Consider the following 72,089-nt stretch of genomic DNA (forward strand, 5'->3'; position numbering starts at 1 on the left):
TAAAACTGTTAGCAGGCCCCCTGGCCAGAAGATGATGTAAATCACCTAAAACTTTTATCACACAAAAATAAGCCCTGATCCTGATAAGGGTCAAGACTGCTGACCCCACGTGATTTCGGTGTGAATCTATACCTTCCTTTCTCTGTTTCTTATGCGCATAACTTAGGGTATAAAAGCAGCACTGGAAAATAAAGTTTTGGGCCTTGCTCACTGAAGCTTGGTCTCCCCGTGTCGTTCTTTCTCTTTTTCCATCCTTTTCTCTATTCTCCGTTTTCTGGTTGAGATCCTTGGAGCGCTGGGCCCTCTGAGTTTACTTATCTGCCTGGGCTTCTAAGACCCACTCGAGGGGGTGCCCTGGTGGGGTGCCTCAAGTGATTTGAGAGGGCGCCTGCGGCCTACGTAAACAGAGCAAGCCCTGTGCTGGGGTTTTATTGGTCTCCAGCGTAAACCAAGGAATCATCAGCCCCTGTCTCTCTCTCTCTTTCTCTCTCTCTCTCTGACGCCGACGCCGTTCATCCCGAGGATACCCTGGGTCATATCGGGGCAGGACCCCGATAAGAATGGGCTGATTTTCTGGGTGCCTGATGTCCTCTGCCGGCATTTAGAAGTTGTTTTGTGGAATTTACTCAGCTTTCAAATGTTCTTTTGATGAATTTGTGGGGGAGAAAGTGGTCTCTCCGTCCTATTCCTCCACCATCCTAGAACATATTTTTTAAAAAGAAATCATAATTTTAGTAATGTGAATTAACGATGTCAATTAAATCCAGAACATCAAACAAGTGAACTGTGGAATATTCTGTGAAATCATGGGAAAATATATGAAAACAGTATAATTACTTGAATGGAGGGAGGGAGTGACAACTTAAAATGATAGACTGAAGAAAATATTAATGGTTAGCTATGAATAGAAATGAGGTAAATGCAGGTGACTAACATGAAAAGCAAAAGAAGAACAAGAGCACTATGTCCACAGCTGCATCATCTGAACATCATCTTCTCATTTGTCTTAGTGCTGTTAATTTTCCATAATTTTCCAAGTTAGCACACTATAATTTAACTCTGTTAAGAGGGTCTTAACAGAGCCATAAGTCAGCTCTGTATTGACCTCCTCAGAATATCAGAATCTAAACTAAAACACTTGTAAATGTATACATAACTTCACTACAATATATTATTCACAGGGTTCTGGAACTATAATTTATAATTCTTAATGTATGATTGTATAATTGTTGATGTCCTTCAACTAATATTCCACTGGTTATAGTAATAGTTACAAAATATGGTAAATGAATTAACAGGTCAGTAAAAAATATTATGGCTTCATCTCCTAATTGATTTTATCCATCTTTGCTATGAGAGCTTGCATTGATAATAAAATGCCCTCTGAATTTCAAATACTAATGAGAAAGAAGGTCTTGTGATGTAAGAGTTTGTCAAAAATGTTCAAGTGAAATATATTATATACTGATAATAATGGGAGATTATTCTGATTCTTTTGTAAACAGGTGAATATCTGATTAAATCGTCTGAGTGGTGAATCTGGGGCATAGTGCACTGAAGTAATTCAATAGCAGATTAGTCTGCTGCCAATTTTATTTCCAGAGATTGAATTTATTTAGATTTTGTGGAAGTGGCCAGTGGTTGCAATAAGACAAAATACCAATGAAACAGTAAACACCATAAGAGAGGTCTCACAATATGAGCTGGTGTTGTAATGCTTTAAATCATAAGCCAAATTATTATGATTATAAGAAAGTAAAGGTTATACCTGTAGAAAACTTGTGTTCATTAAAAATTACTTCCATCAGATAAATAAGCCTTATAGGTAAAGTACATTTCAAGTCAGAGCACAGAGAAAATGAACAGCACCAGAAAACAAGATGAAATATGTGGTGTTACCCCTGTCTAATGGTTAAGCCAAACACTTCTGATTCCCTTAACATCACAGGAAAACAAATATATAAGTAGCAGCTTCAATTATTACTGGGGAATCTAAGAGGTTCTCTGCAATTATTTGCTGGAAATGTAATGTCAAAGTATAAAATAGACATTCAGACACAATGTATGTACCATGAATAGTGAACCAGTAGGTGATTATGCTTGCAGAAGAGATAAGTTTGAAAATTGAAAACTTCACTAACGTCAGTTTACCAGTCTAGATCAAAGACAAACTACCAAGTTGAAGAGCTAGCGCTCAAGAGGAACACCGGACTTTGTGTTATAAGAAGACTAGGGAAAAGACGAACGAATAAGCAAAAAATTTGGGAGTCTTGTGTTTGAGTTTCTTGAGATAGTAGAGATAGGTTAGGTGATTGAATTCGAAAAATATTTATCTATTGTATAATTTTTACAAGATCATTTTGGAGACATTTTGAAGAGTGCATTGGAGGTGGGGAAAGGGCAGCTTGGAACTGAATAACATACTCACATGTATGTGTATGAGTTTGCATATATAATTTGGTGCTGTTGTTGTTCAGTCTACAAGTCAAGTACGACTTTTTGCAACCATGTGGACTGCAACACACCGGGCTAGTTTGGCCTCCACCATCTCCCGGAGTTTCTTCAAATTCATGTCCATTGAATCATTGATATTATCTAACCATTTTATTCTGTTCTGTACCCTTCTTCTTCTGTCTTCAATCTGTACTATCATCAGGGTCTTTTCTAAAAAGTCAACTCTTACCATCAAGTAGCCAAAGTATAGGAGCTTCAGCTTCAGCGTCAGTCCTTCCAATGAATATTCAAGACTGATTTCCTTTAAGATTGACTGGTTTGATCACCTTGCAGTACAAATGACTCTGAGACTCTTCTCCAGCACCACAATTTGAAAGCATCAATTATTCAGCATTCTACCTTCTTTACTGTCCAATTCTCACATCCCAACATGACTACTGGAAAAGCCTTAGCTTTGATTCTATGCACTATTGTCAGCAAAGTGATGTCTCTGTTTTTTAATATGCTGTCTAGGTTTGCCATATCTTTCCTTCTAAGGAGCAAGTGGTTTTATTTGTTTTTAATTTCAAGGCGACAGTCACCATCCAGAGTGATTTTGGAGCTCAAGAAAAGAAAATCTGTCACTGCTTTCACATTTCCCCATCCCTTTACTATAAAGGGATGGGAATATGATGCTAGGAAAGATTGAAGGCAGGAGGAGAAGGGGACGACAGAGGATGAGATGGTTGGATGGCATCACCGACTCAAAGGACATGAGTTTGAGCAAGCTCCAGGAGATGGTGATGGACACGGAAGTCTGGCATGTTGCAGTCCATGGGGTTGCAAAGAGTCAGACATGACTGAGCGACTGAACTGAACTGATGGGACTGGATGCCATGATCTTCATTTTTTGAATGTTGAGTTTCAAGCCAGCTTTTTCACTCTTCTGTTTCAACTTCATCAAGCAGCTCTTTGGTTCCACTTCACTTTCTGTCATTAGAGTAGTATCATTTGCATATCTAAAGTTATCAATGTTTCCCCCAGCAATCTTGATTCCAGCTTGTGATTCATACAGTCCAGCATTTTTCATGATGTACTCTGCATACGTGTTAAATAAAAAGGGTGACAATATATAGCCTTGTTGTACTCCTTTCCCAATTTGGAACCAGTCTGTTGTTCTATGTAAGGTTCTTCTTGGCCTGCAAACAGGTTTCTAAGGAGACAGGTAAGGTGGTATGGTACTCCCATCTCTTGAAGAATTTTCCACAGTTTGTTGTGATCCACACAGTCAAAGGTTTTAGCTTTGTCAGTGAAGCAGAAGTAGATGAAGCAAGGAAATTCCTTTCTTTCTACATGATCCAATGAATGTTGGAAATTTCATCTCTGGTTCTTCTGCCTCTTTGAAACTCAGCTTGTACATATGAAGTTCTCGTTTCATGTACTAGTGAGATATTTTTTGTTATATTTAATATTTTTTTTAATTGGAGGCAGATATGCAGATGACACCACCCATATGACAGAAAGTGAAGAAGAACTAAAAAGCCTCTTGATGAAAGTGAAAGAGGAGAGTGAAAATGTTGGCTTAAAGGTCAACATTCCGAAAACAAAGATCATGGCATCTAGTCCCATCACTTCATGGGAAATAGATGGGGAAACGGTGGAAACAGTGCCAGACTTTATTTTGGGGGGCTTAAAATAACTGCAGATGCTAATTGCAGCCAGGAAATTAAAAGACGCTTACTCCTTGCAAGGAAAGTTATGACCAAGCTAGGTAGTATATTCAAAAGCAGAGACATTACTTTGCCAACAAAGGTCTGTCTAGTCAAGGCTATGGTTTTTCCCGTGGTCATGTACGGATGTGAGAGTTGGACTGTGAAGAAAGCTGATCGCCGAAGAATTGATGCTTTTGAATTGTGGTGTTGGAGAAGACTCTTGAGAGTCCGTTGGACTGCAAAGAGATCCAACCAGTCCATTCTAAAGGAGATCAATCCTGGGTGTTCATTGGAAGGACTGATGCTAAAGCTGAAACTCCAATACTTTGGCCACCTCATGCGACGAGTTGACTCGCTGGAAAAGACTCTGATGCTGGGAAAGGTTGGGGGCGGGAGGAGAAGGGGACGACAGAGAGTGAAATGGTTGGATGGCATCACCGACTCGATGGACATGAGTTTGAGTGAACTCCAGGAGTTGGTGATGGACAGGGAGACCTGACTTGCTGTGATTCATGGGGTCGCAGAGAGTCGGACACTACTGAGCGACTGAACTGAACTGAACTGAACTCAATTACTTTACAATATTACATTGGTTGGTTTTGCCATACATTGACATGAATCTGCCCAGTGTGTACATGCGTTCCCCATCTTGAACCCCCCTTTCACTTTCCTCCCCATCCCATCCCTCTGGTTCATCCCAGTGCACCAGGCCCGAGCATCCTGTAACATGAGTTGAGCCTGGACTGGTGATTCGTTTCACATATGATAATATACATGTTTCAATGCCATTCTCCCAAATCATCCCACCCTCACCTTCTCCCAAGAGTCCCAAAGACTGTTCTATACATCTGTGTCTCTTTTGCTGTCTCATATACAGGGTTAAGTTTACCATCTTTCTAAATTCCATATATATGTGTTAGTATACTGTACTGGTGTTTTTCTTTCTGGCTGACTTCACTCTGTATAATAGGCTCCAGTTTCATCCACCTCATTAGAACAGATCTAAAGGTATTCCTTTTAATAGGTGAATGATACTCCATTGTGTATATGTACCAATGCTTTCTTATCCATTTGTCTGCAGGTGGACATCTAGGTTGCTTCCATGTCCTTCCTATTATAAACAGTGTTGCAATGAACATTGGAGTACATGTGTTTCTTTCAATTCTGGTTTCCTCGGTGTGTATGCCCAGGAGTGCGATTGCTGGGTCATATGGCAGTTCTATTTCCTGTTTTTTTAAGGAATCTCCACACTGTTCTCTATAGTGGCTGTACTAGCTTTCATTCCCACCTACAGTGTAAGAGGGTTCCCTTTTCTCCACACCCTCTCCAGCATTTATTGCATGCAGACTTTTGGATAGCAGCCATTCTGACTGTTGTGTAATGGTATCTCATTGTGGTTTTGATTTGCATTTCTCTGATTATGAGGGATGTTGAGCATTTTTTCATGTGTTTGTTAGCCATCTGTATGTCTTCTTTGGTGAAATGTCCGTTTAGATCTTCTGTCCATTTTTTGATTGGGTCGTTTATTTTAATGGAATTGAGCTGTAGGAGCTGCTTGTATATTTTGGAGATTAATTCTTTGTCAGATGTTTCATTTGCTATTATTTTCTCCCATTCTGAAGGCTGTCTTTTCACCGTGCTTATACTTTCCTTTGCTGTGCAGAAGCTTTTAATTTTAATTAGGTCCCATTTGTTTATTTTTGCTTTTTTTGCCAATATTCTGGGAGGTGGGTCATGGAGGATGCTTCTGTGATTTATGTCGGAGAGTGTTTTGCCTACGTTCTCCTCTAGGAGTTTTATAGTTTCTGGTCTTGCATTTAGATATTTAATCCATTTTGAGTTTATTTTTGTGTATGGTGTTAGGAAGTGATCTAGTTTCATTCTTTTACAAGTGCTGTCCAGTTTTCCCAGCACCACTTCTTAAATAGACTGTCTTTTCTCCATTTTATATTCTTGCCTCCTTTTTCAAAGACAAGGTGTCCAGAGGTGAGTGGATTTATCTCTTGGCTTTCTATTTTGTTCCATTGATCTATAGTTCTGTCTATATGCCAGTACCATACTGTCTTGATGACTGTGGCTTTGTAGTAGAGCCTGAAGTCCGGCAGGTTGATTCCCCCAGTTCCATTCTTCTTCCTCACGATTGCTTTGTCTATTCGAGGTTTTTTGTATTTCCATGCAAATTGTGAGATTATTTGTTCTAGCTCTGTGAAAAGTATCGTTGGTAGCTTGATAGGGTTTGCATTGAATGTATAAATTACATTGGGTAGTATACTCATTTTCACAATATTTATTCTTCTAATCCACGAACACAGTATATTTCTCCATCTATCAATGTCCTTTTTAATTACATTCAGTAGTGTTTTATAGTTTTCTATGTACAGGTCTTTTGTTTCCTTAGTAGATGTATTCCTAAGTATTTAATTATTTTTGTTGCAGCAGTGAATTGTATAGTTTCCTTAATTTCTCTTTCTATTTTCTCATTATTAGTGTATAGGAATGCAAGGGGTTTCTGTGTGTTAATTTTATATCCTGCAACTTTGCTGTATTCATCGATTAACTCTAGTAGTTTTCTGGTAGGGTCTTTAGGGTTTTCTTTGTAGAGGATAATGTCACCAGTGAACAGTGAAAGTTTTACTTCTTCTTTTCCAATATGGATTCCTTTTATGTCTTTTTCTCCTCTGATTGCTGTGGCCAAAACTATGTTGAACAGTCGTGGTGAGAGTGGGCACCCTTGTCTTTTTCCTGACTTTAGGGGAAATGCTTTCAGTTTTTCACCATTGAGGATAATGTTTGCTGTGGGTTTGTCATATATAACTTTTATTATGTTGAGGTATGTCCCTTCTATTCAAACTTTCTGGAGGGTTTTTATCATAAATGGATGTTGAATTTTGTCAAAGGCTTTCTCTACATCTATTGAGATTATCATATAATTTTTATTTTTCAGTTTGTTAATGTAGTGTATTACATTGATTGATTTGCTGATATTGAAGAATCCTTGCATTCCTGGGGTAAAGCCCACTTGGTCATGATGTATGATCTTCTTAATATGTTGTTGGATTCTGATTGCTAGAATTTTGTTAAGGATTTTTGCATGTATGTTCATCAGTGATATTGACCTGTAGTTTTCTTTTTTTGTGGGATCTTTACCAGATTTTGGGATTAGGGTGATGGTGGCCTCATAGAATGAGTTTGGAAGTTTGCCTTCCTCAGCAGTTTTCTGGAAGAATTTGAGTAGAATAGGTTTTAGCTTTTCTCTAAATTTTTGGAAGAATTCAGCTGTCAAGCCGTTTGGACCTGGGCTTTGTTTGCTGTAAGATTTCTGATTACAATTTCAATTTCCATGATTGTGATGGGTCTGTTAAGATTTTCTATTTCTTCCTGGTTCAGTTTTGGAAAGATGTACTTTTCTAAGAATTTGTCCATTTCTTCCAAGTTATCCATTTTATTGCCTTATAATTGCTGATAGTATTCTATAATAATCGTTTGTATTTCTGTGTTGCTGGTTGTGATCTCTCCATTTTCATTTCTAATTTTGTTGATTTGTTTCTTCTCCCTTTGTTTCTTGATGAGTCTGGCTAGTGGTTATTTACCTTCTCAAAGAACCAGCTTTTGGATTTGTTTATTTTTGCTATGTTTTCTTTTGTTTCTTTTGCATTTATTTCTGACCTAATTTTTAAGATTTCTTCCCTTCTATTTACCCTGGTGTTCTTCATTTCTTCCTTTTATAGTTTCTTTAAATGTAGAGTCAGGATATTTAATTGACTTTTTTCTTGTTTCTTGAGGTGTGCCTGTATTGCTATTAACCTTCCCCTTAGCACTGCTTTAACAGTGTCCCAGAGGTTTTGGTTTGTTGTGTTTTCATTTTCATTCATTTCTATGCATATTTTGATTTCTCTTTTGTTTTCTTCTCTGATTTGTTCGTTATTCAGCAGCGTGTTTTTCAGCCTCCATATGTTGGCATTTTTAATAGTTTTTCTCCTGTAATTGAGATCTAATCTTATTGCATTGTGGTCAGAAAAGATGCTTGGAACGATTTCAATTTTTTTTTTTTAATTTACCAAGGCTAGATTTATGGCCCAGGATGTGATCTATCCTGGAAAAGGATCCGTGTGGGCTTGAGAAAAAGGTGAAATTCATTGTTTTGTGGTGAAATGTCCTATAGAGATCTATTAGTTCAAGCTGGTCTATTGTATCATTTAAAGTTTGTGTTTCCTTGTTAATTTTCTGTTTAGTTGATCTATCCCTGGGTGTGAGTGGGGTATTAAAGTCCCACTATTATTGTGTTGTTGTTAATTTCCCCTTTCATACTTGTTAGTAATTGTCTTTCATATTGTGTTGCTCCTATGTTGGGTGCATATACATTTATAATTGTTATATATTCTTCATGGATTGAGCCTTTGATCATTATGTAGTTTCCTTCTTTGTCTCTTTTCACAGCCTTTGTTTTAAAATCTATTTTATCTGATATGAGTATTGCTACTCCTGCTTTCTTTTGGTCTCTATTTGCGTGGAATATCTTTTTCTAGCCCTTCACTTTCAGCCTGCATGTGTCCCTCGTTTTCAGGTGGGTCTCTTGTAGACAACATATATGGGGTTCTTGTTTTTTTATGCATTAAGCCAGCCTTTGTCTTTTGGTTGGGGCATTCAACCCATTTACATTTAAGGTATTTATTGATAAGTATGATCCCGTTGCCATTTTCTTTATTGCTTTGGGTTCGAGTTTCTACACCCTTTTTGTGTTTCCTGTCTAGAGAAGACCCTTTAGTATTTGTTGGAGAGCTGTTTTGGTGATTCTGAATTCTCTCAGCTTTTGCTTGTCTGTAAAGCTTTTGATTTCTCCTTCATATTTGAATGAGATCCTTGCTGGGTACAGTAATCTGGACTGTAGGTTATTTTCTTTCATCACTTTAAGTATGTCCTGCCATTCCCTCCTGGCCTGAAGAGTTTCTGTTGAAAGATCTGCTGTTATCCTTATGGTAATCCCCTTGTGTGTTATTTGTTGCTTTTCCCTTGCTGCTTTTAATATTTGTTCTTTGTGTTTGATTTTTGTTAATTTGATTAATATGTGTCTTGGAGTATTTCGCCTTGGGTTTATCCTGTTGGGGACTCTCTGGGTTTCTTGGACTTGGGTGATTATTTCCTTCCCCATTTTAGGGAAATTTTCAACTATTATCTCCTCAAGAATTCTCTCTTGTTCATTCTTTTCGTCTTCTTCTTCTGAGACATCTATGATTTGAATGTTGGGGCATTTAACATTGTCCAAGAGGTCTCTAATATTGTCCTCATTTCTTTTAATTCATTTTTCTTTTCCCCTCTCTGTTTCTTTTATTTCTGCAATTCTATCTTCTAGCTCACTTATCCTGTCTTCTGCCTCAGTTATTCTACTGTTTGTACCCTCCAGAGTGTTTCTGATCTCATCTATTGCATTATTCATTGTATATTGACTCTTTTTTTATTTCCTCTAAATCTTTATTAAAACTTGCTCGCATCTTCTCAATCCTTTTCTCCAGGTTATTTATCTGTAACTCCATTTTGCTTTCCAGATTTTGAATCATTTTCACTATTAAAATTCAAAATTCTTTATCAGGTAGATTCCCTATATCTTCCTCATTTGTTTGTGTTGGTGGGCATTTATCCTGTTCCTTTACTTGCTGGTATTTCTCTGTCTCTTCATCTTACTTATACTGCTGTGCTTGGTGGTCTTTCCATCTTCTGACAGTTGTGGAGTTTTCTTAATTATGTAGTTTCCTCTTTGTGTGTGGGGTTGGACGGGTGGCTTGTCAAGGTTCCCTGGTTAGGGAAGATTGTGTCGGCATTCTGGTTGGTGGAGCTGCATTTCTTGTCTCTGTTCAGTCGTGCTGTGGGGAGGGAGGGACGCTGCTAGCAAATATCCCTGGCATCTGTAGGGAGTGCTCGCAGTGTCTCGGCTACATTGGGATTGCCCCCACTCATAGCGTGTGTGCTTTCCCTGTTTATGCTGCTCAGGCTCTAGGTTGCTCTGTCAGGAACTGTCTGTGGCTGGCGCTGGGTTGTATGCACTTCCCAGGTTTCAGCGTCTCAGGTTCAGGTCCTCGGGTACTCCACAAAGGCGCAGACTTGGCTGGGCCTGCGTTTTGTGCCTTCCTCAGTCTGAGCAGCTCAGGTGACCAGGCGTTTGGCGAGTGCGGTTGCTGTGACTTATCACCTCCCTGGTCCCTGCCGCTTTGTTTTCTGGGTGTACAACCTGCGCACTTTCTCAGGCGGATATCGACCGGCCCAAACCCAAGAAGTCTCAGTTAGCAACGAAGCCTGCCTGCCGCTTGGTATCGGAGGCCTCTCTGGGGCCGCGGTTGCTCCCTTCAGGCTCTGGCTGCCCTCCCTGCCTGTGTCGGCGGGGGATGGGGGATGGGCTTACTACATCCGGCTCGCTCTGCTCAGTCCTTTATTAGTGAAAGTTACTTTGAAGGATTTTGTGTATAACTCTGCTCTCTGAGGAAATGAGTGCATTTGTACAGTAGTCTAACATTCTTTTACATTGCCGTTTTTTGAATTGGAATAAAAACTGATCTTTTCCGATCATGTGGACACTGCTGAGCTTTCCAAATTTGCTGACATATTGAGTGTAGCACTTAAACAGCATCATCTTTTAGGATTTGCAGTAGTTCAGCTGGAATTCTATCACCACCACTATCTTAGTTCCTAATAATACTTCCTAAGGCCCACTTGACCTCACATTTCAGTATGTCAGATTCTAGGTAAGTGACAACATTATGGCAATTATCTTGATCATTAAGACTTTTTTGTGGAGTTCTTCTGTGTATTTTTGCCACCTATCCTTAATATCTTCTGTGTCTGTCAGGTCCTTAGCATTTCTGTCCTTTATCGTGCTCATCCTTGCTTGAAATATTCCCTTGATATTTCCAATTTTCTTGAAGAGATCTCTAGCCTTTCCCATTCTATTATTTTCCTCTTTTTTTTCCCCTCTATTTCTTTGCATATTTAACATAAGAAGGCCTTATATCTCCTTGCTATTCTCTGGAACTCTGTATTCAGTTGGATATATCTTTCCCTTTCTCCCTGCCTTTTGCTTCTCTTCCTTTCTCAGCCTTCCTCAGTTATTTTTAAAACCTCCTCAGACAACCACGTTGCCTTCTTGCATTTCTATTTCTTCAAGATGGTTTTGGTCACTGTCTCCTGTACAAGGTTATGAAGCTCCATCCATAGTTCTTCAGGCATTCTGTCTACCAGATCTAATCCCTTGAATCTATTCATCACCTCCACTATGTAAGTGATTTGATACCTAAGTGGCCTAGAGATTTTCCCTACTTTTCTTGAAGCCTGAATTTTGCAATAAGGAGTTCATGATTTGAGCCACAGTCTGTTCCAGTTCTTGTTTTACCAACGATATAGAGCTTCTCCATCTTTGGATGCAAAGAACATAATCAACCTGATTTCAGTATCGACCATCTGGTGATGTCTATGTGTAGAGTCAGTCGTCTCTTGTGTTGTTGGAAAAGGGTTTTGGCTATGACCAGCATGCATTCTTAATGGAATTCCGTTAGCCTTTACCCTGCTTCATTTTGTACTCAAACGCCAAACTTGCCTGTTATTCTGAGTATCTGTTGATTTGCTACTTTTCCATTCCAGTCTTCTATAATAAAAAGGACATCTTCTCTGGTGTTAGTTTTAAAAGGTGTTGTAGGTATTCATAAAACTTGTCAACTTCAGTTTCTTCATCATCAGTGGTTGGGACATAGGTTTGGATTACTGTGATATTGAATGGGACATAGGTTTGGATTACTGTGATATTGAATGGTTTGACTTGGAATTCATGAATCAGGATCATTCTATTGTTTTTGAGATTGTACCAAAGTAGTGCATTCTGGACTTTTTAGTTGAATAGGAGGGTTACTCCATTTCTTCTAAGGGGATTTTGCTCACAGTAGAAGATACAGTGGTCATCCGAATTAAATTCAACCATTCCTATCCGTTTTACTTCACTGGTTCCTAAAATGTTGATGTTCAAATGTTGATGTTAACTCTTGCCATCTCCTGCTTGACCACATCCAGTTTACCTTGATTATTGGACCTAATATTCCAAGTTTATACACAATATCACTCTTTAAAGCATTGGCCTTTAATTTCACCACCAGACACATCTAAAACTGAGTGTCATTTCCACTTTGTCCCACCTGATTTGTTCTTTCTGGAGCTGTTAGTAATTGCCCTCCACTCTTCCTGATAGCATAGTGGACACCTGATGACCTGGGCAGCTCATCTTCAGGTGTCATATCTTTTTACCTCTTCATAATGTCCATGGGGTTCTCTAGGTAAGAATACTAGAGTGGATTATCATTTCCTCCTCCAGTGGACACCATTGTTGTCAGAACTATGATGTTGTCTGAAAACAAGAGTTGTCAGGACTCTTCACTCGGACCCATTCTCCTTTGGAGGCTCTACATGGCATGGCTCATATTGTTACTGAGTTACGCAAGTCCCTTCACCATGACAAGGCTGTGCTCCATGAAGGGATCAAGGACCATCCTGAGGTCTATATCTTCGGATGTAGCCATGAATGTCATTGCCCTTTTGGAATAGGAAGCAAAGTTACCTCTACCTGGTCCTATTCTTAGAGCCTAGTAAGACAATTGTACAATTTAACATTTATTACATATTTAACTGATCCATTCTTGGTTCATGAAATATTAGGTAATTTCTTAACATGAGTAAATTTTATTTTATCTAATAAATAGTGAAAACAGTGACAGACTTTATTTTTTTGGGCTCCAAAATCACTGTGGATGCTAATTGCAGCCATGAAATTAAAAGACGCTTACTCCTTGGAAGGAAAGTTATGACCAACCTAGATAGCATATTAAAAAGCAGAGACATTACTTTGCCAAAAAAGGTCCGTCTAGTCAAAGCTATGGTTTTTCCTGTGGTCATATATGGATGTGAGAGTTGGACTGTGAAGAAAGCTGATCGCCGAAGAATTGATGCTCTTGAATTGTGGTGTTGGAGAAGACTCTGGAGAGTCCCTTGGACTGCAAGGAGACCCAACCAGTCCATTCTAAAGGAGATCAGTCCTGGGTGTTCATTGGAAGGACTGATGCTGAAGCTCCAATACTTTGGCCATCTCAGGCGAAGAGTTGACTCATTGGAAAAGACTCTGATGCCTGGAGGGATTGGGGGTAGGAGGAGAAGGAGACGACAGAGAATGAGATGGCTGGATTGCATCACTGACATGATGGACATGAGTTTGAGTGTACTCCGGGAGTTGGTGATGGATAGGGAGGCTTGGCGTGCTGTGATTCATGGGGTCGCAAAGAGTCGGAAACACCGGAGTGACTGAACTGAAATGAACTGAATAGACCTTTTGTCTATCTGCACTCTGTGTTGGTAGTGATGGAGTTGCATCCATGGGGTTGCAGAGAGTTGGACATGACTGACTGACAGAACTGAACTGAACTGATGTACGCACTGGTATTTTTGGTAGCCTTCTATCAGTCACGGAGAGGCTGAGAGAAATACGGTAAAAATGTCCTACTGTGAATGACAGATTTTTAATTTATTTTTATTATTCAGGTTCAGTTCAGAACCTCAGTCGTGTCTGACTCTTTGTGAGCCCGTGGATCCCAGCACGTCCTGTCCATCACCAACTCGCGGAGTTCACTCAAACTCATGTCCATCGAGTTGGTGATGCCATCCAGCCATCTCATTCTCTGTCGTCCCTTTCTCCTCCTACCCCCAATCACTCCCAGCATCAGAGTCTTTTCCAGTGAGTCATCTCGTCGCATGTGGTGGCCAAAGTATCGGAGCTTCAGCTTTAGCATGAGTCCTTCCAATGAACACCCAGGACTGATCTCCTTTAGAATGGACTGGTTGGATCTCCTTGCAGTACAAGGGACTCTCAACAGTCTTCTCCAACACCACAGCTCAAGAGCATCAATTCTTTGGCGATCAGCTTTCTTCACAGTCCAACTCACAGATCCATACATGTCAACTGGAAAAACCATAGCCTTGACTAGACGGACCATGGTTGGCAAAGTATTGTCTCTACTTTTTAATATGCTATCTAGGTTGGTCATAACTTTCCTTCCAAGGAGTAAGCGTCGTTTAATTTCATTGCTGCAATCACCATCTGCAGTGAGAGCCAAGAGAAATAAAGTCAGCCACTGTTTCCACTGTTTCCTCATCTATTTGCCATGATCTTAGTTTTCTGAAAGTTGCGCTTTAAGCCAATATTTTCACTCTCCTCTTTCATTTTCATTAGAGGCTCTTTAGTTCCTCTTCACTTTCTGCGAGAAGGGTGGTGTCATCTGCATATCTGGGATTATTGATATTTTGCCTGGCAATCTTGATTCCAACTTGTGCTTCTTCCTGCCCACTGTTTATCATGATGTACTCTGCATATAAGTTAAATAAGCAGGCTGACAATACAGTCTTGACGTACTCCATTTCCCATGTGGAACCAGTCTGTTGTTCCATGTACAGTTCTAATTGTTGTTTCCTGACCTGCATATAGGTTTCTCTAGAGGCAGGCCAGGTGGTTTGGTATTCCAATCTCTTTCAGAATTTTCCACATTTTATTGTGATCCACACAATCAAAAGCTTTGGCATAGTCAGTAAAGCAGAAATAGATATTTTTCTGGAACTCTCTTGTTTTTTTGATGAGCGAGCGGATGTTGGCAATTTGCCTTCTCATTCCTCTGCTTTTTCTAAAACCAGCTTGAACATCTGGAATTTCATGGTTCACGTATTTCTGAAGCCTGGCGTGGAGAATTTTAAGCATGACTATACTAGCATGTGAGCATGTGAGCTGAGTGCAATTGTATGGTAGTATGAGCATTCTTTGTCATTGCCTTTCTTTGGGATTGGAATGAAAACTGACCTTTTCCAGTCCTGTGGCCCCTGCTCAGTTTTCCAAATTTGCTGGCATATTGAGTGCAGCACTTTCACAGCATCATCTTTTAGAATTTGAAATAGCTCAACTGGAGCTCCTTCACCTCCACTAGCTTTGTTCGTAGTGATGCTTTCTAAGGCCCACTTGACTTCACATTCCAAGATGTCTGGCTCTAGGTGAGTGATCACACCATCGTGATTATCTGGGCCATGAAGATTTTTTTGTACAGTTTTTCTGTGTATTGTTGCCACGTCTTCTTGATATCTTCTGCTTCTCTTAGCTCCATACCATTTCTGTCCTTCATCGAGTCCATCTTTGCGTGAAATGTTCCCTTGGTATCTCTAATTTTCTAGAAGAGATCTCTTGTCTTTCCTCTTCTGTTGTTTTGCTCTATTTCTTTGCATTGATCACTGAGGAAAGCTTTCTTATCTCTCCTTTCTCTTCTTCGGAACTTTGCATTCAGATACTTATGTCTTTCCTTTTCTCCTTTGCTTTTTTTCACAGCTATTTGTAAGGCCTCCCCACACAGCCATTTTGCTTTTTTGCATTTCTTTTCCATGGCGAAAGAATGAAGGGATGGAGCCAAAGGAAAAACAATACTCATCGGTGGATGTGACTGGTGACTGAAGCAAGGTACCAATGATGTAAGGAGCAATATTGCATAGGAACCTGGAATGTTAGGTCCATGAATCAAGGCAAATTTGAAGTGGTCAAGCACGAGATGGCAAAAGTGAACGTCAATATTCTAGGAATCAGTGAACTAAAATGGACTGGAATGGGTGAATTTAACGCAGATGACCATTGTATCTAGTACTGAGGGCAGGAATCCCTTAGAAGAAATGGAGTAGCCATCATGGTCAACAAAAGAGTCTGAAATGCAGTACTTGGGTGCAATCTCAAAAACAACAGAATGTATATGTAGCACATACATATATGTGCATATATAGTTAATTTTGACTAGCAAACATAAGTCTGATGATATTTTCTCAGCTGGGAAAAGTATGGTGTGATATTCATTTCTTTTTATGGTTAGTGTTGTGTGGTGATTTTCCCCATCTTTTAAGATTTCACAGAGTACAACTTTTTCTCTATCCTTGGATCAGAGCAATGAAAATTAGTTATTTTGTTTTATCAAAACTCTCTAGATAAGTGAATGGAAATTTAGATAAGAAGAACACATTTTGCTGTGGTAGTTTTGTTGTTCCTTCAAAAGTGAAGCCTACTGTGTAGTTCAAATAGATCAGTGAAATGATGAGAAGCATCAGAAAGGATGTTGAAAAGCAAAATGCAAACATTACCCTTAATACGATAAAACCATGATAAGGCCACATTTATTTAACTCTTTCAGTCACTGTCCCCTGAGAAAAGACACAATCAGGCTCAGGAAAATCTAGAGGAAATGTAAAATGATCAAGGGTACAAATGTGTATTATGGGGAGAGTAGGGTGCCACAAGAAGAGAGTTTTAAAGGAAAGAATGTGTTCATGCTATAAATATAAGAGTAAAAATGTTCTACTAGTCTGAAGGGGGCTAACAATAGCAGGGAGTGCAAACTATTGTGAACTTGGAAAGGAAGATACTTCATATTTATTTCATAGTTACATCTTTGCACTTAATAACTAATTTGAGACTTTGATATGCACCTGAAGCTACATTTAAGATAAATTGTCTTAAAATTCCTTTGGCACATCTACCTGAAGATAATGTCTTTATCTTTCTGTCATTCATAAACAGTTAATGTCATATGAGAAGAGGGTTTGGGGCTACTGGTTTCTAAGTGTTTAACTCAAGAGGAGAACAGTGTGTGGTACAGGTGCTATGCTAACTAAAGTATTCAGTCTTGTCCAATCAGGGCATTAGAATGTAGGGAAACTGCAAGGTTTCATTACAGTGGTTTAAAAGGTAGTTTATTTCTAAGATGTGAAAATCTCAAAATATAATACAGTCATAAATAAGACTTTCTGACTGAAATAGTTTAGAACGTGTAAGACACAACATTTTTGTCCTTTATCTGCCTATGACAAACTCTCACATATTTTTAGAGCCCTTTAATGCTCAGAAAGGAGCATCCATGGTGGCTCAGTGGTTAAAAACCCACCTACCAATGCAGGAGATGCAGGGACATGGGTTCGACCTCTGAGTTGTGAAGATCCCCTGGAGAAGGAAATGGCAACCCACTCCATTGTTCTTACCTGGAGAATCCCAGGGACGGGAGTCTTGTGGGCTGCTGTCTATGGGGTCACACAGAGTCGGACACAACTGACGTGACTTAGCATCAGCAGCAGCATCCAGTATTCTTTCCCGGAGAATTTCATGGATAGAGGAACCTGGCGGGTACAGTCCATGGGACCGCAAAGAGTCAGACATGACTGAGCATGCAGGAATAGTCCTCAGAATGATAAAGTATGAAATTTCCAGGCATAGTGAAAGAGTACTGCATCACCGACTCTGTGGACATGAGTTTGAGTGAACTCCGGGAGTTGGTGATGGACAGGGAGGCCTGGTGTGCTGTGATTCATGGGGTCTCGGAGAGTCGGACACGACTGAGCGACTGAACTGAACTGAAACCATGGACTTTGGGCAATGAGGATGTGTCAACATATGTTCATGAGTTTTAATAAATATACCACTCTGGTCAGGGATATTGATAATAGGGGAAGCTATGCTTGTGTGGAAAAAGAAAGTGTTAGTAGCCCAGTCGCGTCCAGCTCTTTATGAACCCATGGACTGTAGTCTGCCAGGCTCCTCTGTTCATGGGATTCTCCAGGCAAGAATACTGGAGTGGGTCACAATTCCCTTCTCCAGGGAATCTTCCCAACTCAGGGATCGAACCCGGGTCTCCCACACTGTTGGCAAATTCTGTACCATGTGAACCACCAGCTTGTGTGGAAGCTAGGGAATATATGGATAATCTCCGTATCGTCCTCTTAAGATTGATGTGAACTTCTTCTAAAAATATACTTGACCAGCAAACAAAAGCCCAGGTCCAGATGGCTTCACAGCTGAATTCTACCAAAAATTTAGAGAAGAACTAACAGCTATCCTACTCAAACTTTTCCAGAAAATTTCAGAGTAAGGTAAACTTCCAAACTCATTCTATGAGGCCACCATCACACTAATACCAAAACCTGACAAAAACGCCACAAAAAAAGAGAACTACAGGCCAATAACACTGATGAACATAGATGCAAAAATCCTTAACAAAATTATAGCAATCAGAATCCAACAACACATTAAGAAGATCATACATCATGACCAAGTGGGCTTTATCCCAGGAATGCAAGTATTCTTCAATATCCGCAAATCAATCAATGTAATGCACCACATTAACAAATTGAAAAATAAAAACCATATGATTATCTCAATAGATGCAGAGAAAGCCTTTGACAAAATTCAGCATCCATTTATGATAAAAACCCTCCAGAAGGTGGGAATAGAAGGAACATTCCTCAACATAATAAAAGCTATATATCACAAACCCACAGAAAACATTATCCTCAATGGTGAAAAATTGAAAGTGTTTCCCCTAAAGTCAGGAACAAGAAAAGGGTGCCCACTCTCACCATTAATATTCAACAAAGTTTTGGAAGTTTTGGCCACAGAAATCAAATCAGAAAAAGACATAAAAGGAATCAAAATTGGAAAAGAAGAATTAAAACTCTCACTATTTGCACATGACATGATCCTCCACACGGAAAACCCTAAAGACTCTACCAGAAAATTACTAGAGCTAATCAATGAATACAGTAAAGTTGCAGGATATAAAATCAACACACAGAAATCCCTTGCATTCCTATACACTAATAATGAGAAAATAGAAAGAGAAATTAAGGAAACAATTCCATTCACCATTGCAACAAAAAGAATAAAATACTTAGAATATATCTACCTAAAGAAACAAAAGACCTATATATATAGAAAACTAAAAAACACTGGTAAAAGAAGTCAGAGAGGACAGAAATAGATGGAGAAACATACCGTGTTCATGGTTTGAAAGAATAAATATTGTGAAAATGAACATATTACCCAAAGTAATTTATAGGTTCAATGCAATCCCTATCAAGCTACCAATGGTCTTTTTCACAGAACTAGAAAAAATAATTTCACAATTTGTATGGAAATACAAAAAGCCTAAAATCGCCAAAGCAATCTTGAGAAAGAAGAATGGAACCGGGGGAATCAACCTGCCAGACTTCAGGCTTTACTACAAAGCCACAGTCATAAAGACAGTATGGTACTGGCATAAAGAAAGAAACATAGATCAATGGAACAATATAGAAAGCCCAGAGATAAATCCATGCACCTATGGACAACTTATCTTTGACAAAGGAGGCAAGAATATTCTATGGAGAAAAGACAATCTCTTTAACAAGTGGTGCTGGAAAAACTGGTCAACCACTTGTAAAAGAATGAAACTAGAACACTCCCAAACACCATACACAAAAATAAACTCAAAATGGATTAAACATCTAAACGTAAGACCAGAAACTCTAAAACTCCTAGGGGGGAAATATAGGCAAAACACGCTCTGACATAAATCACAGCAGGATCCTCCATGACCCACCTCCCAGAGTAGTGGAAATAAAAGCAAAAATAAACAAATGGGACCTAATTAAAATTAAAAGCTTCTGCCCAGCAAAGGAAACTATAAGCAAGGTGAAAAGACAGCCTACAGAATGGGAGAAAATAATAGCAAATGAAGCAACTGACAAAGAATCAATCTCAAAAATATACAGGCAACTCCTGCAGCTCAATTCCAGAAAAATAAACGACCCAATTAAAAAATGGGCCAAAAAACTAAACAGACATTTCTCCAAAGAAGACATACAAATGTCTAACAAACATATGAAAAGATGCTCAACATCACTCCTAATCAGAGAAATGCAAATCAAAACGCACTCCAATATTCTTACCTGGGAAATCCCATGGACAGAGGAACCTGGCAGGCTATAGTCCATAGGGTCAAAAAGAGTTGGACACAACTGAGCTCACATGTACACAGCACTTATATGTGGAATTAAAAAAAATACAAATAAACTTATTCACAAAACAGAGACTCACAGACTAGAAGAAACCTTGCAGTTACTAAAGGGAAAATGGGGGTGGAGGGAGAGATAAATTACGTGGCTGAGATTAACATATACACACTACCACATGGAGACTGGGTTTCCTCAGTGGTTCAGTGGTGGTAAAGTATCTGTCAGCACTGCAGGAGTCACAGGAGATGGAGGTTCGATCTCTCTGGGTCAAGAAGATTCCCTGGGGGAGGAAATGGTAGCCCACTCCAATATTCTTGCCTGGAGAATCCCATGGACAGAGGAGCCTGGAGGGTTATAGTCCATAAGGTCACAAAGACTCAGACATGATTGAAATGATTTAGCATGCACACATGCACATTGAGAGCACTGTTGTGTCTGTAAATGTAACTGTATTTGATTAAAAAAAGGAAGGACTATTAATTTGTTTAAACTTATCTGTTAGACTCCTGAAAGACATGTGTGGTACTTCTCTTGATAGACTCACCATTTTCTGTTTTGACCATACCACTGTCTCATCTAAGTTATTTTTGTAGCCTTCCTGTAAATGTAGGTCTTAAATTTCTATTAACAGGTTTAGTACTTTTGTGCCGTCAAGTGAGTTATAGATATAAATCCACATGATACCCAATGAAGGATACTTTTTTAGCTGAACAAGGGAAACATATGCAGTAAGAGACATGATCACAGAGATCAGTGAAGTGTTCCTGTTCCTGAATTACATAAAGGAAGGAGCCTAGGTGTACATTCTGAGTGGAAAGTTGGTCACGTACTTGTTGCTTCCATGTGGTCCAAGTGAAAGTAGTTCACTTTCATTAAGCATTTAAAATGCATTTGTATGTGCATACACACACACACACACACACATAGAGCGATATATCATCCTCAGTCTCTCCTATGACAGCTATTACATATGACCTATTCAACGTCCTTATGTTGGTGAGCTGGAAATCGCTTTTATCATTTAGTATAGAAAAACTGCTAATAAGCCTAGCCATTGGGAGGCAGAGAGAAATAGACAGGGAAAGAAGGCTTGCTCTTAATCACTGATTGGCTCAAAACAGCATCATTGAGAATCACAGCATAACTTCTACTATGGCTACTTCTACTATGACATGGACCTAAAAAAGCAGAAGATATTAAGAAGACGTGGCAAAAACATGCAGAAAAACTATACAAAAAAGAACTTCAGTTCAGTTCAGTTCAGTCACTCAGTCGTGTCCGACTCTTTGCGACCCCATGAATCACAGCACGCCAGGCCTCCCTGTCCATCACCAACTCCCGGAGTTCACTCAAACTCATGTCCACAGAGTCGATGATGCCATCCAGCCATCTCACTCTCTGTTGTCCCCTTCTCCTCCCGCCCCCAACATTTCCCAGCATCAGCAGAAGATATTAAGAAAACGTGGCGAAAACATGCAGAAAAACTATACAAAAAAGAGCTTAATGACCCAGATAATAACAATGGTGTGATAACTCACCTAGAGTCAGACATTCTGGAAATGGAAGTCAAGTAAGCCTTAGGAAGCATCACTACAAACAAAGCTAGTGGGGGTGATGGAATTCCAATTGAGCTATTTCAAATTCTAAAAGATGATGCCGTGGAAGTGCTGAACTCAGTATGCCAGCAAATTCGGAAAACTCAGCAGTGGCCACAGGACTGGGAATGGTCAGTTTTCATTCCAATCCCAAAGAAAGGTAGTACCAAAGAATGTTCAAACTACCTCACCATTGCACTCATCTCACACACTAGCAGTGTAATGCTTAAAATTCTCCAAGCTTGGCTTCAACAGTACATGAACCGAGAACTTCCCGATGTTCAAGCTGGATTTACAAAACCAAAGATCAAATTGCCAACATCCATTGCATCACGAGTAAAGCAAGAGAATTCCAGAAAAAAAAAAAAATCTACTTTTGTTTCATTGACTACGCTAAAGCCTTTGACTGTGTGGATCACAATAAATTGTGGAAAATTCTTCTAGAAATGGGAGTACAAGACCATGTGACCTGCCTCCTGAGAAATCTGTATGCCAGTCAAGAAGCAACACTTAGAACCAGCCATGGAAGAACAGATTGGTTCTAAATTGGGAAAGGACTACATCAAGGTTGTATACTGTCACCCTGCTTATTTAACTTGTATGCAGAGTACATTATGGGAAATGCCAGGCTGGATGAAGCACAAGCTGGAACCAAGATTTCCAAGAGAAATATCAATAACCTCAGATACGCAGATGACACCACCCTTATGGCAGAAAGCGAAGAGGAGCTAAAGAGCCTCTTGATGAAAGTGAAAGAAGAGAATGAAAAAAGCTGGCTTAAAACTCAACATTCCAAAAATGAAGATTATGGCACCGAGCCCCATCACTTCACAGGAAATACATGGGGATACAATGGCAATAGTGAAAGACCTTAATTTTGGGGGATCCAAAATCACTGCAGATGGTGATTGCAGCCATGAAATAAAATTATTTTTAATAATTAAAAATAAGTTATTTTAAATAAATTATTAAATTAAATTATCTAATTTAATTTAAATTATTAAATTATTCCTTGTCCCTTACAATAAAACCTATAACAAACCTAGACAGCATATTAAAAAACAGAGACATTACTTAGCTGACAAATGGTCCTATAGTCAAAGCTATGTTTTTTCCAGTAGTTATGTACAATTATGAGAGTTGGACCATAAAGAAGGCTGAACACCAAAGAACTGATGCTTTTGAACTGTGATGTTGAAGAAGACTCTTGAGAGTCCCTTGGATTGCAAAGAGATCAAACCAGTCAACTCCAAAATAAATTAACCTTGAATATTCATTGGAAAGACTGATGCTGAAACTGAAACTCCAATACCTTGGTCACCTGATACAAAGAGCTGACTCAGAAAAGACCCCGATGCGGGGAGCAATTGAAGGCAGGAGAAGAAGGGGATAATAAAGGACGAGATTGTTGGATGGCATCATAGACTCAATGGACATGACTTTGAGCAAACTCCAGGAAATTGTGAAGGACAGGGAAGCCTGGTGGGCTGCAGTCCTTGTGATCGAAAGAGTTGGGCACGACTGAGAGACTGAACAGCAGCAATAAAATGGCTGGATCAGATGGGACAATAAAGTACCCAGTATTAAAAAGTTGCAGGATAGCCTAGAACTCTGATAGTAAATAACCCAAGAGCACCTATAGTGAAATTTAAATCCGCATTTTCTACTCAATGAAAACAAAATGGTGGTGATCAAATGTCTCAGTAAAATTTTCTTTCTTTCCCTGAAAATAGTCCTAAGGCAGTATCTATTAAACCATAATTCTCTGCAATTTCTCTGCAAATTATCAGCTGCTTACTTACTCAATTATTTATTTATAGTTATTTTGTAAATAGTTTTATAATAATTAAGAAGTGCTAGCTATGTTATCAGAGAAAGCAACGGCAAGCCACTCCATTACTCTTGCCTAGAAAATCCCGTGGATTGAGGAGCCTGGTAGACTGCAGTCTGTGGGGTCGCTAAATGTCGGACACGACTGAGTGACCTCACTTTCACTTTTCACTTTCACACATTGGAGAAGGAAATGGCAACCCACTCCAGTGTTCTTGCCTGGAGAATCCCAAGGACGGGGGAGCCTGGTGGGCTTCCGTCTGTGGGGTCACACAGAGTCGGACACGACTGAAGTGACTTAGCAGCAGAAGCAGCAGCAGCTATGTTATTGTTCAATAGCTTAGCCACTTGGGGCCTTTGTTTACCAAATGTTATATATTTTAAAAAGAAAGTCTTAATTATGCAAGCACTGAAGTAAGAAATTCCTTTGTTTAAAATAAATTGCAAATCATTTGGTGCATCATTTGCATGTTTATAATTCCAAATTAAATATGATGTACAGAGTGAATTAACTACCTACTGAGCTTACTAAGTGGGTGTTTTTCTTTCATGGCTTGAAATACAAGATCCATTTTGAATCAATATTGTTATAAGCAAGTTTATTTTCCTAGTGCTATTTCATTGGCATCATCCTCATTACTGTCATCACCTTCACTGTCATCCAGTAATGTTATTGAGTTCTAGGGTGTATGTGACTTGTACCAGAAAAGATACTAATCCTGAAATATTGACCAACAATCAAGCAACTTGATAATTAATCATGATGCTAAAATAAAGCAACTCAAATGTTGCTTTTTAAGACCAGGAACATGTAGTCATTTAACCTGTGGATTTGTGCAGGAAAGAGAATCTCACTTTAATTCTCATTGATTCCCAAGTAATTATTGGCTTGACTGGTTTGTATTTCCACCACTTTTTCCATATAAAGGAAAGCATTGGAATGCAATTATATAAGTGACTAGAAACTTACTAGGAAACAAAGCAAAACAAACTAGTTCTCATTATCTGCTGCTGCTAAGTCACATAAGTAGTGTCCGAATCTGTGAGACCCCATAGATGGCAGCCCACCAGGCTCTGCCGTCCCTGGGATTCTCCAGGCAAGAACACTGGAGTGGGTTACCATTTCCTTCTCCAATGCATGAAAGTGAAAAGTGAAAGTGAAGTCGCTCAGTCGTGTCCGACCTTTAGCGTCCCCATGGACTGAAGTCTACCAGACTCCTCCATCCATGGGGTTTTCCAGGCAAGAGTACTGGAGTAGGTTGCCAGTGCCTTCTACGTCTCATTATCTAGGACAGTTATATTGTAAGGTTTGAACTCATGTGGAAGTGTAAAATATTTTCTCACATGTTCCCCTGCCCCCCCACCACATAATTAAAAGTTTGCCTAGATAAGACTATCACCAAGTTCAGTTCAGTTCAGTTGCTCAGTCTTGTCCGACTCTTATATAATTCATTGATTAAATAATTAAATATAAATTGAGGAAACAGTTTTTCAAACTTATGGTTATTCTAGGATATTTAATTGTGCTACTCTTTATTTGAGATTATCCAGTTCAGTTCAGTATCTCAGTCATGTCCAACTCTTTGTGACCCTATGGACTGCAGCATGCCAGTCTTCCCTGTCCGACACCAACTTCAGAAGCTTGCCATGATCTTTGTGTTTTGAATGTTGAGTTTTAAGCCAGGTTTTTCACCCTCCTCTTTCACCTTCATCAAGAGGCTCTTTAGTTCCTCTTTGCTTTTTGCAATAAGGGTGGTTTCATCTGCACATCTGAGGTTATTGATATTTCTCTTGGCAATCTTGGTTCCAGCTTGTGCTTCATCCAGCCTGGCATTTCCCATAATGCACTCTGCATACAAGTTAAATAAGCAGGGTGACAGTATACAACCTTGATGTAGTCCTTTCCCAATTTAGAACCAATCTGTTCTTCCATGGCTGGTTCTAAGTGTTGCTTCTTGACTGGCATACAGATTTCTCAGGAGGCAGGTCACATGGTCTTGTATTCCCATTTCTAGAAGAATTTTCCACAATTTATTGTGATCCACACAGTCAAAGGCTTTAGCGTAGTCAGTGAAGCAAAAGTAGATTTTTTTTTTCTGGAATTCTCTTGCTTTACTCGTGATGCAATGGATGTTGGCAATTTGATCTCTGGTTTTGTAAATCCAGCTTGAACATCGGGAAGTTCTCGGTTCATGTACTGTTGAAGTCATGCTTGGAGAATTTTAAGCATTACACTGCTAGTGTGTGAGATGAGTGCAATGGTGAGGTAGTTTGAACATTCTTTGATACTACCTTTCTTTGGGATTGGAATGAAAACTGACCATTCCCAGTCCTGTGGCCACTGCTGAGTTTTCCAAATTTGCTGGCATACTGAGTTCAGCACTTCCACGGCATCATCTTTTAGAATTTGAAATAGCTCAATTGGAATTCCATCACCCCCACTAGCTTTGTTTGTAGTGATGCTTCCTAAGGCCCACTTGATTTCTGTTTCCAGAATGTCTGGCTCTAGGTGAATAATTTAACATTATTCGAGCATTCTAAAGTTATTTTTCTCTTATAAACAAAATAGTATCTTGGGTTATGCCCAAACTGACTTATATGTCTAAGCAAAGCTATTAGCAGTAAAAACAAAATCTCTCGAACTTGGCTCTGTTGATATTTAGCGTTGGATGATTCTTTGTTGTGGGATGCTGTACTTTAGATTGTAGAGTATTTAATACCATTTCTGGCCTCTACCTACTAGCTTTAGTAGCAACTCTTCTTCCCAACCCACCCTGTTTCTGGGTCCCTGCCGCCTCACTCCATGTTGTAATTATCTACAGATATTGTCAAATATCCCCTGGAGGCAAATTTTCTCTAGGTGTTGAACAGTGAAATAAATAAATTTCTGTGTAATTAAGAATTAAGGGTAGTTTGTTTGTTTGTTTTTCCCAGTATAGTACAGTTATGATCTTGGACTCTTGATCCAGTCTTTTGAAATTAATGTACTGACTCGATCTTTGGCAACTTAATCTCTGCAATCGTTGCTTCTTTATTGGCAAAATATGGATAATAATAAATTGTAGCCCCTTAGAGGGCAAATACTGAAGGCAGATTACCCAGGTTTGAATACTGTCTCTGTAACTCCAATGACTTTGGGAAAATTGCTTTAATTCTCTGAGCCTCAGTTTCCTAATTTTTAAAGTGGAATATAAATAGCATTTACCTGATAGAATTAGTGCAAATCAAATGCATTAGTTTATATAGAGTGATCCTTGTCTGACACAATAAGCTTTGTGATCATGTTATCTAACATCATGTTATTATTAAAATTTGAAATATCTGAGCAACTATGCCTCATTTCATAATTTCACAGTCACTGACACCTTCTGTATGTGTACCTAGCTATTTAGAAAACTAAGTAAATAAGACACAGAAGAACTGTCAGTTAACAATGTTTGTCCAAAGACTTAGAGTTTTCTTTTTCATTATTGAAACAATCAAGCTGGTATTCGTTATACAACAATACATTTTAGGTACTTGTTTTGTGCTTTATCATACTTGCTTTCAGTATATCCACTTAATATACTTTGTATTTTGTATTGACATGCAAAAGTCATTGGTTTCAAATCAGAAGACTGGTGTTTAGGATATGCTCTGTTACAAACTTGATGATCCTAGACAAGTCAGTTAATGTCACACTGTCCTCATCTAGCAAATGGAAATAGTTAACAACCATTTTGATTTCACTGAAAAATTTTGAGAACAATGATAGTGAATGCTTTGAAAAAGCAAAAAGGTATGGCGATGATAATGTTGATAATGATGATTATATATCAGCAGATGGTGAAAGTGAAAGTCACCTAGTCCTGTCCAACTTTTGGTGACCCCATGCACTATACAGTCTACGGAATTCTCCAGGCCAGAATACTGAAGTGGATAGCTGTTTCCTTCTCCAGGGATATTCCTAACCCAGGGATGTAACCCAGGTCTCCTGCAATACAGGAAGATTCTTTACCAGGTGAGCCACCAGGGACTAAATCCTTAAACCATAATGAACAAAACTGCACTGCATATTATTTTAAATTATTCTAGTTTATTTGATATAGTTCTATTAAAATAATATAAATAAATCTTGAATTAAGTAATATAAATCAGCTATTATAAAATTATATCTACTCTACCTCAGTTCATAGAGAACATGTTTTAATACATATTCTTACATTTAATCACATTTTCAATTTAAATTGTATATTCTGAAAACAAGCATGATACAGTATTTAATAAAGTTTTAGGCTACCAGTTTAAAATGAGAAAACATATGCAAAAAGATTAAAATTATTTTTCAAATTAGGTAATTGTCTACTTACAGTTGGCCTTCCTTGGTGGCTCAGAGGTTAAAGCGTCTGCCTGCAATTCGGGAGACCTGGGTTCGATCCATGGGTCGGGAAGTTCCCCTGGAAAAGGAAATGGCAACCCACTCCAGTATTCTTGCCTGGAGAACCCCATGGACATAGGAGCTTGGTGGGCTATAGTCCACGGGGTCGCAAAGAGTCAGACATGACCGAGCGACTTCACTACTTACAGTAGGCACATCTCTCCCTTAGCCTCCAATTAAAATAAATAAACTAAAATAAATAAATAAAAAGCAGACATTTATTTGCCAACAAAAAATAAATAATAAATAAATAAATATTGTAAAAGAGTGCAAATTAATAGTGGTCCATTGCATTGAACTTGGAGTCAAGTCCAAGAGCCTATAAAAATTGATGAGATGATTTCTAAAGTCCTTTCTGTCAAAATATGGTACTCAAATAATGCCAAGATAAATCAGTTTGCAAGGAATGGAGGCCCAGTGAATAGATGGATGTACTGAAGTAGAGCAGGCCACCTGTAGAAGTCCTGTAGTGTTTGGGAAGAATGCAAAATATTTACAGATAATACTTTTTCCATTACAGTGGAAATTGGGGTGAAGGGGCTGCTGCCCACCATCCAAATGCCCACTTTTTACTTAGGAGGAATCCTGCACTATATACAATAATGGAAGTGAACTGGCTTCCTTTTCTCTACCATATTAGGTAGCAAGGCCAAAAACCTAAGACCAGCACTTGACCCCAGCCATGGTTTGACTCTACAGAGCTAAAAGAAAGAGATGTCCGATATCAGTACTGCCTTGGAGCAGTGGTAATGAATTCTTTACCAGACAATCCCTAACAAAGGAAAAACCTTAACTCACAACAGCCTGAGTTTACATAAGCTCCAAAAAATAGGTGAATTTATTATAGTTCAAGTATATAAAACTTTGGAAATACTGAAATGGCTGGCACGAATAAATAAAACTTCCATATATACTGAGGTTATAACAAAGATTCTGAGAATTTTACCAACATTGGTGGGAAGAACTGAAGACAGTGAATGAAGTTTTAGGAGTAGTTTCAATCAGTTTGGGCCTCCCTGGTGGCTCAGACAGTAAAGAATCTTCCTACAGTGCAGGAGACCTGGGTTCTATCCCTAGGTTGGGAAGATACCCTGGAGAAGGGAATGACAATCACTCCAGTATTCCTCCCTAGAGAATTCCATAAACAGAGAAGTCTGGTGAGCTACAGTCCATGGGGTCACAAAGAGTCTGATATACCTGACCGTGTTTTCACTTTCAATCATTTTATTTATTCAACAAATATTTACTTAACATGTATACTGTACTGAGTTCTGGTGTTATAATCCCTGCCTCAAAAGTCAACTATTTTAGGATCTTTGGTGAGACAAATATGTAGTACCAGGCCGTCTTGTGAGTGCAGAGGAAAGTCAGCCAGACAAAAGTAATATGGAATGGAGGAGAGAATTGAAGTCTTCCTTGGAAAGTTTGGCTCCTAATCTGAGTATTAGTGGGTGAGTAGCCATTATACTCTGGAAGAGAAGGCGATGACAGAGGATGAGATAGTTGGATGGCGTCACTGACTCATTGGACATGAGTTTGAGCAAACTCTGGGAGATAGTGAAGGACAGGGAAGCCTGGCATGCTGCAGTCCATGGGGTTGCAAAGAGTCAGACACAACTGAACAACAGGATCTATACAGGTAGAGTAGGGGGATATGAGGGCAGAGGAGTAGTCTATAAACAAGTGTACAGGTTGAAAATTCAGCTTCAATGGGAATGAAGAAGTTGGAAAATGGTAAATTATAATTGTTACTGAAAGCTGAAGATGATTTAGATATTCTTGTTGAATAACTAATAAAAATGCCCTTGGGTAAGATAACAAGAGGCTTTGCTAGTCCTAAACAAATAGTAGGTAATCTTTTATAGGAGGTATAACCAAACACTAAGTAAGTATTTAAATAAGGCACCAGGTTGGGTTGGGTTTTAAGGTGGTAGGGATAGAAGAGGATTATTAAATAATTAATTTAAAAATCCCATTAGAGGATTAAAGACAGAAAGAAAATTTTAAGGAATTTTGGGAGACTGTTGTAAGCCAATGGCCACTTAGGAAAAGAATCTAGTAACCTAGCAATCTACTCTCCCTTGAATAAATACCAGGTGCACTCAAGGACCAGGCATACTCAAGCTAAAAGTCCTGATAGTTAAAAAAAAAAAAAAGACAATAGTTATGGGGTCTGAACCTTATAATATACATTCAAGGAGTTAATGATCCTGAAGAGTAGCATTTCTATATGTAGCCAAGACAGAAATTTAGTGAAAGGGGAAAGAAACTAGGTGAAAGGGGACAGTACAATGAAACCTGAGATGAATTACCATATTTTAGCTTATGTTACCACCATTTTGCTAATATACATATAATTTAAATAACACCATGACAGTATGAGATAGACCATATAGGGTTAAAGGGGGAACTAATGATATAAGTCTTGATGTCTGTCCCCAAATGAAGAAGGTGGTTTTCTCTCCTCTCCACTTTTTCTTTGATTATAAAACACGAAGTCTTTGCTCTTGGGGCTTCACTCTCTCGTCTGCCTTCTTCTATCTCTCCCAAGCACCCTATGCTTATAAACTCACTCTTTGCCTCTCACTTTGCCTCACACTGTATTCTTTCTGTGCTGAGACGAACCCAAGGTTCAGTAAGTCCTGACATCAGATGAGTGGTTTCAAATAAAAGACAGGGGATTTGAGTCCCCTCCTAAGACAGGGGTTGGGGGTTTATGTCCCAATCTGAGGTGTGGCTCGGTTTAAGCCCCATCTGAAGAGGAATGCAGTTTCACAGGCACTGAATAACTGTCAGTACTACTAAGTCTGCTTTATTCTATACGCAGATGTTGTACTCCAAAAAGTAAACTAAAGGCAGCAATACACATTTCCAGCAACTAGTGATTAAGTACAATAAATATTTGTCACTCATTCCAGTCCAATATGAGCTGGAGAGAAATAGGAACTTTTTTCTATGCTCTTAATTAGGAAGCCAGATTTCTTCCATATAGTGCCTTAACAATTCCTTAGGGTCCCAGTGCCTTCCAGTGGATCATCTGCTTTTCAGGCAGAAAAAAAAAGACAAAGAAATGAGAAAGAGAGACCACATGAAAGGTCTCAGGAGAGGTTGGGCCTGGAAGTAGTGTGCATGTCTTTTGCCCATATTCCACTGCAAGAACTCAATCACATGTTTTTACCTAATTTTAGGAATGCCCAATAAAAGTGGTTTAGCTATCTACTAAAAAAGGAAAATAAATGAATTTTTTGAGCATGTAACAGTTTCTCTGCCACAGATGAGGTATCACTGTTTGAGAGGTAAAGGTCCAGATCGAGGGTAAGGCTCTGTGTATGTATAAACTACCGGATTGTAAATTGATGAAGAGAAGCTGATCCTTAATATAATGTTTTATTTCTTGTGCTATGGACTCTAAAATGGCTACACTTATTGGTCAGAAATCTTTGTATGTTTGGTGCACTAATAAAGAGGTTTTTTGTTGATTTTTCTTCTGCTTCAATAAGAAATATTTTTCATTCAAAGTAGCCAGAGAGCTTGCAGGGTGAAGGTTATAGTTACTGTTAATTTTTAGAATAGAGATTTCCCCAGCATTCTGGACAGGGACTTGAGCCAAGAGAAGAAAGTTTGACTCTCATAAAGTAAAACTAGTCCCAATTTCACTAATTATTTCTGTCTCCATCCACCTAATTGGCATGTAGTAGATACATTCATGGGCTTCCAAAGTGGCTCAGCAGTAACATATCTGTCTATATTGCCAGAGATGGTTGAGACTTGGGTTTGATCCCTGGGTCAGGAAGATCCCCTGGAGGAGAAAATCACAACCCACTCCACTATTTTTGCATGGATAATCCCAAGGACAGAAGAGCCTAGCAGACTGTAGGTCATAGTGTTGCAAAGTGTAGGACACACAACTGAAGCAACTGAGCATACACTTATAGACAGATACACCCATCCCCTTTATGGATCAAAGCCCTGTCATGGTGAAGGGACTTGTGTAATTCAAGGAAACTATGAGTCATGCTGTGCAGGGCCACCCAAGATGGACAGGTCATAGTGGAGGATTCTGACAAAATGTGGTCAACTGGAGGAGGTAATGGCACAGGATTAGATCTAGTAGACAGACTACCTGAAGACCTACGGATGGAGGTTAGTAACATTGTACAGAAGGTGGTGACCAACACCATCCCAAAGAAAAACAAATGCAAGAAGGCAAAGTGGTTGTCTAAGAAGGCTTTACATATAGTTGAGGAAAGAAGAGAAGTGACGGGCAAGGGAGAAAGGGAAAGATAAACCCAACTGAATGCAGAGTAGCAGAGAATAGAAAGGAGAAATAAGAAAGCCTTCTGAAGTGAACAATGCAAAGAAATAGAGGAAACAGAGGAAAACAATAGAATGGGAAAGACTAGAGATCTCTTCAACAAAAATGGTGATATCAAGGGAATATTTCATGCAACGATGAGCACAATAAATGACAGAAATGGAAACAATAAAGGGCCTAACAGCAGCAGAAGAGATTAAGAAAAGGTGGCACAAATACACAGAAGAACTCTATATTAAAAAAAAAAAAGGGGGGGGGTTAATGACCTAGATAACCATGATGGTGTGGTCACTCACCTAGAGCTGGACATCTTGGAGTGTGAAGTCATGAGGGCCTTGGGAAGCATTACTATGAACAAAGCTAGTGGAGGTGATGGAATTCCAGCAAAGCTATTTCAAATCCTAAAAGATGATGCTGTGAAAATGTTGCACTCAATATGCCAGTAAATTTGGAAAACTCAACAGTGGCCACAGGACTGGAAAAGATCAGTTTTCATTCTAATCTCAAAGAAAAGCAGTGCCAAACAATATTTAAGCTACCATACAAATGCCCTCATGTTACATGCTAACAAGGTTGTGCTGTAAATCCTTCAAGCTAGGCTTCAGCAGTACATGAAACGAGAACTTACAGGTGTACAAACTAGGTTTGGTTTAGAAAAGGCAGAGAATACAGAGATCAAATTGCCAGCATCTGATGAGTCATAAAGCAAGGAAAAACCAGAAAAAATGTCTATTTTTGCTTCATTGACTACTCTAAAGCCTTTAACTGTGTGGATCACAACAAAGTTGAAAATTCTTAAAGAGATGGGGATACCAGACCACCTTACCTGCCTCCTGAGAAATCTGTATGCAGGTCAAGAAGCAAGTTGGAACCAGACGTGGAACAACAATAGACTTGTTCAAAATTGAGAAAGGAGTACAAAAGACTGTATATTGTCACCCTGATTATTTAACTCTAATGCAGAGTACATCATGTGAAATGCCAGGCTGGATGAATCACAAGCTGGATTCATGATTTCCAGGAGAAATATCAGCAATATCAGATATTCAGATGATACCATTCTAATGGCAGAAAATGAAGAGGAACTAAAGAGCCTGTGGAAGAGTGTGAAAGAGGAGAGTGAAAAAGCTGACTTAAAATTCAACATTAAAATCAAACAAATGAACAAACAACAACAACAAAAACTAAGGTCATGGCATCCAGTCCCAATTCTTCATGACAAATAGAAAGGGAAAAGTTGTAAGCAGTGACAGATTTTATTTTCCTGGGCTCCAAAATCACTGCAGATGGTGACTGCAGCCATGAAATTGAAAGACTCTTGCTCCTTGGAAGGAAATCTATGACAAATCTAGACAGCATATTACAAAGCAGAGACATCACTTTGCTGACAAAGGTCAAAGTTATGGTTTTCCCAATAGTTATATGTAGATGTGAGAATTGGACCATAAAAAAAAAAAAAAAACGGGGGCCAAAGAATTGATGCTTTCAAAATGTGGTGCTGGAGAAGACTCTTTAGAGTCCTTTGGACTCCAAGGCGATCAAAGCAGTCAAACGGAAAGGAACCTTGGATATTCACTGGAAGAATTGATGCTGAAGCTGCAAATATTCTGGCAACTTGATGTGAAAAGCTGATTCATTGGAAAAGACACAAATGCTAGTAAAGATTGAGGACAGGAAGAGAAGAAAGTGGCAGAAGATGAGATTTTTAGTTAGTAGAACAGATTCAAAGGGTATGAATTTGAGCAGACTCTGGGAGATAGTGAAGGAGAGCGAAGCCTGGCGTGCTGCAGTCTGTGGGGTCACAGAGAATCAGACACGACTTAGTGACAGAACAGCAACAACAAGATACACTCATAAGGTTTCATGTGCCTCAAACTCAGGAGTGCAATGGTATTTGCATCAATTCTTCCAGTGAATATCCAAGGTTCCTTTCCGTTTGACTGCTTTGATTGCCTTGGAGTCCAAAGGACTCTAAAGAGTTTTCTCCAGCACCACATTTTGAAAAATTTGGTATAATAGCTATACATTAATGGCTTGAATGAAAACTGCTTTCCAATCAACGTTAATCAATGTTGCTTGTTTTGCATTATTCAAATTACATAATTATTATATTGGTTCTATTCAAATATCAGTTTAAAAGTCACATATTATTTTTAGATTTTGTACCTTGTTTGAATGCCACAGCCTAATATAAGATTAAGCCTCTTAAATATACTTGAGATTTCTCAGTTTCTAGTTATGTCATTCATTAACCATTATTCAATAGTTACTGTCAAAAGTGATCCTCTTTGAAGCTTCATTATTCATTGAACTCTCTCTTGTAGTCAGTGAATCAAATGCCTCCCTGCTGCAGTCAGAGCAGTCTTTGGTAACAGTTCCAGTAGAGGCATTTCCTGCCCCTCCACCCTCACTCCCATTATCTCCTTGACTGAAACAGTCCACTTGAAAACAAAGCACATCCTAAGGACAAACTTCCCTGCTTATGAGCAACAATCTCATTTTTATGTAAGTGAAGCACATTGTAAAGATTCGCTTACACTTTGGAAATGAAAGCCACAATTCTTTGTTGTCAGTCATGCTAAAATGCTGTTTCCTATCAACAAATTGGAACAAAAGCAATTGTCAAAATGTGTTAACACTTCAGGAGGCAGAATATCAAATGAGTGTCCAGCTGAGAGAAAGGTTTAACCTAGGATAAAATGAAACTTTTCATGTTTCTCTTTTGAGTGCTTACATAAGAGAAACTTACTTCTAAAATATTCTGAAATAAAATGCACAAAGGAGAAACCCACTGGGAAAATAAAACTACAAATGAAGCACTAATGCTGAATAAAGTAAATTGTGAAAAGAAAATCTCCTTAAGCTTCATCAAGTCATACCAAAGACCAGTCAGCATGAACAAAGAGTAGTGCTGTTTTTCTTTCTGTCGATGATAAAGAACTTTATGTATCACAAGAACCTGATTTAGAGCCCAACACCACTGCTCTCTCTTTCTGAAATTGATATGACCCCAAATAAGTTAGAATATTGGTCTTGTGTTTGGATTGAGGAGGGTATGAAGAGTCAGGCATATCCTCTGGGTCCCAAAAGGAAATCAATGTCATATTAATGTTAGAATAATTAAAAAGGTGTGAGGGAGATAAATAGAAATTACCAGGTATTGTGCTGGAACCAAGGGTAGCAGCAAAGAAATTGTCACTGTTCCTTGGTCTGAAGGTACAAAAGTAGGTAATGACTGCCAGAAGCTGAAATAAGAGAGTCTGGTAAGGTGCTTATTTAACTTGTATGCAGAGTACATCATGAGGAATGCTGGACTGGAAGAAGCACAAGCTGGAATCAAGATTGCCGGGAGAAATATCAATAATCTCAGATATGCAGATGACACCACCTTTATGGCAGAAAGTGAAGACGATCTCAAAAGTCTCTTGATGAAAGTGAAAGAGGAGAGTGAAAAGGTTGGCTTGAAGCTCAAAATTCAGAAAACGAAAATCATGACATCTGGTCCCATCACTTCATGGGAAATAGATGGGGAAAAAATGGAAACAGTGTCAGACTTTATTTTTCAGTTCAGTTCAATTCAGTTCAGTCGCTCAGTTGTGTCCGACTCTCCGCGACCCCATGAATCACAGCACGCCAGGCCTCCCTGTCCATCACCAACTCCCGGAGTTCACTCAAACTCATGTCCACAGAGTCGGTGATGCCATCCAGCCATCTCATTCTCTGTCGTCCTTTTCTCCTCCTGCCCCCAACCTTTCCCAGCATCAGAGTCTTTTCCAGTGAGTCAACTCGTCGCATGAGGTGGCCAAAGTATTGGAGTTTCAGCTTTAGCATCAGTCCCTCCAATGAACATCCAGGATTGATCTCCTCTAGAATGGACTGGTTGGATCTCCTTGCAGTATAAGGGACTCTCAAGAGTCTTCTCCAACACCACAGTTCAAAAGCATCGATTCTTCGGCGGTCAGCCTTCTTCACAGTCCAACTCTCACATCCATACATGACCACGGGAAAAACCATTGCCTTGACTAGACGGACCTTGGTTGGCAAAGTAATGTCTCTGCTTTTTAATATACTATCAAGGTTGGTCATAACTTTCCTTCCAAGGAGCAAGCGTCTTTTAATTTCATGGCTGCAATTAGCATCTGCAGTGATTTTGGAGCCCAAAAAAATAAAGTCTGACACTGTTTCCACTGTTTCCCCATCTATTTCCCATGAAGTGATGGGACCAGATGCCTTGATCTTCGTTTTCTGAATGTTGAGCTTCAAGCCATCCTTTTCACTCTCCTCTTTCACTTTCATCAAGAGGCTTTTGAGTTCCTCTTCACTTTCTGCCATAAGGGTAGTGTCATCTGCATATCTGAGGTTATTGATATTTCTCCCGGCAATCTTGATTCCAGCTTGTGCTTCTTCCAGCCCAGCGTTCCTCATGATGTACTCTGCATATAAGTTAAATAAGCAAGGTGACAATATATAACCTTGACGTACACCTTTTCCTATTTGGAACCAGTCTGTTGTTCCATGTCCAGTTCTAACTGTTGCTTCCTGACCTGCATACAGGTTTCTCAAGAGGCAGTTCAGGTGGTCTGGGATTCCCATCTCTTTCAGAATGTTCCACAGTTTATTGTGATCGACACAGTCAAAGGCTTTGGCATACTCAATAAAGCAGAAATAGATGTTTTTCTGAAACTCTCTTGCTTTCTCCATGATCCAGCGGATGTTGGCAATTTGATCTCTGGTGCCTCTGCCTTTTCTAAAACCTGCTTGAACATCTGGGAGTTCATGGTTTATATACTGCTGAAGCCTGGCTTGGAGAATTTTGAGCATGACTTTACTAGCGTGTGAGATGAGTGCAATTGTGCGGTAGTTTGAGCATTCTTTGGCATTGCCTTTCTTTGGGATTGGAATGAAGACTGACCTCTTCCAGTCCTGTGGCCATTGCTGAGTTTTCCAAATCTGCTGGCATATTGAGTGCAGCACTTTCACAGCATCATCTTTCAAGACTTGAAATAGCTCAACTGGAATTCCATCACCTCCACTCGCTTTGTTCGTAGTGATGCTTTCTAAGGCCCACTTGACTTCACATTCCAAGATGTCTGGCTCTAGGTCAGTGATCACGTTATCCTGACTATCTTTGTCGTGAAGATCTTTTTTGTACAGTTCTTCTGTGTATTCCTGCCACCTCTTTTTAATATCTTCTGCTTCTGTTAGGTCCATACCATTTCTGTCCTTTATCGAGCCCATCTTTGCATGAAATGTTCCCTTGGAATCTCTAATTTTCTTGAAGAGCTCTCTTGTTAATCCTATTCTGTTGTTTTCCTCTATTTCTTTGCATTGATCACTGAGGAAGGCTTTCTTATCTCTCTTTGCTATTCTTTGGAACTCTGCATTCAGATGCTTATACCTTTCCTTTTCTCCTTTGCTTTTCGCCTCTCTTCTTTTCACAGCTATTTGTAAGGCCTCCTCAGACAGCCATTTCGCTCTTTTGCATTTCTTTTCCATGGGGATGCTCTTGGTCCCTGTCTCCTGTACAATGTCACGACCTCCGTCCAGAGTTCATCAGGCACTCTATCAATCAGATCTAGTCCCTTAAATCTATTTCTCACTTCCACTGTATAATCATAAGGGATTTGATTGAGGTCATATCTGAATGGTCTAGTGGTTTTCCCTACTTTCTTCAATTTAAGTCTGAACTTTGCAATAAGGAGTTCATGATCTGAACCACAGTCAGCTCCTGGTCTTGTTTTCACTAACTGTATACAGCTTCTCCATCTTTGGTTGCAAAGAATAAAATCAATCTAATTTCGGTGTTGACCTTTTGGTGATGTCCATGTGTAGAGTCTTCTCTTGTGTTGTTGGAAGAGGGTGTTTGCTATGACCAGTGCATTCTCTTGATAAAACTCTATTAGCCTTTGCCCTGCTTCATTCCGTGCTCAAAGGCCAAATTTGCCAGTTACTCCAGGTGTTTCTTGACTTCCTACTTTTGCATTCCAGTCCCCTATAATGAAAAGGACATCTTTTTTGGGTGTTAGTTCTAAAAGGTCTTGTAGGTCTTCATAGAACCGATTAACTTCAGCTTCTTCAGCATTACTCGTTGGGGCATAGGCCTGGATTACTGTAATATTGAATGGTTTGCCTTGGAAACGAACAGAAATCATCCTGTCATTTTTAAGATTGCATCCAAGTACTGCATTTCGGACTCTTTTGTTGACCATGATGGCTACTCCATTTCTTCTAAGGGATTCCTGCCCACAGTAGTAGACATAATGGTCGTCTGAGTTAAATTCACCCATTCCAGTCCATTTTAATTCACTGATTCCTAGAATGTCAACGTTCACTCTTGCCATCTCCTGTTTGACCACTTCCAATTTGCCTTGATTCATGGACCTAACATTCCAGGTTCCTATGCAATACTGCTCTTTACAGCACCGGACCTTGCTTCTATCACTGGTCACATCCACAACTGGGTATTGGTTTTGCTTTTGCTCCATCCCTTTATTCCTTCTATAGTTATTTCTCCACTGAGCTCCAGTAGCATACTGGGCACCTACCGACCTGGGGAATTCCTCATTCAGTATCCTATCATTTTGCCCTTTGTTACTGTTCATGGGGTTCTCAAGGCAAGTATACTGAAATGGTTTGCCATTCCCTTCTCCAGTGGACCACATTCGGCTGTGGTCCATGTGATCAGATCGGTTAGTTTCCTGTGATTATGATTTCAGTTTGTCTGCCCTCTGATGCCCCCTAGCAATACCTACCATCTTATTTGGGTTTCTCTTACCTTGGTCGTGGAAAATCTCTTCACAGCCGCTCCAGCAAAGTGCAGCCGCTGTACCTTACCTTGGGTGAGGGGTATCTCCTCGAGGCCGCCCCTCCTGACCTTGAACGTGGAGTAGCTCCTCTCGGCCCTCCCGCGCCCGCGCAGCCACCGCCTGTTGGACGTGGGGTAGCTCCTCTCGGCCGCCGGCCCTGGCCTCAGGCGTCGGGTAGCTCCTCACGGCCGCACCTCTTTGCGTGGTTTATTGCGCCCGGGCCGGCGTCTCTCGCATCGCGTCTGCGCCGCCGGGGCCGGCGGCTCCAAAATCACTGTGGATGCTGATTGTAGCCATGAAATTAAAAGACGCTTACTCCTTGGAAGGAAAGTTATGACCAATCTAGATAGTATATTAAAAAGCAGAGACATTACTTTGCCAACAAAGGTTCGTCTAGTCAAGGCTATGGTTTTTCCAGTGGTCATGTATGATTGTGAGAGTTGGACTGTGAAGAAAGCTAATCACCGAAGAATTGATGATTTTGAACTGTGATGCTGGAGAAGACTCTTGAGAGTCTCTTGTACTGCAAGGAGATCCAACCAGTACATTCTAAAGGAGATCAGTCCTGGGTGTTCATTGGAAGGACTGATGCTAAAGCTGAAACTCCAATAATTTGGCCACCTCATGCGACGAGTTGACTCACTGGAAAAGACTCTGATGCTGGGAGGGATTGGGGCAGGAGGAGATGGGGACGACAAAGAATGAGTTGGCTGGATGGCATCACTGACTCGATGGACATGAGTTTGAGTGAACTCCGGGAGTTGGTGATGGACAGGGAGGACTGGCGTGCTGTGGTTCATGGGGTCACAAAGAGTCAGACATGACTGAGCGACTGAACTGAACTGAACTGGGTAAGGTAAAACACCTTGAAAGAAACCAGATCTAGTGTGGAGGAGCAGGTAAAACAAGATGGGACTCCACTGATAAGAAATCTAGAACCCTAATTCTACAATCCTTTTTTTATCCAATCTCTGGATGTGTTTTCCCGTTGGCTCAACTTACCTGAAAGCTAGAGTGAATGTAAGTCTACTTGTTGGCATAAAGTGGGAAAGAATGGAGAACCTAGAAGGAGGAGCAAATAGAACATATTCAACACGTCAAGTATAGAGACATAGCTTGGAGACTCACTAGATAATAGATGTCAGTGAAGGTTAGAGGTTTCCATCTCATTATGGTGATGGAAACACTATAAAACTGAAATGCAATGATAGTTACACAACTCTAAATTCACTTGCACACTTAAAATGAGTGACCTTTTTGGTGTGCAGATTATACTTCAACAAAGCTTCTTTAAATAGAAAATACAAAATACAATCCTACATGCAAGGCAGCAAAGGAGACACAGATGTAAAGAACAGACTTTTGGACTCAATGGAAGAAGGCAAGGATGGGATGATTTGTGAGAACAGCATTGAAATATTTATATTGCCATATGTAAAATAGAAGACCAGTGCAGTTCCATGCATGAATCAGGGTACTCAAAGCTGGTGCTCTGGGACAACCCATAGGCGTGGAGTAGGGAGGGAGGTGTGAGGAAGGGTTCAGGTTGGGAGAACACATGTGTGTCCATGATTGATTCATGTAGATGTATGGCAAAAACCACCACAATATTATAAAGTAAATATCCTCCAATTAAAGTAAATTAATTTTTTAAAAATTAAAAACATAAAAATAATCAAAATCTTTGGGCAATCAAAATCATTTAAGAAATGCATATTATATATATATGTATATTTATTTATTTATTTATGAAGAAGGAAAGTACAGGTTGTAAAGTTAGTTTTAGAAATGAGGAAAGATACCAAAAATATCTATCTTCTCATATCAGAGAAAGAAAATTATTTCGGGTGTGTGTAGGGATACACTTGCAAGTGTTTTGGGTTGAAAACTGAAAATCTACACAGTTCATTGCATACATTTTATTAATTAAAAATGGAATGTGCAAACAGCATCTTGTACATATACCTATAATTTTAATGTACATAGTACACTGAATTTCTTTATGTAACTTTTTCATCCACTAAACCAGATATTATTAAAGTATGGTCCAAGGACCCCTAAGAATTACCCAAGATACTTTCTGGGAGTCTAAAGGTCCTCCCTTTTCCAAGTACACATCTCTGTGAGGTCAAGTTTCTTCATATACTTCAATAAATAATGTATTGCTACAGATTGAATGCAGAAGAAAAAGCCAAATATTAAAGAAATCTTGAAAAATGTAAAATAATACTACTTTTTAAAAATTGTTTTTGTTTTTGAAAATGTGGTTATTTCCATAAAATATATATTGATAATGTGATTATGTAATGGGTTTCTTCAGTTCAGTTCAGTTCAGTTCAGTCGCTCAGTCGTGTCCGACTCTCCGCGACCCCATGAATCACAGCACGCCAGGCCTCCCTGTCCATCACCAACTCCCGGAGTTCACTCAAACTCATGTCCACAGAGTCGGTGATGCCATCCAGCCATCTCATTCTCCGTCGTCCCCTTCTCCTCCCGCCCCCAACCTTTCCCAGCATCAGAGTCTTTTCCAGTGAGTCAACTTGTCGCATGAGGTGGCCAAAGTATTGCAGTTTCAGCTTTAGCATCAGTCCCTCCAATGAACATCCAGGATTGATCTCCTCCAGAATGGACTGGTTGGATCTCCTTGCAGTATAAGGGACTCTCAAGAGTCTTCTCCAACACCACAGTTCAAAAGCATCGATTCTTCGGCGGTCAGCCTTCTTCACAGTCCAACTCTCACATCCATACATGACCACGGGAAAAACCATTGCCTTGACTAGACGGACCTTGGTTGGCAAAGTAATGTCTCTGCTTTTTAATATACTATCAAGGTTGGTCATAACTTTCCTTCCAAGGAGCAAGCGTCTTTTAATTTCATGGCTGCAATCAGCATCTGCAGTGATTTTGTTACTGGTATTTAAAACAAATTAATAAATTGGTGTTGTAAAATTCCTCAGTTTTAATTTCTCCTGTGGTAATAACAGATATAATCCATATAAACAAAATCATTTAATCAACCTTATAATCAACAGTCTCTAAGAACTGCTAACCTGAGCCATTGGAGAAGGAAATGGCAACCCACTCCAGAACTCTTGCCTGGAAAATCCCATGGACTGAGAAGCCTGGTAGGCTACAGTCCATGGGGTCGTAAAGAGTCAGACACAACTGAGTGACTTCACTTTCACTTCATAACACTCATCTCAATATCTTCAGTGCTAACACACTAGCACACGTTTGATTGAGAAAATATTGAACTGATCTGAACCGAATATAAATACCAAGAGTGGTAGAGGATTTGCATAGTTGAAAAAATATATACTAGTTGGCTGAGAGAAATGTGAATGGGAGCTGATCAAGAATGAGTAGAAGTGAGGGCGGTCCTAAGATGGTGGAAGAATAGGATGGGGAGACCACTTTATCCCCCCAAATTCATTGAGAGATCATTTGAATGCTGAGCAAATACCACAAAACAACTTCTGATACTGGTGGAGGACACCAGTACCCAGAAAGGCAGCCCATTGTCTTTGAAATGAGGTAGAACAAAATATAAAAGATAAAAAGAGAGACAAAAGAGTTAAGGATGGAGACCTGTCCCTGGGAGGGAGTCTTAAAAGAGAAGTTTCCAAACACCAGGAGACCCTCTCACTGACTGGTCTGTGGGGAGTTTTGGAATCTCAGAGGGCAATATAACCAGGATGAAAAACTAAATAAATAAAACCCACAGATTACGGGTCTAACTACAACTCCCAGCAGAGAAGTAGCCCAGACGCTCGTGTCAGTCACCAGCAAGCTGGGGCTGAACAGGGAGGCACAAGGTGCATTGCTTAGGGTAAGAACCGTACCTGAATGCCCTGAGGGCAACCTGAGGGAGCTAATGTGAGATAGCAACTGAAACAATGGGATAACCAGAGAGGGGGAAAGATAAACAAATTAATTAAGAGGAAAGAGAGAGAGAAGATTCCCATGAAAATTTGTAACCTAAGGCCCTAAGGCACTGCCAGACCGCTCACAGAACAAAGGACTGAGCGAATACCAGAGGAGAGCTAACTGGCTGTGGCCTGGCCCATCCCATGCCCGAGGCAGGGAGGCAGGCAGGCACCAGCCAGATCAGGAAGAAAAGGGGCAAACTTAGCCCCAGAGACCGCCTCCCCTATCAAACTGTGATCAAGCTCTCAGTCGCTAACCAAGTCTTCTTGGGATCCTGGATGGTTGACATCCATCAGGAGGGTCGCAGCCAGAGATCACCTCCCCAGAAGAGACACACTGCACACCTGAGATATTGCTGTGTACCCAGGGACTGAGCAACTGGGACCAGGGAGGTGATAAGATGCACTGCACCTGGGGAGTGTGCACTCGCCAAGCACCTGGTCGCCTGAGCTGTTCAGACTTGAGAAAGGCACAAAATGCCGGTCCAACTGAGTCTGTGCCTTTGTGTAGTACCCGAGAACCTGAACCTGAACAGCTTAGTCCTGGAACGTGCACGCAACCCAGGGCCCACCATAATCAGTTCCCCAGCAGAGCAACCTGGCGCCTAAACAGTGAAGACCGGGAAAGCACACACACTGTGAGCAGGGCAAACCCAGTGTGACCCAGACACTCTGAACACTCCCTACACACATCAGTGATATTTGTTTGCAGTGTTCCTCCCTCCCCGCAGCACAACTGAACAAGTGAACCTAAATAAATGACTACCTTCACCCCCTTTTGTCGGGTGGAAATTAGATACTGAAGAGACTTGCAAACAGAGGAAGCCAAAATAAACAAAAAAGAGGGAACAGCTTTGGAAGTGATAGGTGCAACAGATTAAAACACTGTTGTTAGCACTGGCTACATTGTAAGGGACCTCCTGACCTTGAGAAGAAGTATAATGTGGAACAAAGAAATATCTGACACTGAACTGACCACACAGTGCCCTCAACAGCTCCACAGAAATTACTAGATATATTTTACTATGATCATTTTTTAACTCATTTTCATTTTTTTATTTTTAAATTCTTTATTAATCCTTTAATTTTCAATTTAAAACCTACCGTTACCTTGAGAAAAAAGACCCTATTTTTAGAGCAAATTTAATATTTTTTAATATAATTTTGCGATTTTGTTTTTTTAATATTGTATTTTTGAGTGTCTAACCTCTATGCTAGATTTTTAATCTTGGCTTTTGGTATTTGTTATCAGTTTTGTACCTTTAAGAATCCAATCTTCAGTATCCATTTTTACTTAAGAGTGTGATTACTGGCTTGATTGCTCTCTCCCCTTTTGACTCTCCTTTTCCTTCCCCAGGTCACCTCTATCTTCTCCCTCCCCCGTATCTTCTCTACTTAATGCGTGGAGAATCTTTTCACCATTAACCTAGATGTTTTGTCATCAGTGCTGTATGGGTGGAGAAGTCTTTAGGATACTATAAGAATAAGACTGAAAGCCAGAGGCAGGAGGGCTACATCCAAAACTTGAGATCACCAGAAATCCCCTGACTCTAGGGACCATTAATTGACAAAAGCTCATCCAAAAAGCTTCCATACCTACAATGAAACCAAGTTCCACCCAAGAGCCAAGTTTCAGAGCAAGACATACCGAGCTAATTCTGCAACAAAGCAGGAACATAACCCTGAGCACAAAAATACAGATGGCCAAAAGTCACACAAAACCCATAGACACCTCAAAACTCACTATTGGACACTTCATTGCACTCCAGAGAGAAGAGATCCACCTCCATCCACCAGAACACTGAAGCAAGCTTCCCTAACCAGGAAACTTTGACAAGCCACTCATCCATCCCCACCCACTGAGAGGAATCTCCACAATAAAGAGGAACCACAAACTTCCAGCCTACAGAAAGTCCACCCCATGCAGAGCAACCTAAACAAGATGAAAAGGCAGAGATATATTCAGCAGGTAAAGGAACATGATAAAAGCCCAACAAACCAAACTAAAGAGGAAGAAATAAGGAGTCTAACTGAAAAAGAATTCAGAATAATGATAGTAAAAATGATCCAAAATCTTGAAAACAAAATGCAGTTTCAGATAGTCTGGAGACAAGGATTGAGAAGATGCAAGAAAAGTTTAACAAGGACCTAGAAGAAATAAACAAGAGTCAATCAACAATAAATAAAGCAATAACTGAGGTCAAAACACTCTGGAGGGAACCAACAGTAGAGTAACTGAGGCAGAAGATAGGATAACTGAGGTGGAAGATAGAATGGTGGAAATAAATGAAGCAGAGAGGAAAAAAGGGAAAAAAATAAAAGAAATGAGGACAACCTCGGAGACCTCTGGGACAATGTCAAACACCCCAACATTCAAATCTTAGGAGTCCCAGAAGAAGAAGACAAGAAGAAAGGCTATGAGAAAATACTTGAGATAATATTTGAAAACTTCCTTCAAACGGTGAAGGAAATAGTCACACAGGTACAAGAAACCCAGAGAGTCCCAAACATGATAAACCGAAGGTGAAACACCCCAAGACACATATTAATCAAATTTACAAAAATAAAACACAAAGAACAAACATTAAAAGCAGCAAGGGAAAAACAACAATTATCCCACAAGGGGATCCCCACAAGGATAACAGCTAATCTTTCAACAGAATCTCGCCAAGTCAGAAGGGAATGGCAGGACAAACTTAAAGTGATGAAAGAGAAAAACCTACAAAACAGATTACTTTACCAAGCAAGAATCTCATTCAAATATGAAAGAGAAATCAAAAGCTTTACAGAGAAGCAAAAGCTGAGAGAATTCAGCACCACCAAATCAGCTCTTCAACAAATGCTAAAGGATCTTCTCTAGACAGGAAACACAGAAAAGGTTTTATAAACTCGAACCCAAAACAACAAAGTAAATGGCAATAGGGTCATATTTATCAATAATTACCTTATGTAAATGTGTTGAAAGTCCCAAGCAAAAAAAAAATTACTGAATGGATGCAAAAATCAAACAAACAAACCTATATATGCTGTCTACAAGAAACCCACCTCAAACCTAGGGACACATAGAGACCGAAAGTGAAGAGCTGGAAAAAGATATTTCACGCAAATGAGACCAAAAGAAAGCAGGAGTAGCAATACTCATATAAAATAGTCTTTGAAATAAAGGCTATGAAAAGAGATACAGGACACTACATATTGATAAAAAAATAACAATTATAAATATATACGCACCCAACATAGGAACACCACAATATGTAAGGCAAATGTTAACAAATATGAAAGGAGAAATTAACAGTAACACAATAATAGTGGGAGACTTTAATACCCCACTCATATCTATGGATAGATCAAATAAACAGAAAATTAGCAAGGAAACACAAACTTTAAATGACACAATGGACCAGTTAGACCTAATTGATGTCTATAGGACATTTTGCCCTGAAACAATGAATTTCACCTTTTTCTCAAGTGCACACGGAAACTTCTCCAGGATATATCACATCCTGGGCCATAAATCTAGCCTTGGTAAATTAAAAAAAAAATTGAAATCATTCCAAGCATCTTTTCTGACCAAAATGCAGTAAGATTAGACATCAATTACAGGAGAAAAATTATAAAAATTCAAATATATGGAGACTGAACAACACGCTGTTGAATAACCAACAAATCGCAGATGAAATCAAATAGAGAAACCAAAATATACATAGAAACTGATGAAAATAAAAACACAACAACCCAAAACCTATGGGATTCATTAAAAGCAGTGCTAAGGGGAAGGTTCATAGCAACACAAGTCTACCTCAGGAAATAGGAGAGAAATCAAATAAATAACCTAACTCTATGCCTAAAGCAACTAGAAAAGGAAGAGATGAAGAACCGCAGGGTTAGTAGAAGGAAAGAAATCTTAAAAATTAAATTAGCAATAAATGCAAACGAAACGAAAGAAACCATAGCAAAAATCAGCAAAGCTAAAGGCTGGTTCTTTGAGAAAATAAAATAGACAAACCATTAGGCAGACTCATCAAGAAACAAAGGGAGATGACTCAAATCATCAAAATTAGAAATGAAAATGGAGAAATCACAACAGACAACACAGAAATACAAAGGATCATAAAAGGCTACTATCAGCAACTATATGCCAATAAAATGGACAACTTGGTAGAAATGGACAAATTCTTAGAGAAGTATAACTTTCCAAAATTGAACCAGGAAGAAATAGAAAATCTTAACAGACCCATCACAAACACAAAAATCGAAACCGTAAACAGAAATCTTCCAGCAAACAAAAGCCCAGGACCCGATGGCTTCAGAGCTGAATTCTACCAAAAATACTGAGAAGGTGTAACACCCATTCTACTCAAACTCTTCCAGAAAGGTGCAGAGGAATGTCAACTTCCAAACTCATTCTGTGTGGCCACCATCAGTCTAATACCAAAACCTGACAAAGATGCCACAAAAAAAGAAAACTACAGGCCAATATCACTAATGAAAAAAGATGCAAAAATACTTAACAAAATTCTAGCAAACAGAATTCACCAACATTTTCAAAAGATCATACATCATGACCAATTGGACTTTATCCCAGGAATGCAAGAATTCTTCGATACTTGCCAATCAATCAATGTGATACACCACATTAACAGATTAAAAAATAAAAACCATATGATTGTCTCAATAGATTCAGAGAAAGCCTTTGACAAAATTCAACATCAATTTAAGACAAAAACTCTCCAGAAAGCAGGCATAGAAAGAACAAACAGGAAAATAATAAAAACCATATATGATAAACCCACAGCAAACATTATCCTCCAAAATGAAAATTTGAAAGTATTTCCCTTAAAGTCAGTAACAAGACAAGGATGCCCACTCTCACCACTACTATTCAACATGGTTTTGGAAGTTTTGGCCACAGAAATAAGAGCAGAAAAACGATTAAAAATAATCCAGATTGAAAAAGAAGAAGTAAAACTCTCATTGTTTGCAGATGACATTATCCTCTACGTAGAAAACCCTAAAGAATCTGCCAGAAAATTACTAGAGCTAATCAGTGAATATAATAAAGTTGCAGGATATAAAATCAACACACAGAAATCCCTTGCATTCCTATACAGTTACAATGAGAAAACAGAAAGGGAAATTAAGGAAACAATTCCATTCACCATTGCAATAAAGAATAAAATACTTACGAATAAATCTACCTAAAGCAACAAAAGACCTGTATATAGAAAACTATAAAACAGTGATGAAAGACATCAAAGATGACACAAATAAATGGAGAAATATACCATGTTCATGGATTGGAAGAATCAATATAATGAAAATGAATATACTATCCAAAGCAATCTATAGATTCAATGCAAACTGGAGGAATCAACCTGCCTGACTTCAGACTATACTACAAAGCCACAGTCATCAAGACAGTATGGTACTGGCACAAAGACAGAAACATAGATCAGTGGAACAATACAGAAAGCCCAGAGATAAATCCACGCACCTATGGGCACCTATCTTTGACAAAGGAAGCAAGAATATACAATGGAGAAAAGACAATCTCTTTAACAAGTGGTGCTGGGAAAACTGGTCAACCAATTGTGAAAGAATGAAACCAGAACACTTTCTAACACCATACACAAAAATAAGCTATAAATGTATTAAAGACCTAAATGTAAGACCAGAAACCATATAACTCCTAGAGGAATACATAGGCAAAACACTCTCTGAAATAAATCACAGCAGGATCCTCTATGAACCACTTCCAAGAGTAACGGGAATAAAAGAAAAAATAAACAAATGGGACCTAATTAAAATTAAAAGCTTTTGCACAATTTAGAAAACTATAAGCAAGGAGAAGAAACAACCTTCAGAATGGGAAAAAAATAATAGCAAATGAAGCAACTGACAAAGAATTAATCTCAAAAATATGCAAGCAGCTCCTGCAGCTAAAGTGAGATAAGCTCAGTCTCCCTGAATTTTGGATCTTGAGACAAGTAAAGCAAGAAAGGAATTTCAGTTCATTAACTCAGAAATAAGTTAATAATAATTTCTCTCCATCATCATTCCTATCTTGATTACAATTCTTTTTTTTTTTTATTCAGTTTTCCTATCCACCCTATAAGCTACTTTACATTCAACAAAATACTAATGGATATGCATCCTCAGTAGCCATGACCTTGAAAAAACTGATATTTAAGGGCCAAGATTTGCATGTGTGAATCCTCAGTGATCTCGGGCGGTTTATAAACATAATATTTGAGGTATTTACATGTACAGCAATCTATTTCCATTACAACATAGTAAGAAGAAATTGGAAATGGGATTTTTAACAATTCCTCAAGTACGAAGTTTCTATAATTTACTAATGAATGAATGAAAACCTTAATAAAATCAAAATAACCAGAGTGCTATCTCTTACATCTTCATGCTGATACAATACACTGTCCCTCCAATGCAGCAATTGATATTATTTCCCTATTTAATGTCACGGCCACCTAGGAATCAGACTGCAGAAAGATCTCAAGTATCCTCAGAGAGGAAAAGGGGGAAGAACAAAGGCTTTGACTTTGTACTATAGACTATAGACTTTAACATCACCATTCTTATTTATTTTTGTGCCTTTCTAAAATTGTGTGTTTGAGAACCACTAATCCAAAGTTATAGAGCTGATGTTATAACTCAATTATCTTAAACCTGCATAGTGCTACCTGATTTCTACAGGAAATCTAAAATGGGTATTTTGAAAATGTGGCAGTCATCATATTTGTTATGTGGTAGACTTCTTTGAACTTCCCAGCCAGTTTTTTTTTTTTTCTAGCTATCCCTAAGATGAGTGACTATATGACTATTTTCATCAATTCTTCTCAAGATGGTTATTGTATCTAGATCTTATTGGATGTCTTAAAAATCATATTGTCATTGATTCTAAGTTTAGGAGCATAATAATATATATTCTCTTTAAATATGACCTTGTATTATGTTAACAATAATTTATATGATTCCCTTGTTACCCATCTCTCTTCTTTTGCTTCTAAGGATTTAATTTTAAAAAATGGGGTTGCTTATATCTTTAACAGCAAAGTCATAGGAAAAATATTTTAAGACTTATCATGGTAATTTTTAACAGCTGAATTAGGACAAAATTAAATCATTGCCTCATACAGTAAATAAAATTATTTGACTTTCTTTGAAATTAAGAAAATGTCTATTTCATTTAAAAATGCACTTATGATCAAGTATTCATCACAAATAATCATTCAGGGAAAGGCACAGATATTTGAAAATTTTCACACTATTTACTTTAATGGCAATGTCCTGATCATTCCTTATGTTTGTATTATATATGTTAGGTAGTCAGAATAGGAAAAAAGAAGTCCAAAATAGTGATGGCTAAAAGACAAAGAAAGGAAAAAGCCTGCAAAAATAGAAAAAAAAGGAAGGTGCAAGGACTGGAGTGAGAACATCAGGTGAAGTAAACAGCCCTCCTGTCCAGTCTAATTTACATAGGGTAGGCTCAGGAGGAGAAGAAAAAAAAACATATAAAAAAAGCAAAAATTGAACCACACACTTCTTTTGGGTCAGCCCAACCTCATGCCTTGAGAATGTATTTTCCTTTGCTCCCCAAATAAAACTGAACTGTAACAAAGCTGTAACACTGGTCTGTCACTTAAACTGAACTATAACTGAGCTGTAACACTGGTCCACCGCTTCACATTTTTGCTGCGACGAGACTGTATCAAGAAATTACACACTCTCCTGACATCCTTGGTGCCATGACTCGGATTTAACCTGACTGAAACAACCTTGGCTTGGCCTCCACAAGGAGGATGCCAAGCACAGCATAAGCCCAACTCAGTGAAAGCTCCCATGGTGGAAGCTGAATGCAAAGAAAACCCTGCACAGTGGGAGTGACAAGAAGCCTAGCATGCTGGAAACTCAGACAGCGAAAACAAACTTCGCTGAAAGCTCACATGGCTCAGTCTCAGATTCCAGAAGACCTCCAGTTAAGGTAGGCGTTTCTTGTTTCTATGGATGAAAGGACATATGTCTAACAATATCTTAATTCCTTTACAATCTCTCATTTCTTGTTTCTTCAAACCCCTTATGAACAGGGGAGCAGCAGTGGGTGCTATTGATGGGCTCTGGCACTCCCCAGTGTGTCCCAAAGGCTCTACTATCTGCTGTGCCTTAGTATCTGTTGCCCAAGCAGTTGAGGGTTCTTCTGTCCTTAATCTTTGTGCAAAGGATCAGGCCAATGAAAACTGTAAACACAGGTCAGGCATTTAGCAGTTTTTCTGGCAGGTTATGAAGGGGATTCCTCAGCATGTTTTTTCCCACTGCTTTTTCCTTCCATCCTTCAGCTCCTCTCTCCATCTACGCTACTGCCAAGTATTGGGCAGTTCATCATCTTTCCTGAAGGGGAGAAGTTGTGTTTGAAACTGTTTACCTAAAATTGGGACTCAAATCCATGTGGCAGGAACTCTGTGCTGTGCCTAATCACTCAGTCATGTCTGACTGTGACTTGAGTCCAGCCAAACACATGGTGTCTGGTTTCAGGATCTGATGATGTTCAGGTTCTTGATGTCTCATTGCAAAAAAATTCAGTGACATAGTGATAGGTAAGAGGTAGATTTGTTCGGATTCAGAGAGAAGCAAACTCCAAGAGTGTGGAGCGTCACAGAGGGTCAGTATGGTGTCCAGGGAATGTGGTGTGGTGAGTTTTCATAAGCTGGGTGATTTCATATGCTAATGAGTGGGAGGATCATTCTAACAATTGGGGAACCACCTACCTCTCAGTCTTTTGACAGTGACTTGGAACTGTATTGGCACCTCTGGGTGTGTCATTTAGCTTGCAAATTGAGGAACAAGATTTAGTTGAATTTGACTTGTTATCTTGGACCCATTTGATTTTAATCAGTTTATGTTATGCCCTCGGGCTATGTCATTCTGTCAAAAGTTTCACCCTGCCCCCTTTCCTTCTGTTTCATGCCCTTTTCCTGAGTACCATTTGGTCCCACTATGTTGCTACTGTAATCTTCTGGAGGGAAAACCAGAAAATAGCTGTCTCTTGGGAGGGAAATATAATACCCAATTCCTCTAGGTATTCAATCCTCTGTCCTCCATGTTTCCTACAACATGTGCAACAACAACATCTCTCAGTGAACCCGCTAGGGCAGGTGAAAGGCACACAGTGCATGCTAGAAGGCCAAGGGCAATTGGGTTTCTGGGGATCATGTTTGCCACTTTGGGAGTTAGCCCTGCAGGTCATTTGGGAACAAACCTTTGTCACTCTTCTCCTAAAGTTACAAACATAACCCTGGATCAAATCTCCACTCCACATTTATGGAACATCTGGTATGTTGCCTCTTATAAATTTGTTCTTAAACCACTTACTAAATCCTGCAACATAGCTCCACACAACATATTATTAAAATACTCTTAATGCCCCTAATAGGACCAGATAACCCACTCCTTTGTCATTAATTATTACTACCAAAATTGGGTCTATGACAATGAAATGTTTACCATTGGAAACACCCTAAACTGCTCTTATGGAGGACTATGGGAGGAAATCAGTGACTTACATTCCCTTAGAGCAGTAAGAGGAAAAGACTTATGGCTATTTTGCCAGGTTCCCAGTTTCAGAGAACAGGCTTGGATTACTTTACAACATGGTACCTATTCGCATCAGAGGTAGACAAACCAGCAATAAGTTAAGATTCAGTACAGTTTAGTTTAGTTCAGTCACTCAGTCATGTCCGACTCTTTGCGACCCCATGAATCACAGCATGCCAGGCCTCCTTGCTCATCACCAACTCCCGGAGTTCACTCAAACTCATGTCCATCGAGTCGGTGATGCCATCCAGCCACCTCATTCTCTGTCGCCCCCTTCTACTTCCGCCCCGAATCCCTCCCAGCATCAGAGACTTTTCCAGTGAGTCAACACTTCGCATGAGGTGGCCAAAGTATTGGAGTGTCAGCTTCAACATCAGTCCTTCCAAAGAACACCCAGGACTGATCCCCTTTAGAATGGATTGGTTGGATCTCCTTGTAGTCCAAGGAACTCTCAAGAGTCTTCTCCAACACCATAGTACAAAAGCATCAATTCTTGGGTGATTAGCTTTCTTCACAGTCCAACTCTCACATATATGCGTGACAACTGGAAAAACCATATCCTTGAGTAGACGGACCTTGGTTGGCAAAGTAATGTCTCTGTTTTTTAATATGCTATCTAGGTTGGTCATAACTTTCCTTCCAAGGAGTAAGCGTCTTTTAATTCCATGGTTGCAATCATATCTGCAGTGATTTTGGAGCCCCCAAAAATAAATTCAGTCACTGTTTCCACTGTTTCCCCATCTATTTCCCATGAAGTGATGGGACCACATGCCATGATCTTCATTTTCTGAATGTTGAGCTTCAAGCCAACCTTTTCACTCTTCCTCTTTCACTTTCTTCAAGAGGCCTTTAAGTTCCTCTTCACTTTCTGCCAAAAGGGTAGTGTCATCTGCATATCTGAGGTTATTGATATTTCTCCCAGCAATCTTAATTCCAGCTTGTGCTTCTTCCAGCCCAGCGTTCCGCATGATGTACACTGCATACAAGTTAAATAAGCAGGGTGACAATATACAGCCTTGATGTACTCCTTATCCTATTTGAAACCACTCTGTTGTTCCATGTCCAGTTCTAACTGTTGCCTCCTGACCTGCATACAGGTTTCTCAAGAGGCAGGTCAGGTGGTCTGGTATTCTCACCTCTTTCAGAATTTTCCACAGTTTTTTGTGATCCACACAGATAAAGGTTTTGGCATAGTCAATGCAGAAATAGATGTTTTCTGGAACTCTCTTGCTTTTTCCATGATCCACATGATGTTGAAAACCTGATCTCTGGTTCTTCTGCCTTTTCTAAAATCTGCTTGAAGTTCTGGAATTTCACGGTTCACATATTGCTGAAGCCTGGTTTGGAGAATTTTGAGCATGACTTTACTAGAGTGTGAGATGAGTGCAATTGTGCGGTAGTTTGAGCATTCTTTGACATTGCCTTTCATTGGGATTGGAATGAAGACTGACCTTTTCCAGTCCTGTGGCCACTGCTGAGTATTCCAAATTTGCTGGCATATTGAGTGCAGCACTTTCACAGTATCATCTTTCAGGATTTGAAATAGCTCAACTGGAATTCCATCACCTCCACTAGCTTTGTTTGTCATGATGCTTTCTAAGGCCCACTTGTCTTCACATTCCAAGATGTCTGGCTCTAGGTGAGTGATCACGCCATCGTGATTTCTCGGTCATGAAGATTTTTTGTTACAGTTCTTCAGTGTATTCTTCCACCTCTTCTTAATATCTTCTGCTTCTGTTAGGTCCATACCATTTCTGTCCTTTATCGAGCCCATCTTTGCATGAAATGTTCCCTTGGTATCTCTACTTTTCTTGAAGCGATCTCTAGTCTTTCCTATTCTGTTGTTTTCTTCTATTTCTTTGCATTGATCTCTAGGAAGGCTTTCTTATCTCTCCTTGCTATTCTTTGGAACTCTGCATTCAGATGCATATATCTTTCCTTTTCTCCTTTGCTTTTCGCTTCTCTTCTTTTCACAGCTATTTGTAAAGCCTCTCCAGACAGCCATTTTGCTTTTTTGAATTTCTTTTCCGAGGGAATGGTCTTGATCCCTGTCTCCTGTACAATGTCACGAACCTCCGTCCATAGTTCATCAGGCACTCTATCTATCCGATCTAGTCCCTTAAATCTATTTCTCACTTCTACTGTATAATCATAAGGGATTTGATTTAGGTCGTATCTGAATGGTCTAGTAGTTTTCCCTACTTTCTTCAATTTAAATCTGAATTTGGCAGTAAAGAATTCATGATCTGAGACACAGTCAGCTTCTGGTCTTGTTTTGCTAACTGTATAGAGCTTCTCCGTCTTTGGCTGTAAAGAATATAATCAATCTGATTTCGGTGTTGACCATCTGGTGATGTCCATGTGTAGAGTCTTCTCTTGTGTTGTTGATAAGTTTACAACCCCTTAATCCTACCCAGCACTCGTCATTCTGGAGACCTTTTTGACACCCAACTCTAACCTGGGGTCCCAGGAAGTTGAATTGCCTCGACCTGCCCAGGGACCCAATTCTCGGGAGACTCACCTGCCTCGGGATGATTCTATCTCCAGGTGGCTGTCATGCCTCATCCTACCTGGAGATCTGCACCCTGACCTGGGTATGCCTGGCTCTCATGTTGCAACAATACTGGGTAATATAAGCTTCAGAAAGACGAACCCCTAAGTAAGTCCACCCATGGAATTAGGAGGAAGCCTATTAGTTGTGGAACTGTGCCCGGTCTCAGCAATAACTCAGGAGCCCAATGAGAATGCCGCTGACTTTCTGGAAAGGCTAAAAGAAGCCCTTCAGAAGCTTACCAATCTGGACTTAGACATTTATGAGGGGCAGGCAATTTTAAAAGGCAAATTCTTGCCCCAGTGTGCATCAAACATCAGGATAAAGTTATAGCATTTTACACCAATACCTTTTATAACAGAGAACAGCAGAGGAGGGCCAAAGTCCAGGAAAGGGAGAAAAGGAAAGGGACAAGCCATTCCCAGATACTGGCTGCCCTCCAGGGAAGCCCAATGGCAAATCCAGAGTCCTTAAAGAACAAGGCACAAGACAAATGCCTAATCTGTAGACAGGCGGGACATTGGGCCAAAGATTGTCCAAACTGTGACTAGTCTCCTAAATGGCATCACTTGGGACATTAGGCAACACTCTTCCCTGGGAACCCAAGAGCCTCAAGGTCAAGTGCCAAGCCTTCCCTCACGATGGTTCAATAGGACTGACGAGGCCTGCTTCAGCCAGCCCACCTGCCACAGATAACGCCATGGGACTGGAGCCAACTGGAAGTGGCAGGTAGGCCCAATAATTTCTTGTTTGACACAGGGGCCACCAACTCTGTCCTGACCTCTTACTCCGGAGCCTTCTCCTCCCAAACTTGTACCATTTTAAGTGCTACAGGTAAAACAATTACAAAAAGATTCACCCAAACACTTCTTTGTTGCTGGGATTGACAACTATTTTCCCACCAGCTTCTGATGGTCCCTGAGTGTCCTACTCCCTTACTGGGGAGAGATAGTTCCCTGACTTAGAAATCTTGCAGCTATTGCAGTCCTGATAGAAGATGCTTTAAAACTCTCTCTTGGGGTCAAACTATTTTTACCAGCCAAGTGAAACAACTCCTGAATTGGAGAGGCCATTTGTGGATTTCAGATCAAAGGGTCCTCAGATATCAAGTAGCTTTGATGGAAAATTGAGGGCTGACTATATCCCCTTGTGAAGTTCTTAACCCAGCTACACTCCTGCCTACACCCAAGGGCTCTCTCCCCTTTCACTCTTACCTAGAAACCTTGGACCACTGTACAAAACCCAGAGGGGGATTGTCAGAAGATCCTCTGACCAATCCTGAGGAAATCTGGTACACTGATGAAAGCGTTTTGTCTTTGATGGGAAAAGAAGAGCCGGATATGCAGCAGTCTCCAATTTTGGGACCATAGAGGCTAAACCTTTGCCATAAGGTACTTTAGCCCAATTAACTGAGCTCATAGCCTTGACACGAGCTTTAAAGCTGGGAAAAGGAAAAAAAAAAGTAGCCATTTACACTGACTCCATGTATGTCTTTCTGGTGCTACATGCACATGGTGCTATTTGGAAAGAAAGAGGCCGCTTGACCACCCGAGGATCCCCAATCAAATATGGTGATCAAATCCTTAGGCTGTTGGAGGCAGTCCATCTGCCCAGTGAGGTTTCAGTCTCCCATTGTAAAAGACACCAAAAAGGGAGCACAGAAGTGGTGTGAGGGAACTAAGCAGCTGATCAGACAGCTAAAAGAGCAACATTACAGAACAATGACTTAATAGGGGTTGCTATCTTAGTTCCATAGACTAATTTGCCAGAAACTCCTTCATATACTAAAGGAGAGACTCTTAAAGCTAAGAGGAGGACTTTCAAGAAGATCATATGGGGTGGTTCCAAAAGGAGGGACTCCTTTTTCTGCCTGGGAACCGCCAATGGAAGTTGGTTTACTGCTTACATACCACCACTTATTTATGGAAGAACCCCCTCCCCCCAAGATTACTAGAAGGGACAGGCCGCCAAACAACTATAAGGCAAGTGGTCTCCTCTTGTCCTACTTGCTAATTAAACAACCCCCAAGGAGCTCAAAGACCTCAGCTGACCCAGCCTGTCCAATGACATGCGACGTATCCAGGAGAGGACTGGCAGATGGACTTCACCCAGATGCCAGTTTCTCAAGGGTATAAATACCTATTAGTCATGATAGATACATTCACAGGATGGATTGAAGGCTTTCTCAGTCCACCCAGACTGAGAAGGCTGAGGAGGTGGTAAAAAAAACTGCTCCATGTAGTCAATCCAAGATTTTCTCTGACCGGGTCATTACAAAGTGACAATGGGTCATAATTTACTTCGAAGGTCACCCAAGGGTTCTCTAAAGCATTGGGCTTAACTTATTATTTCCACTGTGCCTGGAGGCCTTGGTCTTCAGGAAAAGTAGAAAGAACCAACCATTTTTTAAAAATCGGCAATAAAAAAGATAACCTGAGAGACCTCCCTGGGATGGAAATAGGCTTTTACAAATAACTCTCCTCCTAACCCATATAGCCCCTGAGGAACAGGCTGAACTTAGACCTTATGAGATTCTATATGGGAGACCTTTTGTTTATGTCAATGACCTCTTCTTCCTAGATCCAGAGGCTCGGACCCTCTGGTCTTATGCCATAGCCATTGGGCATTACCAACAAGGTATACACCTGTGGGATGTCAACCAGGATCCAAAAGATTCTAAAGAGACACCAAAAGTCCTAATTAAAGTCTGGAAAGATGGGTCCACAAAGGCTCAGCTCCAGCCCACATGGAAGTTCCCCTACCCTGTAATACTTTCTACCCCCACAGCAGTCAGGGTACCAGGACACGGCTCCTGGATTCACTACTCAGAAGTAAAGCCATGGAAGAAAATAGAAGAGGACACTCAATACACCTGTGAGCCCCTGGGAGATCTCAGATTCCTCTTCAGGGTTACAAATGAGTGCCATTCTAATGAACACCCCCAAAATTAAATTTCTGGGGATGAGCTTTCTCAGGATAGCTCTAAAGAGCCAACACAACTTGGCAGGGGTTGTACTCCAAAATAGACACGAGATAGATCTCCTGATCCCTGAACAAGGAGGGACTTGAACCATCTTGAATGAGACGTTGTTTCTGGGTAAATACCTACAGCTAAGTTAAAGGAAGTCTCAAGATCTCAAGAAAAAATATTCACATATTATAGGATCTCAAAGAACGAGCTAGAGAGTTCTTGGGGTGTCTACAATCTCTCTTTGGGGGATCATTCTCCTGGTGATAGGTAATTTGGAGTTGGCTAATGCCCCTACTAACACCTGTTATCACCATATTGATGCTGCTTATGATTGCCCCATGGTTTCCCTTGTAACTCAGTTGGTAAAGAATCTGCCCGCAATGCAGGAGACCCGGGTTTGATTCCTAGGTCAGGAAGATCGGCTGGAGAAGGAAGTGGCAGCCAACTCCAGTATTCTTACCTGGAGAATCCCATGGACAGAGGAACCTGGAGGGCTACAGTCCATGGAGTCACAAGAGTTGGACATGACTTAAAGGATAAACCACCAACACCATGATTGCTCCATAAATCATCAATTGTCTAACCCGTTTTGTCTCTGCCCAGGTCAACAAGCTACAACATGCAGTCCCAGTTCAACAAGGATATATGAAAATACATCCAACCACAGAAAGTATCGCGTACCCTTAGATGCACACCACTATAAGGACTCTGAGGCTTGAGACTAGCAAGAGGGGGAGGCCCAATGCCCCTCGCAATCCCAGATCAGCATGAAGTAGTCAGAGAGACCTGATGCCCCTATTCCCAAAGAACTGGGCCTCCCATCTCTTGATGGGGGTGGGGGAGTGAATTTTAGTAGTTAGGATAGGGAAAAAGGAGTCCAAAATAGTGGTGGCTAAAAGACAAAGAAAGAAAAAAGCCTGCGAAAATAGAACAAAGGAAGGTGGGAGACTGGAGTGAGAACCTCAGGTGAAGCAAACAACCCTTCTGGCTAGCCTAATTTATATAGGGCAGGTTGAGGGGGAGGAGAAAAAACATAAAAAGAGCCAAAATTGAGCACTGCACTTCTTTTGGGAGGGCCCACCTTCACTCCTTGAGGATATATTTTCCTTTGCTTGCCAGATAAAACTGATCTGTAACCAAGTTGTAACACTGGTCTGCCATTTAAACTGAGCTGTAACAAAGCTGTAACACTGGTCCACTGCTTCAAATTTTTGCTGCAGTGAGACAGAACCGGGGAAATTTCACATTCCCTGGACATGTGTTGACCATCTGGTGATGTCCATGTGTAGAGTCTTCTCTTGTGTTGTTGGAAGAGGGTGTTGCTATGACCAGTGCATTCTCTTGACAAAATTCTATTAGCCTTTGCCCTGCTTCATTCCGTGCTCCAAGGCCAAATTTGCCAGTTACTCCAGGTGTTTCTTGACTTCCTACTTTTGCATTCCAGTCCCCTATAATGAAAAGGACATTTTTTTTGGGTGTTAGTTCTAAAAGGTCTTGTAGGTCTTCATAGAACCGATTAACTTAGGCATCTTCAGCATTACTGGTTGGGGCATAGGCCTGGATTACTGTAATATTGAATGGTTTTCCTTGGAAACGAACAGAAATCATTCAGTCGTTTTTAAGATTGCATCCAAGTACTGCATTTCGGACTCTTCTGTTGACCATAATGGCTACTCCATTTCTTCTAAGGGATTCCTGCCCACAGTAATAGATATAATGGTCATCTGAGTTAAATTCACCCATTCCAGTCCATTTTAATTCACTGATTCCTAGAATGTCCACGTTCACTCTTGCCATCTCCTGTTTGACCACTTCCAATTTGCCTTGATTCATGGACCTAACATTCCAGGTTCCTATGCAATATTGCTCTTTATAGCACCGGACCTTGCTTCTATCACTGGTCACATCCACAACTGGGTATTGGTTTTGCTTTTGCTCCATCCCTTTATTCCTTCTAGAGTTATTTCTCCACTGAGCTCCAGTAGCATACTGGGCACCTACCAACCTGGGGAATTCCTCATTAAGTATCCTATCATTTTGCCCTTTGTTAATGTTAATGGGGTTCTCAAGGCAAATATACTGAAGTGGTTTGCCATTCCCTTCTCCAGTGGACCACATTCGGCTGTGGTCCATGTGATCAGATTTGCAACCAAAGATGGAGAAGCTGTATACAGTTAGTGAAAACAAGACCAGGAGCTGACTATGGCTCAGATCATGAACTCCTTATTGCCAAAACCAGACTTAAATGGAAAAAAGTAGGGAAAACCACTAGACCATTCAGAAATGACCTAAATCAAATCCCTTATGATTATACAGTGGAAGTGAAAAATAGATTTAAGGGACTAGATCTGATTGATAGAGTGCCTGATGAACTCTGGACGGAGGTTCGAGACATTGTACGGGAGGCAGGGACCAAGACCATCCCCATGGAAAAGAAATGCAAAAGAGCTAAATGGCTGTCTGAGGAGGCCTTACAAATAGCTGTGAAAAGAAGAGAGGTGAAAAGGAAAGGAGAAAAGGAAAGATATAAGCATCTGAATGCAGAGTTCCAAAGAATAGCAAGGAGAGATAAGAAAGCCTTCCTCAGTGATCAATGCAAAGAAATAGAGGAAAATAACAGAATAGGAAAAACAAGAGACTTCTTCAAGAAAATTAGAGATTCCAAGGGAACACTTCATGCAAAGATGGGCTCGATAAAGGACAGAAATGGTATGGACCTAACAGAAGCAGAAAATATTAAGAAGAGGTGGCAGGAATACACAGAAGAACTGTACAAAAAAGATCTTCACGACCAAGATAGTCAGGATAACGTGATCACTGACCTAGAGCCAGACATCTTGGAATGTGAAGTCACGTGGGCCTTAGAAAGCATCACTACGAACAAAGCTAGTGGAGGTAATGGAATTCCAGTTGAGCTATTTCAAGTCTTGAAAGATGATGCTGTGAAAGTGCTGCACTCAATATGCCAGCAGATTTGTAAAACTCAGCAGTGGCCACAGGACTGGAAGAGGTCAGTCTTCATTCCAATCCCAATGAAAGGCAATGCCAAAGAATGCTCAAACTACCGCACAATTGCACACATCTCACACTCTAGTAAAGTCATGCTCAAAATTCTCCAAGCCAGGCTTCAGCAGTATGTAAACCGTGAACTCCCAGATGTTCAAGCAGGTTTTAGGAAAGGCAGAGGCACCAGAGATCAAATTGCCAACATCCACTGGATCATGGAGAAAGCAAGAGAGTTCCAGTAAAACAACTATTTCTGCTTCATTGACTATGCCAAAGCCTTTGACTGTGTGGATCACAATAAACTGTGGAACATTCTGAAAGAGATGGGAATACCAGACCACCTGACCTGCCACTTGAGAAACCTATATGCAGGCCAGGAAGCAACAGTCAGAACTGGACATGGAACAACAGACTGGTTCCAAATAGGAAAAGGTTTACGTCAAGGTTGTATATTGTCACCTTGCTTATTTAACTTATATGCAGAGTCCATCATGAGGAACGCTGGGCTGGAAGAAGCACAAGCTGGAATCAAGATTGCCGGGAGAAATATCAATAACTTCAGATATGCAGATGACACCACCCTTATGGCAGAAAGTGAAGAGGAACTCAAAAGCCTCTTGATGAAAATGAAAGAGGAGAGTGAAAATGTTGGCTTGAAGCTCAACATTCAGAAAACAAAGATCATGTCATCTGGTCCCATTACTTCATGGGAAATAGATGGAAAAAATGTGGAAACAGTGTCAGACTTTATTTTTTGGGCTCCAAAATCACTGCAGATGGTGATTGCAGCCATGAAATTAAAAGACGCTTGCTCCTTGGAAGGAAAGTTTTGACCAGCCTTGATAGTATATTAAAAAGCAGAGACATTACTTTGCCAACCAAGGTCCGTCTAGTCAAGGCAAGGGTTTTTCCCGTGGTCATGTATGGATGTGAGAGTTGGACTGTGAAGAAGGCTGACCGCCGAAGAATCGATGCTTTTGAACTGTGGTGTTGGAGAAGACTCCTGAGAGTCCCTTATACTGCTAGGAGATCCAACCAGTCCATTCTAAAGGAGATCAATCCTGGATGTTTTTGGAGGGACTGATGCTAAAGCTGAAACTGCAATATTTGGCCACCTCATGCGACGAGTTGACTCACTGGAAAAGACTCTGATGCTGGGAAAGGTTGGGGGCGGGAGGAGAAGGGGACGACGGAGAATGAGATGGCTGGATGGCATCACCGACTCTGTGGACATGAGTATGAGTGAACTCCGGGAGTTGGTGATGGACAGGGAGGCCTGGCGTGCTGTGAATCATGGGGTCGCAGAGAGTCGGACACGACTGAGTGACTGAACTGAACTGAACTGGACATGTACTTTAGCATCAGTCTTCCAAAATCACTGCAGATGCTGATTGCAGCCATGAAATTAAAAGACGCTTACTCCTTGGAAGGAAGGTTATGACCAGCCTTGTTATTAAAGGCTATATTAAAAAGCAGAGACATTAATTTGCCAACGAAGGTCCGTCTAGTCAAGGCTACGGTTTTTCCCATGGTCATGTATGGATGTGAGAGTTGGAATGTGAATAAAGCTGATCACCAAAAAATTGATGCTTTTGAACTGTGGTGTTGAAGAAGACTCTTAAGAGTCCCTTGTACTGCATGGAGATGCAACCAGTCCATTCTAAAGGAGATCAATCCTGGGTGTTCCTTAAAGCTTAGCTAATAGCTTTAAAAATATTTCAACTAATCTAATACATTATCTGACTCCTCAATTTGACAGTTCAATATTGTTTCTAATAGAGTGACCCTTTAAGAAATATTGTTTCTTTTAGAGTGACTGTGCTGAAATTGGAAAATAAACATAGTGGCATGTGTTAACTAGCATGCAATTTAAAGAGTTGGTAATAAAGGTAATTAATTACTAAAAATAGAATATATCCTAAATACCCATACTTGAGATAATTCTGAAAATTTCCCTTTCTTGTTAAGATTATTAGCAGTCTCAGCAGTAAGGACTACCTGGTAATGAAGTAACTATTAACAAATTAAGTAGAAAAATTATTCTCAACTTTTAGTTAGGCTATCAGTTGGTAAAAATAGCCACATTAAAAGGAAAATTATATTTCATAATGTTTGGTCTCACCACTAACATTTTTCAAATAACTCTAGCAAAAAACATGTTGACCTTAACCAAAAAGCCTTGATCCATATTTTCAGGAAAAATACTGTTTATATGATATGCATAGTAGTGCTTTGTTTTCATTTTTTTCTTTCAGTACAAGACAGAGGAAACTCATCTTGCAAAAGAAATATGCGAAATTTGAGATTTTACATGTGAGAAAAATACAGTATAACAATCTTCAAAAATTCAAGGCAAAAATATTTTAGGTCAACTGCTTCTAGAAATGGAAGAATGTATCAAGATTTCTTATCAGAGTTTTAATGAATGTGGTTATTTACACTTTGGGCTACAAAATGAATATGTTACAGGATGCACTGAAACATAAAGCAAGACCCTTCTAGTCACTATGTGTCATCCTGGAGAGGGTGTGGAGACAAGGGAAACCTCTTATACTATCGTTGGGAATGTAATTTGGTACAGCCACTATGGAGAACAGTATGGAGAATTCCTATAAAACTAAAAATAGAGCTACCATATAATCAACCAATCCCAATCCTGGGTATATATCTGGAGAAAACCACAATTTGAAAAGATATATGCACCCCAATGTTCACTGCAACACTATTTACAGTAGCCAGGACATGGAAGCAACATAAATCCATCTACAGAGGAATGAAGAAAGAAGATGTGGCACATATATACAATGGAATATTACTCAGCCATTAAAAGGAATAAAATTGTGCCATTTGCAACATGGATGCACATAGAGATTATCATCCTAAGTGAAGTAAGACAGACAGAGACAAATACCATATGATATCACTTATATATGAAATCTAAAATATGAAACAAGTGAACATATTTACAAAACAGAATCACAGAATTAGAAAGCAAACTTATCGTTACCAAAGGGAAAGTTGGGGGGCTAGAGATAAAGTTGGAGTTTTAGATTAGCATATACAAATGACTATAGTGGCTAATAGTCATATTAGTATACACAGTTCAGTTCATTTCAGTTCAGTCACTCAGTCGTGTCCGACTCTTTGCAACCCTATGAATCACAGCACACCAGGCCTCCCTGTCCATCACCAACTCCCGGAGTTCACTCAAACTCATGTCCATCGAGTCGGTGATGCTGTCCAGCCATCTCATTCTCTGTCGTCCCCATCTCCTCCCACCCCCAATCCCTCTCAGCATCAGATTCTTTTCCAGTGAGTCAACTCATCGCATGAGGTGGCCAAAGTATTGGAGTTTCAGCTTTAGCATCAGTCCTTCCAATGAACACCCAGGATTGATCTCCTTTAGAATGGACTGGTTGGATCTCCTTGCAGGCCAAGGGACTCTCAAGAGTCTTCTCCAGCACCACAGTTCAAAAGCATCAATTCTTCGGCGATCAGCTTTCTTCACAGTCCAACTCTCATATCCATACATGACCACGGGAAAAACCATAGCCTTGACTAGACGGACCTTTGTTGGCAAAGTAATGTCTCTGCTTTTTAATATGCTATCTATGTTGGTCATAACTTTCCTTCCAAGGAGTAAGCATCTTTTCATTTCCTGGCTACAATCAGCATCTGAAGTTATTTTGGAGCCCCCCAAAATAAAGTCTGACTCTGTTTCCACTGTTTCCCCATCTATTTCCCATGAAGTGACGGGACCAGATGCCATGATCTTCGTTTTCTGAATGTTGAGCTTCAAGCCAACCTTTTCACTCTCCTCTTTCACTTTCATCAAGAGGCCTTTGAGTTCCTCTTCACTTTCTGCCATAAGGGTGGTGTCATCTGCATATCTGAGGTTATTGATATTTCTCCCGGCAATCTTGATTCCAGCTTGTGCTTCTTCCAACCCAGCGTTCCTCATGATATACTCTGCATATAAGTTAAATAAGCAGAGTGACAATATACAACCTTGACGTACTCCTTTCCCTATTTGGAACCGGTCTGTTGTTCCATGGCCAGTTGTAACTGTTGCTTCCTGACCTGCATAAAGGTTTCTCAAGAGGCAGGTCAGGTGGTCTGATATTTCCATCTCTTTCAGAATGTTCCACAGTTTATTGTGATCCACACAGTCAAAGGCTTCGTCATAGTCAATGAAGCAGAAATAGATGTTTTTCTGGAACTCTCTTGCTTTCTCCATGATCCAGAGGATGTTGGCAAATAGTATATACACTACTATACATATACATATAACATATACACACTAGTATAGTGACTAATAGTCAACAAGGACCTACTGTATAGCACAAGGAACTCTACTCAGTATTCTGTAAAACGTAAATGAGAAAAGAATCTGAAAAAGGACAAAAACGTATATATATAACCAAATCACTTTATTATGTACCTGAAATTAACACAACATTGTAAATCAACTTTGTGTGTGTGTTAGTTACTCAGTCATGTCCGACTCTTTGTGACCTCATGGAATGTAGCCCGCCAGGCTCTTCTGTCCATGGAATTCTGCAGGAAAGAATACTGGAATGGTATTACCATGGCATGACCTTCTCCGGGGGTTTTCCCTACTCAGGGATTGAACCTGGGTCTCTTGTATTGCAGGCAGATTTTTTTACCAACTGAGCTATACTCTGATATAAAAAATAAAATAGCCCATAACAAAACCCCAAAAACAATTTAAAAATAAAAAAATGATTTTATAGAAAATGATTTCTATTAAAAAAGCATATGAAAAATGGACTGTAAAAAGTAAATTTTTAATATCTATTTCATATCCAATGAACATTATATCCCTGATTGACAGGGAGGCCTGGCGTGCTGTGATTCATGGGGTCGTGGAGAGTCAGACACGACTGAGCGACTGAACTGAACTGAATGCTCCCAGAGATCATCACAAAGGTGGACTGAAGAGTGTTTTGAAACAAAACTCTCTTTTATAAGAAAAGAAAAGATGCATTAAAACAGAAACAAAGGCCCGTCTACTCACTATGATTCATCCTGTCACAGAACCTTTGCACTTGCCATTCCTTTTGCCTGAAATGTTATTTCCTCCCTACATTCCCAAATTAAATTCTATTCCTACATCTCTCAGCTCTTAGTTCAATGATTAAATAAGAACTAAATCAGATATTTCAACTAAGGTGATGTGAAATATGTCATTTATATGTTTTTTTCTTCCCACAGTTTTATTCTGCTGCCTTGAGACTGGACTTAGAACATAAGAATGACAGCATTACCTTATGTAGGGAAGACAGAGTAATAAATGAGCTGATAGAAGTCTGAGTTTCTAAGTAAACTGTGGAGAAAGATGTCATATCAGTCCTGATGGCCTTCTTTTGGACTCATTTATCAAGATTGCCGGGAGAAATATCAGTAAACTCAGATACGCAGATGACACCACCCTTATGGCAGAAAGTGAAGAGGAACTCAAAGGCCTTTTGATGAAAGTGAAAGAGGAGAGTGAAAAGGTTGGCTTGAAGCTCAACATTCAGAAAACGAAGATCATGGCATCTGGTCCCATCACTTCATGGGAAATAGATGGGGAAACAGTGGAAACAGTGTCAGACTTTATTTTGGGGGGCTCCAAAATAACTTCGGATGCTGATTGCAGCCATGAAATGAAAAGATGCTTACTCCTTGGAAGGAAAGTTATGACCAGCCTAGATAGCATATTAAAAAGCAGAGACATTACTTTGCCAACAAAGGTCCGTCTAGTCAAAGCTATGGTTTTTTCCGTGGTCATGTATGGATGTGAGAGTTGGACTGTGAAGAAAGCTGATCGCCGAAGAATTGATGCTTTTGAACTGTGGTGCTGGAGAAGACTCTTGAGAGTCCCTTGGACTGCAAGGAAACCCAACCAGTCCATTCTAAAGGAGATCAGTCCTGGGTGTTCATTGGAAGGACTTATGCTAAAGCTGAAACTCCAATACTTTGGCCATCTCATGCGACGAGTTGACTCACTGGAAAACAATCTGATGCTAGGAGGGATTGGGGGTAGGAGGAGACGGGGTTGCAGAGAATGTGATGGCTGGATGGCATCACCGACTCGATGGACATGAGTTTGAGTGAACTCCGGGAGTTGGTGATGGACAGGGAGGCCTGGCGTGCTATGGTTCATGGGGTCACAAAGAGTCGGACATGACTGAGCGACTGAACTGAACTGAACTGATCTTGTTAAATTCACTATGTTTGGATTGCTCTTACTCTTAGTTCAATGTATCTCTAATTGATAAACCACCATTAGAGACTCTGATAGCATCATTCTTTCAATAAACATATTCTATTTTAATTGTGCTTAATAGAATTATTAACTTTTGGATTAATAATCTGTATCCTCCTCACTGAATAGTAAGTTTCATGAGGGTAAGGACTATATTCACCATTGTACTCATATTACCGTAACACAGTGAGAGATAAAAGAAAGGTGTGAGAGAAAGAAGGAGAAATGGGGGAAGGAAGGAAGAAAAGAGCAAAGGAATAAAGAGAAGATACTACGTTTATCCTCCATACTCCTAAGTTTTCCTTCTCCTTGCCTCAGTGGTGCAGTATCCCTTTTAAAAGTACTCTGTGCTTTCAAGTTATCTTTACTTTTGAAAACTTTTCAGCAGGTGATCTAAAAATATATTATTACAATGAGTCTTCTTAGAGGACTTTATATTTTACAAATAAAGAAGTAATAAGTGAAATAAATATCGTAAGTGGAAGGATTGGATCATTGATTGTGGAAATCCTTACAGAAGCTGAACCAGAAAAAAAAAAATCATTAAATCATTACATGTTTCTACTTCAGAATGTTTTATTTTCACAAAGCTCATATAGACATCTTCAAAATGGCATCTTCCATTCAAAAGATATTGTGGTCAGTTTCTAGATTTATCTGCTTTATTTAGAAAAATTGCCATATCCTATGATTTTAATAGTGCTTTACTGGTACCTCAGACAGTAAAAGAATCTGCCTACAATGCAGGAGACCTGGGTTCGATCCCTAGGTCGGGAAGATCCCCTGCAGAAGGGAATGGCAACCCACTTCAGTATTCTTGCCTGGAGAATTCCATGGACAGAGGAGCCTAGTAGAGGCTAGCAGAGTCCATGGAGTCACAAAGAGACGGATATGACTGAGTGAAAACACTTTATCACTATACCCTTTAATAGCCTCAGGGGAAAAAAAAAAGAAGCTAGCACAAAGGATTCCATTCTAGAAATAATTTTTAAAGTGTGTAAATTGCAGCTACACTGTTCTTCAGACACAGATAATGGGCTGAAGATTGTTTTGCATAATGAAAGAAAACAAGAAGAAAGCTCAGTTCAGTTCATTTGCTCAGTCGTGTCCAACTCTTTTCGATCCCATGAATCACAGCACTCCAGGCCTCCCTGTCCATCACCAACTTCCGGAGTTCACTCAAACTCATGTCCATTGAGTTGGTGATGCCATCCAGCCATTTCATTCTCTGTCATCCCCTTCTCCTCCCTCCCCCAATCCTTCCCAGCATCAGAGTCTTTTCCAGTGAGTCAACTCTTCACATGAGGTGGCCTAAGTATTGGAGTTTCAGCTTTAGCATCAGTCCTTCCAATGAACACCCAGGACTGAGTTTTGCAAAGAGAACGCACTGGTCATAGCAAGCACTAATCATCAGGGAAGTCCAAATCAAAACCTCAATGAGATGTCACCTCATACCTGTCAGAATGGCTATCAACAACAACAACAACAAAAGAAACATCAAATAACAAGTGTTGACAATGATTTGGAGAAAATGGAACACATGTGTACTGTTGGTGGAAATGTAAATTAGTGTGTCCACTACAAAAAACACTGAAGTTTCCTCAAAAAAAAAAAAAAAATGAACTTCCAGCCATTCTACTTCTGGGTATTTATTCAAATAAAATGAAAACACTAGTTCAAAAAAGGAATGCAACCTATGTTTATTGAAGCATTATTTACAATAGGCAAGACATAGAAACTACCTAAGTGTCCACCAACAGAAGAATGGAGAAAGAAGATGTGGCCTTTATACACAGTGGAGTATTATTTTACCATAAAAATATATGAAAGTATGAAGCATAAACTATGAAATCAGAAGAATGACCATGATGGCTGAGTAGAAAAATTGTGGGCTCACCTCCTTCCACGGCACACCAAAATTACAGCTATTTACAAAGCAAATATCCATGGGAAAAGACTAGCAGAAAATATTTTCCACAACTGAAGATACAAAGGAGAAATCACAATAAGATTGGTAGGAGAGGCAGAAACACAATAGAGACACATACCTAGTTATGAGACCCACAAATGGGAGAATAATCATAATTGTAAAAGTTGACCCAAAAGGATGAGGGATCTAAGTCCCATATTGTGGACTTCAGCCCGGAAATCCTCCACCAGGAAGGAGAGGCCCCGGAAAGTCTGGCTTTGAAGGCCAGGAGGACTTGCATAGGGGAGAACTGTAGGGGTTGTAGGAAAAGGCAACTCTGCACTTTAAGTGTTAGTCACTCAGTCATGCCTGACTCTTTGCAATCCCGTGGACTGTAGCCCGCCAAGCTCCTCTGTCCATGGGATTCTGTAGGCAAGAATCCTCCAGTGGGTTGCCATTCTCTTCTGCAGGTAATCTCAACTCAGGGATTGAACCTGGGTCTCCTGCATTGCAGACAGATTCTTTACCATCTGAGTCACCAGGGAAGCCCTACATTTAAAGGGAACTTTCAAAAACCTTGCATGCTCCAAGACTCAGTGCAGAGGCAGTCATTTGAAATAAGCCTGTATCAGACCCATTTGCTGAATCTGGAGAAGCCTCCCAGGAAAGCATGGTCTCACTGAGACTCGCTCTGAGAACATAGATGCTGGTGGTAGCAATTTTGGGGAACGTATTCAAACATAAAGACATTTGTGCTGGCAAGTACCATTTAGAAGTCCTACTTCTAGACTATTAGCATTGTGACCCAACTCTGCCCATCATCTAGTCCTGGAATACCCTAGGTGATGCAGTTGTGTGAGAGCCCAGCTCCATACTCCAGTGAACTGAAACTAGCTCCAGGCTTCCAAAAGCCTTCTAGGAGACTTTCTAGGAACCCAGAAATGCCCATCAGCAGGCCAGGAAGCCTAGGTACTCTCTGGGCCATACAGCCAGAAGGACTGGGACCCAACCTTATGCATCAGCTGGCCAGCACAGCCCCAATATTTCAAGGCCCTGGCCCTGCCAACTATTGGGCCAGTACCATCTACAGTATCCCCACAGCCAGCACTGTGACCAAACCCTTCCCATCAGAGGTATGGTGACATTCCTAGGACCCCCAGGCACCAAAGACAGTTACTCTAGATACCCCTTGACCAACAGCCAGACATACGAGGACCTGGCCTCACACATAAATAGACCAGCAGCATCTCAAGGACTCACAGCCAGCTGCCCTTGGACCTGCCCTAACCACCAGCAGACTGGCATTCATTCAAGGACTCCCTAGGCCATGCAGACAGCTTTGCCAAGACAGAACTCCACCCATCAGATGCCAGCAGTCTCTACACAAGGCAAACCTTCATAGCCAACCAGACTGGGATCAGTCCTATCAACTAGTGTGCCCACAATACTCAGCCGCACCACAAAAGAAAGGCCCCCACAGAATGGGCACCCCAAGGTCATATAGCTTTGGTGAGCAGAGGGGAGCTATAGGATATCTCCTAAATAAGATCACTTATCCAAGATTGGGAAATATAACTGACCTACCTAATACGTATAAATAGATAATTAGGTAAAATGAGGCAACAAAAGAATATGTCGCAAATGAAACAATAAGATAAAACTCTGGCCAAAAGAAAAAAAAAAAAAAAAACTAAGTGAAGAAGAAATAAGCAATCTACCCAATAAGCAACTCAAAGTAATAATTTTAAAGATGTTCAATGAACCCAGAAGAATGGATGAGCAAAACAAGAAGCTTAACCAAGAATTAGATAATATAAATAATAACCAAAAAGAGGTGAAGAATATAATAACTGAAATGGTAGGAATTAATAGTAGATTAGATCATGAAGATTAACAGATAAGTGAACTGGAAGACGGAGCAGTAGAAATCATGCAAGTTCAACAGAAAAAAATAAAAATTATTTTTAAAATATGAGGCCAGTTTAAGAAACCTCTGGAAAATATCACGCTTACTAGAATTCACTTTATAGAGGTCCCAGAAGGAGAAGTGAGAAAGGGGCAGAAAACTTATTTGAAGCTGTAATATCTAAAAAATTTTCTATAACATGGAGAAGAAAATGAACATTCTGGTCCAGGAAGACCAGAGAATCCTAAATAACAACACAAAGAGATCCATGACAAGACACAATGTAATTAAAATGACAAAAAAAATTAAAAGTAAAAAGGTAAAATCAGCTAGTTTACAAATGAAATCCTATAAGACTGTCAACTAACAGAAATGTCATAGGTCAGAATGAAGTGGCACAATATATTCAAAGTGATTAAAGAAAAAAGAAAAAAAAGAAAAAAAAAACTTGCAACCAAAAATGCTCTACTTAGCAAGGATATTATCCAGATTTGAAGGAGAGATAGAGCATCATAGACAAACAAAAGTTTAAAGAGCAGTACCACTAAATATACTTTACAAGAAACATTAAACGCACTTCTCAAAGTGGAAAATAAAAGACCACAATGAGAAATATGAAGATTATAAAAGAAAAATTCTTGTTGGTAGAGGCAAATATACAAAAAATATAAAGTAGTAGATCTACTATTTATAAATATAGTAGGGGGCTTAAAAGACAAAAGTGGTAAAATTATCTATATCCACAATAAGCAATTAAGAGATATACAAAACAGAAAAATGTACAATATAATCTTAAATACATTAAATATGTGTGAGAGGGTGTAAATAATGCATTTAGGATGCATTTGAAGTTAAGACACCATCAAATTAAAATATCCACATAAAAGTATTGGTTATTATATGTAACCTCATGGTAACTACAAACTAAAAGTCTGTAATAGACATGTGCTATTCTTAGTCACTCATTCATG

At 39.9% G+C, this 72,089-nt stretch overlaps 1 pseudogene; it reads left to right on the forward strand.

Annotated features, from left to right (window-relative positions):
* The first annotated feature begins 12,589 nt into the window (after positions 1–12,589).
* On the forward strand, positions 12,590–43,504 carry LOC148773361 (uncharacterized; annotated as a pseudogene).
* Positions 43,505–72,089: the final 28,585 nt, after the last annotated feature.

Source organism: Moschus berezovskii, chromosome X, assembly GCF_049115385.1.
Source record: "Moschus berezovskii isolate FMDL1 chromosome X, NW_MosBer_1.0, whole genome shotgun sequence".
NCBI lineage: Eukaryota > Metazoa > Chordata > Mammalia > Artiodactyla > Moschidae > Moschus > Moschus berezovskii.